The sequence below is a fragment of the Mytilus galloprovincialis genome, chromosome 8, assembly GCF_965363235.1.
Source record: "Mytilus galloprovincialis chromosome 8, xbMytGall1.hap1.1, whole genome shotgun sequence".
Taxonomy (NCBI): domain Eukaryota; kingdom Metazoa; phylum Mollusca; class Bivalvia; order Mytilida; family Mytilidae; genus Mytilus; species Mytilus galloprovincialis.
The window spans coordinates 44,185,969-44,258,057 of record NC_134845.1 but is presented as its reverse complement, the minus strand read 5'-3'; the positions used below and the strand labels follow the sequence as shown (position 1 = coordinate 44,258,057).

Here is a 72,089-nt window from a genome sequence, read left to right as displayed (position 1 = left end):
TGTTATGAACATTTAAGTAAGGAACCTGTAATTCAGTGGTTGTCGTTTGTTTATGTGTTACATATTTGTTTTTCGTTCATTTTTTGTACATAAATATGGCCGCTAGTTTTCTCGTTTGAATTGTTTTACATCATCATTTTGGGGCCTTTAAAAGCTGAGTATTCGGTATGGGCTTTGCTCGTTGTTGAAGGCTGTTCGGTGACCTATAGTTATTAATTTCTGTGTCATTTTGGTCTCTTGTGGAGAGTTGTCTCAACATGTCAATCATACCACATCTTTTTTTGTTGTTATAATAAATGAATTTTGTAAAAGATTAAATGACTGGAGAATTTTAGAAAAGGTATCAAAAGTTTACATGAATAATTTTAGCGCTTATCTGTATATTATGAACATTCATTGCTATATAAATAAAGTGTATTTACTTTCAATTCCAAGTTTACTAATCGATCCATGGTTGTCAATTGATATAGTATACAGACCCTCTCCATTTAATAAAATCTGTGACCGCCGTGGATAGTAAACTTGAAAATGATAGCAGATAGAATTAAAATACAAAGTATATAGAAAAAACAAACCGGAAGTCTAATTTGACTTAAAATTTCGTCCAATGACGGGACAATATCCGGATGCCTTTTTTCTCGTTTTTCTCCCAAAATAACTCAATCTGAATAATCATATAAATGGATGACAAATGCGACTATGCACTGTACCTATAGGAAACAGAGGCGTGTTGATTAATTTATTGTGGAAAGAAGAGAAGCGACACCCAAAATGAGGTCTTCTCGTTTAATAGTATAGATTTGGCTTTCAAATATTCGGCTTTTGGTGAATCATGATTTAAAATGAAAATCCACAAATGCCTGGTGTTTTTATCGTGTTGTCTTTATTTTTTATCGATTGCATGACGATCTTGTGGTATATCATTGATAATTGTTCTAAGTATTGGTTCAGAATAAAAACTTAATCCATGGTGTCGCAATGAACATTGTGTTAACCTAGAAAGTATGAATAAGGTTGAGATATTTTACAATGCTACACGCGTTGAATTTAAGAGTAAGATCAAATATCAGTAGTTTGTAGACGGGCTTGTAGCCAGGATAATATTACAAGGTAGAACTAAATTTACTGCGGCAAATATTACAAACATATGCAGGTTGAAAATAATATTTATGTTATATGTTTATATTGTATGAATGTACTCAGATTTAAAAGATCAACACGCTGAGTTGAAGCATAAAGATCTATCTTTTAAATATTATCCTGGCTACAAGCTATGTATGAATACTGTTTGCTGAAGTCCTTTTGCTGAAATTCAAAAAAAAACATTATCATCAGCATATAGTAAACAATGTAAATTGCTGACCCTTTAATATTCTTTGGAAAGAAGTTGAAAGATTCATACTGTGAAGGAATTTTTTTTAACTCGTGTAGTAATTTTGACTCTAAATATGCCGCCTCTAGTAGTGGAAAGATGATCCCAAATTGTCAGGCCTGTGCCAGTATCTGATCATAGACTTTGCAATGACAAAATACAGAGTGAATCTACCGAGTTGAGAAAGATTGGCAAAATGTGTTTCTCTTTTGGTAACACCATGTAAATGTTTACAAAATTCAATGCGTAGTCTTTCTGAAAGAATCGTAGGATAAGCCTGATCTACATTTGTAGTCATAGTTTTTTTTTTTTTTTTTGAAAGGGTTGAAATATCCCCAAATTTTAGTTCTATATAAGAGAATAGGTTTTATTGTATGCTCAAAAACATGAAGGCTGTTTTTTAAACTTGGATTCAGTGATAAAAAGTCCTTGCGTAGCTTATGGTAGGCCTGTCTTGTTAAATACTATGGCTTGGTTTTATTGGGATTAATTTTCAAACACCGATCTTAATCCATCAAGTTTACTTTGAAGTCCTTTTGCTGAAGTTGAAAAAATGGCAAGATCATCATCATATGTATAGTAAAGAATAGGCTGGTCGTGAATAAACAACAGCTGGATCAGGGGAACTTTTAACACAATCAGGAAGTTCATTTATAAAAATTTTAAACAAATTTGGACTCAAATTGTCTCCCTGTTTTACTCCAACTTCAGTTCTAAAGAGATCTCTTATCAAACTCTCTAACTATATTCAATAGCTTAAGTTTTATCCCTGGGAGTATGACAGTATCAAAAGACGGCAAACATTCTACCTTCTTTTGTATTACAATATTTATTTATAATAGTTTTTAGAATGAACATATGGTCAGATGGTCGTGTTTTTTTTTTTTGTAAACCCAATTTGGCTCTCATCAATGATCAGATATTTATCTAAGGATTTACAAAGACGTGTATCAAGTATCTTATTAAAAAGGCTTCCCCGATGAATCAGTAATTGTAATTCCTCGATAGTTATTAAGATCGGATGCATCATTCCCTTTATGAATTGGAAATAAAAAACATGTGGTCCAGGGTTCATGGTATTTTCCATAAGAAAGACAAAGATGTATAGCGGATAGCATGGTACCAATAGGTGTATTCAGAATTTTCTAAAACCACGGGTAATAATTAGGTCTTTCCACTTTTCGTGGAAAGACCTTTTGTTTTTCTTCTGATTATTTTTTTTTTATTTTTTTTTTTTCTTCTGCCGTCCGAGATGCTTTTTTGTCTTACAACATACCGAATAGATTTTTTGGCCAATGATGTTGTACAGTAATGGAGGTTTCAAAACTCACCCTGTATGACCGAACACTTATTCTTATAGGAGTTATCTCCCCGCGTCCCTTTTTCTTGTTATCGCTATATCTCTAAAACCGTAAAAGATTTTAGCAAACTGTTTTCACCAAATTGTTCGTCTACTCTTGAGAATGATTTGGTTTGATTTGACTTGAGTGATCGGAAGACATCTTATGGGAGTTATTTCCCTTTGAAAATTGAAGATAGACAATTTGTTGGATAAATTCATACGTTTTAAGTCGTAGAGGCCTACAGTCTTTTGATATGACGTCCTTGGTCCGTTTGAAGGAAATTGAGGTCAAGGTCAAAGGTCAAGGTCATGTTCTAAATTTTGAATTTAGCTTGTTATCGTTATTCCACAGAAACTGTGACAGTAATTGATAGGATGTGTTTGCCAAATAACTGTTTACAATTAGGCGCAACTTCAACCTATTTCAGTCAAAGTGTTTTGGTTTACCCTTATAGGAGTTTTCTCCCCTTATGTATTTCAAATCAGTATTTCTCAACAACCATACAAGTGATTGACCTCCGGTCTTCCGTTTTGAGTTCACTGACCTATGACCTTGAAATTGAGATCAAGGTCAAAGGTCAAGGTCATGTTATAAATTTTGAATTTTGCTTGTTATCGTTGTTCAAAAGAAATTGTTACAGTTAATGGTATGATTTGTTTGCCAAATTACTGTTTACAAAAAGGCGCAACTTCAACCTATTTCAGTCGAAGTGTTTTGGTTAACCCTTATAGGAGTTTTCTCCCCTTATGTATTTCAAATCAGTATTTCTCCACAACCATACAAATGATTGACCTGGGATCTTTTGATTTGAGATCACTGACCTATGACCTTGAAATTGAGGTCAGGGTCAAAGGTCATTTTGACGTTCTAGATTTTGACCTTTGCTAAAAATGATTTTCTGTTCATAATAAAGCAATTAAGTCTTCTGCATATATACCTATTAATCTTATTTTTTTTATATATCAATTTGAAGAACCACATTACATCAACAAGGAGTGACATTTTCTAACATCGATTTTTAAATTTCATTCTTGTTATCGAGGTGGAAAGACCTTCAATTGTTCTCTGAAGAATTGATTTTTAATTATACCTGAACTTCGAATTAGCTAGCACCTTATAATCAGCTTGACTATATACCAAATGACAAAACGACTTCTCAAAATCCAGGCTAAAAATAAGATGTATGTTGTTTAATTCGATTACGGACCTGCGAATTCGCGGATATGGTCTTGTCTCGATAACGACCCCCATAACATTATTTTGACTCCTTACTTATGCTCTTTCGACTTAAAGTATCAATTTTAAATTGTAGATTTTTCTTTTAAATTCCACCTAGTAGGTACATACTAGTTTTTAAAAAGTTTATCTTTTCAAAACATGCAATATATAAAGAAAATAGATCAGGATACTGTTATTTCATGTGATGTCAAATTTGTTAAAATCGCCTTTTCTTAATTCGTAACTAAGAATGATCATAACCAGAGCTGTGTGTTAAAATGAATTCTCCACTTTTGAGAATTTATATTGTTATTAAACTTAACAGCTTATAATTAGTTGCCTCTTGGTTGATTTTATACATTATATTTTAAGTAACAGTGACTGGTCATTTCATTTTGTATTGGGGTTTTTTTTCGATTCGTTCCAATTTTCTTTCCTTTCGCACTTTACAGGTATCCCTCTCTTCACCTCTTTTAGTTTTTATCATTTAGTGAAATCAACTTCACAAATATATCATATAATATATTCATATAACAAAAGACACGTTTAAAACTCTTGACTTGTCTCATTAGGTCCTATTTAATAAAGAGTTACGACCATCACAATTTTAAGTTACGACCATCCTGAACATTTTTGTTTTTTTAGTTACGACCATCATGCTCGAATTATTGAATGATCATTTTACGAAAATTAGAATGTTTTTATGTATCAAATTTTGTTTCAATATCAACGCACTGACGATTAGTATGTATGAGACAAGCGGTTTTACTGAAAAAAATTTTTACTGCACGAAAATCGGAAAAGAAAAATGTATCCCTAGAGTTGTCTCCCATCTTCGGATGGTCGTAACTTTAAGTTACGACCATCCGCTTACCACCAGTGAAAATTGCGATTTAGAAATGTACATACCTTTCGAAGCGGTGACAATCCACTCAAGCATAACCGGAAAACCCTCTCACGGTTTTCATTGCAGAACCGATTGTTCTGCGTGTGTAGATTACCAGCCGTACCGACGGATATATAAATATAAGATACCCAATATGATACAACGTAAACATGTTAATCTAGAAATTAAGAAGATTTACGCAGAGATATATATAAAAATTATATAGATTTGTTTGGCTTTGTTTGATAAAGTTTGCCACTTGTTCCGTGATCTCCCGTTTAAAGGCGTGTGTTTTATATGTGCACGTGAAACTATATTGAAATTCAAAAGGTCCATAAAATCATTAAATTGTACAATTGTTCACTGCATTATAACTAAAATGTACATGTTTTTTATAGTATTTTTTTCCATATTTTATAACACAGTGTCTAGACTAGGCAAAGAAGATGATCTGTGCACACGCAAACTTCTTTTAACTAGGTCCAATTTTTGCCTGTGCCAAATTAGGTTCCCTGCTGAAAGTGGATTATTTGTCAATATTTGTTTTTTTTGTTGTTGTTTTTTTAGTTTGTACAACATGTTCTAGTATTGTTTTGAAGTTCGATGCTTGCGGGATAGGAAGAACTGTTTAATAGTTTGGTTAATTTCTGCTATACTTTTAATGAAGTTTACTATAATTGACGAATTTATCCTAATTTGCTGTTTTTATTATTTATTTTCAAAGAAACATTAGAAGGACAAACAGGAGAAACCTTGACACAACCGGCAGAACCTTGTACTGAAAATGATGGCGCTGGCAAAATTACAGAACCGTGCATATTAAGATCTAAACGTGCTCCATCGTGCGAATCTTTAGATAGTGATAGCAGTAATGGTCAGTATGGTACATTGATGAAAATACAAGACATTATAACAAAAGCCGTCTCTCCTGAACATCCTTGAATTCATATATGTTTTAACATATAAATAATGTATTCATGGCAGCTTTTGAATAAAAGATGAATAAATAAATAAAAAAAGATTGATGAAACATGTAATCATTGCCTTAAATAAAAATTATTGTCGTCCCGTCGTATGCTGTAGTTTTTGGGTAGAGAGGCTTTAGCTATCAAATTCACGTTCACTGATTGGAACCGAACCCTCATATTGTATTGATAAAATATATCCAAATTACAAAAAGTCTAAAAGAAAAAGTAAACAATACATGGGCTCTATAATTTATTAGCATTTCCTCCGTATTGCAGACCAGAAGCCACCTAAATATCCATTGAAATGACCTGTCAAGACTACCAGAGACATATATATGTCTCTGAGACTACCGACAAACATATAATCAGACATAAATGAAGAAATAGATGTAGATATAAATATGAATAGATGGCAAGCACGTGCAATCTCAAGATCTCATATTTTCAAGATCTGTCTGATTACATGTTATAGGGATAAATATATGTAAATCTTCGTTTTACCCGTATAAGAACGATATTTTTGACTGGATAGGTCAGCGAAATGGTTATTCCTGTATCTCCGTGGTTCATTTTTCAATGTTGAAATACTTTTCATTTTTGGGTAATAAACATGCAAATACATGTGCAGAAAGGTCAAACTAAAGGCTGCATGGCTACAGATTTAAATGAGGGGAATTATTGACTTGCAAGGCAATAATACTTCAAAAACTGAAAGAGATATATGGCAAACAGAGACTTTAAACAAACAGTCAAATCTATATACAGGCAACTTTACCCGAGAAAATTGGAATCTCAGTTTCTTTATAGTGGTTATATTTGTTGATTTTTGTTGTTCCGGTAAATTTGACCGTAGATAGATTTGATTGTTTTATGTCTCTTTTTGCCATATAACTCCTCAGGTTTTTGAAGTATTAAAAGTCATCTGCTGTCAAAAGTATTATGACTTTAAGTGTTCTTTCTGGTAAGTACAGAAATTTGTTTCAAATGCACAAAACTTATTACATAAGAATGAGAATATTTAAAAAAAAACTTAAAGACCAAACGGCAAACCTACTCACTTTCACCTTTAAAACATCACTAGAAACTGGAATATCACCCACAGATAAGAAACATACAAATGTAGTGACCGTATTTTAAAAAAGCAAAAAGTCCAAGAAAGAATAATAATGACCCGTATCATTTATGGCAAGCTGTTTTAATATTCATTCCATTTTTAAGATATCTTAAGAGAAAAAAGGGGCCTTATAAACTAATTGAGAGATTGTATAAATGAAATAAGACAGTTCATATAGATGTTATAGTTCATTATATATTATATATATCTTATTTAGTTTTCATTTATTTTTTTGTATCTTTATAGGTGTCATACCACCAATTACGCCCTTAAATTTAGAACGTAGGCCTACCCGGACAAAAAATAGTGCATTTGATGTCATTGTTTACTTAAACTAACCAACATATTGGCAGAAATGAAACTTTTGGTGAAAGAGAAATATATTAAGACCATTTTGAGCTAAAATTTACTTGTTTATGAGTTTGCATTCAAAATTGAGGATTAATGCACCCCATAGTATACTAATTTAAGATTTCCAGAAAACCAGGGGTTATTTTTAGTGGTACCTCTATTCGGAAGACCTTTTCTTTTTTATATGATTTTAAACACCTGTTGAAAATTGGCATGTAGAAAGCTGATACATGTACAATTCAGATATATATACCTGGTTTCTATGAAGTTAAACTTAAGGTAAAATATTTAGAAAGCTGTGAAAATTGTAAAATTTGGTTGAACAGATAGGGACTTTTAATTGGTGGTATGACACCTATATGACGTGTATATTCTCTTTAGTTTATCTTAAACGTGTATATCTTTTTAGTGTATTATTTAGTTTAATATACTAGTATAGACTTATCTTATTTAGTTAAAATGATGTCATAGATTTGAGAATGGAACCAGATGCTCCGCAGGGCGTAGCTTTATACGACCGCAGAGGTTGAACCCTGAATGGTTGGGGCAAGTATGGACACAACATTCAAGCTGGATTCAGCTCTAAATTTGGATTGTGATTAAATAGTTGACACAGCATAGGTTTCTGACACAGAATGAATGTGTTCTAATGAACTTAAAATTTTTGTTTTCTCTTAGAGCAATTCACTATAATGTTGAATATTAATCCTCTCAAAAAAATGTTTGAAGAAATTTTCTTTTTTATTTATGAAATTTCAAATGAGAACCAGGTGCTCCGCAGGGCGCAGCTTTATACGACCGCAGAGGTCGAACCCTGAACAGTTGGGGCAAGTATGGACAAAACATTCAAGCGTGATACAGCTCTGAATTTGAATTGTGATCAAATTTTTGACATTACATGGTTTTTTTTACACAAAACAAATGTCAAGATTTTACAAATCAATTAAAGAATTCTTCTTCAAACTTTTTAAATCTAAAATTAAATAGTTGATCATGACACAGCATAGGTTTCTGACACAGAACGAATGTGGTCTAATGAACTTAAAAGTTTTTTTTTGCCTTTGAGCAATTCACTATGCTGTTGAATATTAATCCTCTCAAAACAAGAATGTGTCCAAAGTACACGGATGCCCCACTCAATCATTTTCCATGTTCCATGGACCGTGAAATAGGGTAAAAATCTAATTTGGCATTAAAATTAGAAAGATCATATCATAGGGCACATGTATACTAAGTTTCAAGTTGATTGGACTTCAACTTCATCAAAAACTACCTTGACCAAAAACTTTAACCTGAAGCCAAAAACTTTAACCTGAAATTTGCACTATCATTTTCTATGTTCAGTGAACCGTAAAATTGGGGTCAAAACTCTAATTTGGCATTTAAATTAGAAAGATCATATCATAGGGCACATGTATACTAAGTTTCAAGTTGATTGGACTTCAACTTCATCAAAAACTACCTTGACCAAAAACTTTAACCTGAAGCCAAAAACTTAACCTGAAATTTGCACTATCATTTTCTATGTTCAGTGAACCGTAAAATTGGGGTCAAAACTCTAATTTGGCATTTAAATTAGAAAGATCATATCATAGGGCACATGTATACTAAGTTTCAAGTTGATTGGACTTCAACTTCATCAAAAACTACCTTGACCAAAAACTTTAACCTGAAGCCAAAAACTTTAACCTGAAATTTGCACTATCATTTTCTATGTTCAGTGAACCGTAAAATTGGGGTCAAAACTCTAATTTGGCATTTAAATTAGAAAGATCATATCATAGGGCACATGTATACTAAGTTTCAAGTTGATTGGACTTCAACTTCATCAAAAACTACCTTGACCAAAAACTTTAACCTGAAGCCAAAAACTTTAACCTGAAGCCAAAAACTTTAACCTGAAATTTGCACTATCATTTTCTATGTTCAGTGAACCGTAAAATTGGGGTCAAAACTCTAATTTGGCATTCAAATTAAAAAGATCATATCATAGGGCACATGTATACTAAGTTTCAAGTTGATTGGACTTCAACTTCATCAAAAACTACCTTGACCAAAAACTTTAACCTGAAGCCAAAAACTTTAACCTGAAATTTGCACTATCATTTTCTATGTTCAGTGAACTGTAAAATTGGGGTCAAAACTCTAATTTGGCATTTAAATTAGAAAGATCATATCATAGGGCACATGTATACTAAGTTTCAAGTTGATTGGACTTCAACTTCATCAAAAACTACCTTGACCAAAAACTTTAACTAAAGCGGGACAGACGGACGAACGAACGGACGAACGAACAGACGGACGAACGGAACACAGACCAGAAAACATAATGCCCCTCTACTATCGTAGGTGGGGCATAAAAATGTTTGAAGAAATTTTCTTTTTATTTATGAAATCTGAAATGAGAAAAATTTAACCCCCCCCCTTTTTTTTCACATCCCCGTTTCCCTTTTTCCAAAACTGATATCAATTCAAATTTCTAATGGAGTTTGCAACAATAACTACTCTTTTAAATACATCATAAAATATTAAAATGTAAAATAAAGTGCTTGTTATCACTGAATGGTAAAGATTGGTTGGTAGTAAAAGTGAATATACATTGTTTATTGTATAAAACAATAAAAAAAACTTCATCAGCAACATTTTATATTGGCAAATTTCCAATGAAGTTATTTACATAAAGTTATTGGCAAATAAAAATAGAAAATGACATCATAGTCATGTCTGGCAAATGTCCAACATACATTATCTAAAAACATTTTAGATAAGATAAGGAAAAAAAGCTTCATCAGCAACATTTTATATTGACAAATTTCCAATGAAGTCATTTACATAAAGTTATTGGCAAATAAAAATAGAAAATGACATCATAGTCATGTCTGGCAAATTTCCAACATATATTATCAACTACTATTCTATACAAAGAAAGATAACTCCAATTGAAAATTAATTGCTATTACACAATATTGTGCAATTAGATATTTCTTGCTATTGTGCAATACTGTGCAATTGAAAATTTCTTGCTATTGCACAATATTTCATATGGAATCCTGATTTGGACCAACTTGAAAACTGGGCCCATAATCAAAAATCAAAGTACATATTTAGATAAAGCATATCAAATAAGCCCAAGAATTTAATTTTTGTTAAAATCAAACTTAGTTTAATTTTGGACCCTTTGGACCTTAATGTAGACCAATTTGAAAACTGGACCAAAAATTAAGAATCTACATACAGTTAGATTTTGCATATCAAAGAACCCATTTATTCAATTTTTGATGAAATCAAACAAAGTTTAATTTTAGACCCCCATTTGGACCAACTTGAAAACTAGGCCAATAATTAAAAATCTAAGTACATTTTTAAATTCAGCATATCAAAGAACCCCAAGGATTCAATTTTTGTTAAAATCAAACTAAGTTTAATTTTGGACCCTTTGGACCTTAATGTAGACCAATTTGAAAACGGGACCAAAAGTTAAGAATCTACATACATAGTTAGATTCGGCATATCAAAGAACCCCAATTATTCAATTTTTGATGAAATCACACAAAGTTCAATTTTGGACCCTTTGGGCCCCTTATTCCTAAACTGTTAGGACCAAAACTCCCAAAATCAATACCAACCTTCCTTTTGTGGTCATAAACATTGTGTTTAAATTTCATTGATTTCTATTGTGCGAAAACCTAGAATAATGCTTATTTGGGCCCTTTTTTGGCCCCTAATTCCTAAACTGTTGGAACCAAAACTCCCAAAATCAATCCCAACCTTTCTTTTGTGGTCATAAACCTTGTGTCAAAATTTCATAGATTTCTATTAACTTAAACTAAAGTTATAGTGTGAAAACCAAGAAAATGCTTATTTGGGCCCTTTTTGGCCCCTAATTCCTAAAATGTTGGGACCAAAACTCCCATAATCAATACCAACCTTCCTTTTGTGGTCATAAACCTTGTGTTAAAATTTCATAGATTTCCATTCACTTTTACTAAAGTTAGAGTGCGAAAACTAAAAGTATTCGGACGCCGGACGACGACGACGCAGACGCCAACGTGATAGCAATATACGACGAAAATTTTTTCAAATTTTGCGGTCGTATAAAAAGGGAATGTGTCATAGAGAGAATAACCCGGCGAAAGAGCAGAAAACAGCACAAGGCCACCGCTTGAATTGGTCGTCAATGGATTGTCACCATCTAAAAACGAATTATGAGGGGGAGGACAGGGGTAAGGGAGACAGGGAGAAAAGGGGTAGCAGAAAGGAGAAAGGGGGTGGGAGAAAGGAGAAAGGGGGTAGGAGAAAGGAGAGGAAGGCTGGGAGAAAGGAGAAAAAATTGGAGAAAGGAGAAAAAGTTGGAGAAAGATTTTTTTTTAATTTGTCTCAAAAGGAGATGTTTTATTCTAATGGGAGAAAGGAGAACGGGGGTAGGAGAAAGGAGAAGAGGGGTGGGAGAAGGGAGAAGGGTACCCCCCTGTCCTCCCCCTCAATTATTAGCAATATGAAATGAAAAAATCATCTCTTTTATCAGAGACATATATTTATATGTCTCTGGTAAAACCCATTACTTCGCTCGATATTAAGAGGGGCAGTGTTAATATATTTGATTTTAAAACTTACTCAATGCCAATAATTGTATGACCGCTGTATTTAACACTAATTTAAGTTATGGTAATTTTGCCTCTACGCTACTGTATGTATGTATGTACGAAGATCCCTCCGTGAACGGAGCACCCCTCGATTGCTGCGAGGGTACAGTGGAATCCGTGTACACTCCCTATCAGGATTAATGGAGATGTGTGACTAACTTATATACAACCCACCACCAGGACAATTCCCAACCCAACACAGAGGGAGTGTTAGGAGACACAGGGAAGTCTGTTATTATGGTGGAGGAAGCCGAAGAACTCGGAGATAACCACCGGGCTTCTCGGCGGGAACAGACAAACCGAAGAGATTTCAGAAGATTGATCTCCAGGTCAAGCTGGGAACAACTTTGACATACCGAGGCCCCCGAAGTATCCAAGCTAGTTTAAACTCCGGTCTGGATACCAGAGATGTGTGTGAGAGGGTGAAAATTACCCTTCTGATGTACTGAAATTTTTGGCATCCCGAGTGAGGATCGAACTCGGGACCTTCAGCACTGTAGCCATCGGTCTTAACCACTAGATCACGAACTCACACTACTTAAATTTAAAAAGTGGTTCATAGATAGATTTGTTTCCGAACATCCACCGTGTACGCTTTGTACATTAGAAAAACAACTCAATTTCCGTCTGCTTAAATTTGGATAAAAAGAAAAAAAGGCAAGAGAAGAATCATTATGAAATATTTAATTGCTACATAGTGACAGGTAATAAAATTATGTTAAAAATATTTTACACTTAACTGGTCCAGGATAAAACTTTGCAAGGGGGAAGCGATCAATTTACAAAACACGTGGGTTTCAACTTTGACAGGTTGGTGCTCTCGCCGGTAGCGGCACGCCTCCCCATTGATAGAAACAAATGCCTGTGGTCATGAGGTACAACAACATGAATTGGAATATAAATTTGCGAGTTGATCACTTCATTTCTCTGTTAATCCAGACCTACAGCAGAAACTTACTACACGTAGGTTTGCCACAGTTTGGAATTAATTTATTCACTGATGTTTTAGTATTTAAGGTTCATCATAACCTTTTGGCTAAAATGGCCGTATTTACACCCCAAATTTTACTCTGAGTACAGACTAACCTATACACCTGCATCAGTTTTAAGGGATGGCAGGAACTAGATATATAAATTTTAAATGCATTTTATGTTTCAGAAAATTATAAACTTTTCTAGATTTTGCTATCCATTTTTTTCGTTCCTGCAGAAGGTGCAAAAATTAACTAAGTAGTGAAAACGATTGAGAAGCTCCCCTCATATAATCAATGTTGTGAGTAGTATTGATTTAAATGGACAATAGATGGACAATAGACACCTGTAAACAATAGGTTATTCAACAGGTTTAAACTGTGTAACTGAGTGGACCGTATCAAATGAAACTCCGGTGTTTGTTTATTTTGCTATCTTCTGCAGACTGGAAAAAAATGAACATCAAAATCCAGGTAAGTTTTTAATTTTCTGAAACGTAGACTTCATATAACTTTTATATATCTAGTTCCTGCCATGCCTTAAAACTTTCCTGGATGTACCAGTTTGTCTGTACTCATAGTAATTTTGGAGGTGTAAACACGGCCATATTTTTCAATTCCTTATGATGAACCTTAATAGGCACTGGCTACGGTTACATGGAAATGTAACAATAATAAAATTATTATTGTTACATTGGAGACTAATTGCCGGAATGCAAAGTTGGGTAAGGAACCGATTAATTACGAGTGTAACAATAATTATTGAGGCTACGGTTACATTGCGTTATTGTTACATGAAAAACAGCAATGTACGCTAGATTTATTAAACTTAAATCTTCTATATAGTTTTGTTGCTTAATTCATTCATGTCTACTTAATAATACTTGTTATAATAATAAATAATAAATATTATTATTCAACAAATGGTGTTTAAATAGTTTTAGGTATTAATCATGTTAATGGATTTGATGTTCTTAAAGATACTACTTCAAATTAGTAGTGCCAAAGGCGAAAAATATTGTTCAATGGTTTGTTGTTGAAAACTCTGGCTGAGACACCTACTCGTATTACTGTCATTATACTTTGAACAAAAGATGAAGAGATTCCTATTACCAATTTTTTTTGGGTGAAAAATTTAAATCTTGCATGGGATGCGTTTGAAATGAAACTGAAACAATATCAAGACACAAATTTCATATGTAGCTATACAAACGCACTTACCAAAAATTGATACATCAAAAGCAAAGTTTGCTAACTGTGAACTAACACTGTGAACTTCTGTATACATGTATAAAATTGAGAATGGAAATGGAGAATGTGCCAAAGCGACAACAACCCGAACATAGAGCAGACAACAGCCGAAGGTCACCAATGGGTTTTCAATGTAGCGAGAAACTCCCGCAACCGTCGGAGGCGTCCTTCAGCTGGCCCCCAAACAAATATGCATACTAGTTCAGTGATAATGGACGTCATACTAAACTCTGAATTCTACACAAGAAACTAACATTAAAAAAATCACACAAGACTAACAAAGGCCATGCAAAGACTCCTGACTTGAGAAAGACGCAAAATTGTGGCGGGGTTAAACATGTTTATGAGATCTCAACCCTCTCCTATCAGTGGCGTAGCTGGGTCATTTTTACGTGTACGCCCGAACCTTGGCGAGGGATATGAGGGGTGCCAACCGCTCAATGTCAAAGCACCTGTTGGTAGTGGGTTCGAAAGGGACGAAGACCCCGAAAGCTATCGAGAATGAGATACCATAATGATTCCTGTCAGTAAAAAAATCATTGATAACAACATACTTTTGAATCTAAATGGTTTATTTTTTTTTTTTTTTGGTTAAATTTTGTAATATGTTAACTTATTCATCGTGTTAAACTGGAAGCTAGCCCAATGGTCATTGGTTTTAGAGAAAACTTCCAAACCAATATTACTTTTAGATAAGTTTAAATGGTGCCGTGAGTGAGCATATAATCAACAAAAGCACCTTTTAATGAACATGAAAAAAAAACATTTCTAAGAGATGCAATATAAAAAAATTCTGGAACACCTAGGATTTCTTCCACAAAAAGTGAATCAATGTATCATTCCTTTAAAGGGATTTAAAAAAAACATTTAAATTTTCTTTTGATATTTTTTTCTTGATCTGGAATATTTCACGACAATCTATGAAGGTTTATAAATTGAGCATGTAATTGCGTAAAGAAGAGTCCGGCTCTCTGTCTATCAGAAAAGAACCGAAAAATGAACGAAAACAAATGCTTTTAAAATTTTAGCTTTAGACATTAGTCATAGAAAAAGCTTCTTCGACATTTTCATAAATTTCGATGAAGGTTCGACAAGTAGAAGAAATAACAAAATGTAAGCCCAAACTGCGACCACTAATTAATTGCAGAAAGAAATACATTTTATCCTTAAAATGCGGGAAAATTTAAAGATATAATTGCATTATTATATTGCTCTGAATACTCTTTTGATCATAAACAATTTCTGTACAACTTTCGTAAAATTTCACGGTCGGAGTCATTTAAAAGAATTTATCCACATTCGGAACCTAAATATTGACGCCGCTTTGTCTCGCTTTTGGGACATAAATCACAGGCTGGACAAAAATACAAACAGCATATCGAATCTGAGCAGATAGTGAATTGCTTTAAATATAAGAAAAGAAAGTATAATTCATAGTGGATTCAGACTTTTACAAAAGATTCGAACAAATATATTAAATGATCTATTTGAGTAAAGTTAGTCCCTTTTTATTCAAAATTACAATCCATTAAAAAAAAGCACAAGGTCGATGATCATGTGCTTTTGATCAGATTTTCTTATTCTATGTCGATTATATTTGTTTTATTTTCAAAATTCAAGTGTACGCCCGGGCGTTTTGACGTAAACGTAGCTACGCGCATGCCTATACCTCTAGCCAATGTAGAAAAAACAAACTTACAACACTACGCATAGTAAAACTCAGTTTAAGAGATGTCCGAGTCCGATTTCAGAATCCATGGAGGACATACTATAAAAAAAATCAAAAAATTGTATGTTATACTTGTATGTATTGTTAATATAAGATAATGTCTTCAACTTTTATTATTTAGTACATATTACTAGTCCCATCGAACATTGCTGTTTTTCATGTAACAATAACGCAATGTAACCATAGCCTCAATAATTATTGTTACATTCGTAAATAATCGGTTCCTTATCCAACCATGCATTCCGGCATTTAGTCCTCAATGTAACAATAATATTTTTATTATTGTTACATTTCCATGTAACCGTAGCCAGTGCCTATTTAATATTATCTCTATCAGGTGTGATGATATGAAAAGTAGTATTTGATGAATAAATAAAACTGACTCTGATCAAGGACATCTAACAAACATACGTCCTTGCTGTGTCAATTGGTCTGTATTTCAATTGTCTAGTTGGAGGCAGTTGTGTACTGTAGTCCCCCTGATTCAAAGCTATGAAATGCTCCAGTATATAAGATAGATTTTGCATATATTTGCAAAAAAAAAAATTTTTTTTTAAATATATAGGGTCAGGGACTTTCTATACTATTGGGACTGGTCACTTATAGGGATGTTTATACAAATTATCAAACAAACTCGGCCGTAGCTGATGTCACATGACTTTATAGCAAATCATTTCACATTTACAAAGTGTTCTTCATAACTATACATGCTATATGTTCAGGTTTAACAAAAAATCGTTTCTATGAAATTTTATACATTTTGTCATTGCAAAATGTTGTTTATTAAAAGATTTCTCGAATCATTTTTTAAATATTGATCTTTGAACTTTGGGGTATTTGTTCGTTGAATTTTCAGAGGCCGCCATCTTGTTTGATATGGAAAGCATTTTACACAACTGGTATATATTCTTTAAAACGATACTTCTAAGTTTAATAATTCATCATTCTTTCAAAATCTTATATTATTTCTCATTTTATATTAAAAACCAATAATAATTATATATTTTTAATGAGGCTTAAATTAAAATATTGTTTGTTTGCCCTTTACCTACCGACCCTATAAATTAGTTCCGACTGAAAATCTATTATTTGTGTTTACCAGCAATATTTTATTTTATTTTTTTTCGTTAAGTTTCCTTCTGAAAATCTTTTATTTGTATTTCCCGCTCAAAACTTTTTTTAACAGAATCCTCAGGTTTTATCTTCCCCGTAGAAGGTTAAGTCCGTTTGGTATCACATGAGCGTTTGGCATGAACACTTGCATGTACAGATTCAAAGCATTTGATTGAAGTCGATGTTGAAAGTATGAACGTTGCCCTTTATACTTGAAGAGCAGGGTTCATTCAAAAAAGTTCGTCCAATACAAAATTATCAACGTGTGTACAAAATATTTTGTTAACAGATGTTGTATCCTATGTAGGGATGGTCTTTGGTGATCCGTAAATCAGGATGATTTTCAAATTGTGTTAACGCTGCCTTCGACCAGCTTTGACATTTTATTTAAATCTGACATGACCCAAAGTCCTGTAAATTGGAGAATAATTGGCAGTAAAATCGCTAATTTTTCCTTACCATGCTTACAGACAATTTATAAATGCAATGTAAAATACATGAAAATTGAGTTTCAAGTCTTTTAGATTTTTATTGATAACACCGCAAAACAATAAAATTTAAACACCCAGTCTCTAGGGTTGTAAGTAAAGTAAGATGATGATGGTGGGAAAAGCACTGCCGGGTAGGGACTTAATATTCTAGACAAATATTCTTTTTATTTCACAGATCTATATCATCTCTGATAATTTAAGTTCAAATTTTGAATAAAATTGGTAGAATGTCGGAATAAAACATGCTATAGATTACACATTGTACAGCTGTTTCACAAACCATGCTTGGGAGATATATGATATATTAATAAACCTTTCGGTCGAGTTAAGCATACAAGGTACAAATGTATGTTACTAAGAACAGACTATCAGTGCAAGTTAAAACTTTAAAAAGTTCTAGGCATATAAATGTTGAAAATATGCTGCACAGCCCTATATTTTGATATTTGGAAACAAAATAGTAGTGCATATGAATTAACCTAACATTCTACATGATAATTTTTTTTTTTCATATTTTCCTGGGACTATTATACTCAAACTAATAGTCCCAGAAACTTGAATAATAGTAAAGATCAGTAAAATCATACATAAAACAAAAGCAAATTAAGACAAAAATGATATCATGCAGATTTTGTTTCTATAAAATAAAATATTATACCTACCTGCCTACCAATGACATGCATGACAAAAAATGTACCGAGCCAAGTTATATTTTGGGAAAGAAAAATAAGTATAGATTATAACATGGCCTTTTCCATATTGGCCCTGGTATCATCCCAAGACTCCCATATCGGCCTCGAGGCTTTAGCCGAGGGCCGATATGGGTCGAGGGATGATACCAGGGCCAATATGGAAAAGACATGTTATAATCTATTTATCACATATCTAAGTTCTGCAGAATAGGGACACAAAGTTCAATTATACCAATTTAATGAAACATAACAGGTAAAATTTAAAATTTTGTATCACAACTTCCAGACACAAGAGTGTCGTCAAGGACGCAATGACGTGACATCATTTGGAATCAGGGCACAATATCAATATCATCTTTTTTGCCCCGGGCAATTTTGAGGTTATTGCATATGCAAAACCCAATGTATTCGTAACAAATATGTGATAAAACATTTTACCTACCTACCTACCCTGTTTCAAAAAATAGAGGCAGAAAAGGGCAAACAAACAATATTTTAATTTTGTTAAATATGCAAATAACTACTAGCATCATATATCAGAGATATGAAACTAAGTTTATTGTTGGGTGGTAGCTTTAAACAGGCGGCTTAGCATGCTTAGTAATCAGTTAAAATCAAAAGAGACAAGTCCCTTTAGTATAGAAAGGTGTATATATCAACTGGATTGACTTTGAAAATATATATATGGTAAGATCATATGTTTTTTGTAGGTCATATGTTTATGTACTATGCATGCTTTTTCAATGGAAATCGTGACGTCCTAATGCGTTCTTAATATAAGGAAAACCCATGAGACGATGATACATGTATAGACCAAGAGTCTGGAAACTGTCATATCCTAAATTGAAATATTTTTGTCCTAAACGAATATTTGGAATTAATGACAAATTTCTTTTTTTTAGGTAAACATTGCATAAATTGCAATCAAAACCTTATGGCAGAGGTCCAGATAAGAATTCACAAATTGGGGTTTTAACCCACCATTTTCTTATGTAATCATAGTAATTGGGTGATAAAGTTTTTAAATTGCAGTGTCAATTCCAATTCACCCATCCTGTTAATATCAATTTGGGTTTTTCAATCTAAGCTCCTTAATGTATTGGTTTTTTTCATCAACACAATATTAAAATTGAGAAAGGAAATGGTGAATATGTCAAAGCGACAACCACCCGACCATAGAGCAAACAACAGCCGAAGGCAACCAATGGGTCTTCAATGTAGCGAGAATTCCCGCACCCTTGAATATTTAGGCAATATCAACCCCAGATCATACACAGTTTTCCATCTTAAATATGTTTCTTTCTTTGTATATATATATGTGCTAGTTGTTTTATTTGGTTTATTCAGACGAGCAATTGTAAGTTTAATTTGTGTCCCGTTTCCAACTTTCTGCTAGTTTTGTATTTTCTCACAACTTATATAAACTGTAAAAAAACTGATATGTGTATTCACAGGTAGTACATTTACTCATCTCAGAATTTCTTTCCCTAAATATCTTTATATAACAAATTCTGAGACGAGTGCCTGTGTGTGTATTCAATCATTAACCGTAAAGTTAAAAAAATAGTATATATAATGAACTCTAATTACATGAATTATACTTGAATGATTTTGTTTTATTCATTTTACATAAACAGTCTTCACGCTGAGTGGCAGCCCAGGCAGCCCAGGCTAGTAAAATTGCTCTCGGGCCTGTAAAAATCATATCTACAGGCCAACAGAATCTAACTAAAAATTTTCAAAAATTGAGCTCTGGGCCTGTAGATTTAGAAGTTCGTCGTGAAGACTGCATAAATCTTGTTAAGTTGTCCCTTATTAAAACTTTTTGTTTCAGATGCTTTCCAACTACATATCATGTCAAAATTGATTTGGCCTACTGATTTCGTTTTGACGAAACTCCGTGTTTATTAGCAATGTTCTCGTTCAGGTACACGACGCTTCCTAAAAACACTGGCTAAGTCTTGTAATTATCATCATATCTTTCCCTCAGCTATTCAAAAGAAGCTAAAAACATTCTTCTATTCAAAAATTTTACCGGACATTCACTTTCGTTTTAATTCAATGGTATGTTATGATAAATCCCAAGCAGTTTGAAAAAAATATGACAACATGACACACGCTAATTGGATAAACGCCGAGAAGATCGAAATGTTTTTAGAATCACATTTACCTTTTGAGCAAGGGAAAATTTCAACAGGGACCCATTTCAGCTACTTGATGCAGGGATCTATTTTTAGATCGAAAGAACATTTCCAATTTTGAATATAATAAAAATAGATTTACGCGACGACTCTTAACCGGATGGGGGTAAAATTGTAAATAACACAAACGGTAGCCAATAAAGGGGTTGAGAGCTTATGGTTTTGGCATATAATTGGGTTTTCCTTTGAATCAATTGGGTTATTCAACCCTGAAATGGGCAATTGCATTGGGTTTTTTATTATTTGTATTGCGTGATCACGCAAATACGCAGCTTATCTGGAGCTCTGTTATGGGACTGACTTAATATCTAAATCATCCAAGGCTTATCACTACCTTTTTGATGCACACAATATAGTGCATTGATCATAACATTTTGACAGGTGTAACATCATTTTGAGCCTTGAATATCTGAGCACGTATTACATGGTTAAATTTCGGGAAATGTTCATGGATAGGATGTATAGAATGTTATGATCAATGCACTATATTGTGTGTATCAAAAAACAACTTTATTTGGTCTACATGATATAAAATCTTTAAACAATAAAGAGCTGCATGTGAAATATTTATATACACAATGTCTGAAGTCTGATCAGAACACTTGTTTACAAGAAAAAACCAGTTTAAGTTAGAAATAATTACAAAAGGGTTCAATGTACTTTGAAAAAAGGGCTTAAATAGGTCCTTATGATATCATGACCTTTATCATGGTTCTGTGGTATGGGGTTTTGCTCATTATTGAAGGCCATACAGTGACCTATAGTTGTTAATTTCTGTGTCTTTTGGTCTCTTGTGGAGAGTTGTCTCATAGGCAATCATACCACATCTTCTTTTTTATAATAAAAGTCCAGCTTAACTGCACTCAATGATACATTGTACTAAAACTAAAGATGATAAATCAAAGTGAATAATGAGACATAGGCAAGTATAAACATGTTCAGTAAATTAGAGTTGCTATCTATTATCATGTTTTAATATATGACTCCATGCATGGTTTATATAATTACCTGATCAAAGATCTATATTTTACAGTTATTATAAAAACTATTATTTAATAGGAGAAAAGGAGTTTATCCAGGAATAAATTCATTAAAGGGAAACAATGGCTTATGACTTCATATAGTACTTGTCATTCATGCAAATAAGATTTGAATTATTACTACTTTGAACAGCTGCTACCCTGACTTTTAGAATTATGTTTATGGTGTCAAATCTCACCTTCAATGGGATTACCATTTACATAAATTTAATGATCTGTAAAAAAATATAATAGAAAAGGAAGATTTGATATAGGAAAACATTTTATCTTTTTGAAAATTGATTATAATTTTTTTGCACTTAAAGCTGTTAGCTATGACCTAACTGCTGCAGCTTTAACAACAAGATACAACAATAATGTTATTGATTATCTGTAAGAACAAGGTTTCATATAGATAAGTTTTTCTTAATTTCGTGTGTAAGAAAGATATTTTAAAAAATTGATGACAAATTTATTGCACTAAGCTTTAAATAATGACCTAACTGCTACAGCATTAACAGCAAGGTATGATGATAATGTCATCATTTGTAAGAACATTAGGTTTCACATGGAAGAATTTCATGTATAAGTATAATACAGTTATACAATATAACATGTATACAGTGGCGGATCCAGAACTTTTCCTAAGGGGGGCCCGCTCCAGTCATGCGCCAATGATTTTCTATATATTCAATCAAATTTTTCCCAGGAAATGGGGGCCCGGGCCCCCCCTGGTCCGCCTATGGTATAATGCAACCATAACAATAAATAATACAGCTTAGGAATACAGACATGTGTCTCTTATTTCCTATCATCTCATACATCAATTAAGCACGATTTAAGTGTGTTCATCATTGATTTTCTTGATCAGAGGTTTCACCTTGTTTAAAGGTGAGAATAACATGCTTTTTGATAGATTGATAACTAACTTCATTGTTAAATTATTAAGGCTTTGGATTTTGTTTGTACAGTGTAACTGGTGAGTAAGTATAAAAGTTACTAAGTATGTAAATCTTACCAGAATTTGTGTGTCAGATGGAAAAAAACATTGGTCAATATTGATTTTTTTCATGATTGTACTTTGAAAACACTTATTCTGTTTAGATAAAAAAAATTATGCTAATGACTTTTGATTATCCTTTTTTCATGTTTTTTATTTATTTCATTCATTTATTTGTTTTATAATTATACCCCATGCAACGAAGTTGCGGAGGGTATAATGTTTTTGACCCGTCCGTCCGTCCGTCCGTCCGTCCGTCCGTCAGTCCGTCCGTCCGTCAGTCCGTCAGTCCTGTTTCTTGTCATCGCAACTCCTCTCTAACCACACAACAGAATTTCACGAAACCTTTTCAGATAATAAGGACATACTATGTAGTTGTGCATATCGACGGGAAATTGCGATTCAATTTTTTTTCTAGGAGTTACGCCCCTTTGAACTTATTTACTTTAATGTACTACTGCAACAGTTTGTCATCGCAACTCCTCTCAAACCACACAACAGAATTTCACGAAACCTTTTCAGATAATAAGGACATACTATGTAGTTGTGCATATCGACGGGAAATTGTGATTCAATTTTTTTTCTAGGAGTTACGCCCCTTTGAACTTATTTACTTTAATGTACCACTGCAACAGTTTGTCATCGCAACTCCTCTCCAACCACACAACAGAATTTCACGAAACCTTTTCAGATAATAAGGACATACTATGTAGTTGTGCATATCGACTGGAAATTGCGATTCAATTTTTTTTCTAGGAGTTACGCCCCTTTGAACTTATTTACTTTAATGTACTACTTCAACAGTTTGTCATCGCAACTCCTCTCAAACCACACAACAGAATTTCACGAAACCTTTTCAGATAATAAGGACATACTATGTAGTTGTGCATATCGACGGGAAATTGCGATTCAATTTTTTTTCTAGGAGTTACGCCCCTTTGAACTTATTTACTTTAATGTACTACTGCAACAGTTTGTCATCGCAACTCCTCTCAAACCACACAACAGAATTTCACGAAACCTTTTCAGATAATAAGGACATACTATGTAGTTGTGCATATCGACGGGAAATTGTGATTCAATTTTTTTTCTAGGAGTTACGCCCCTTTGAACTTATTTACTTTAATGTACTACTGCAACAGTTTGTCATCGCAACTCCTCTCAAACCACACAACAGAATTTCATGAAACCTTTTCAGATAATAAGGACATACTATGTAGATGTGCATATCGACAGGAAATTATGGTTCAAATTTTTTTTCTAGGAGTTATGCCCCTTTGAACTTATTTGCTTCAATGTACTTCTGCAACAGTTTGTCATCTCAACTCCTCTGAAAACACACAACAGAATTTCATGAAATTTTGTAGATAATAAGGACATACTATGTATATTGACAGGAAATTATTATTCAATATTTTTTCTTATACAATTTTTTTCTTATACTTATTTAATTTCTCCAATGACAATGTGGGGACATGGGGTATGTGAGCGTGCTCACTAAGGTTCTTTAATTTTTAATTATATTGTGATAGTTTTCTTATTTTTTTTTTTTATCTAATTCCAAAGCCTTATCACTCTTTATTTTAATATTTTTCGTAAACAAAAATTGACCTTGAAAAAATGCACATCCGTCCAAAAATATGTGTACTGTGCAGAGAAACCTATCTGTTCCCAAGAAAGATAACTCTGCAAACCATAAGAATTAAAATGGATTTGAAGTACATGAAGAAAGTGAAAAACAAAACAAAAAACTGATAGCTCGATTTACTTGATATTTAAAACTTGCAAAAAGAAAGTACTATTGATATTTTTTAGAATATATTCAACATTGTTCAATAACATCTATCATCAAAATGTTTGTCATGAAAGGTTTCCCTCTAGGGATTCTGTGGTAGTACATCTCTGTAATAAGGTATCAACTTCTCCTGTACATACTGATCAACATCCGACATGAAAAGGTTACATCCACATAAATTCAACATCTGTAAATTAAAAAATAACAATGATAATTATGATAAATTCAAAATCTTTATTTTAAGAGGGTAAATTTAGCAAATAATAATTACTCTTGTTGCACTTTTTGCAAGTTTTCATATTCTTGTTTATAATATATATCCTTTCAGCAGAAGTCCACATGAGATGGAACGCACTCATTAAAATATGTTTTCCTAGTACAAATATCTATTCTAATTACACTAAATATTTTTAGGAAAAAGGTTAACATGCATAATCTTAATGATATAAACCGATATAAAATTTGTTTTTTTACAGCAAAATGTGCTGTTAATTTTAACATCCAATAATTTTTACTTGACGAATTTTGTAATACTTCTGAATTAACTTCATTTGTAAGTTTGATCATGTCCGATTTGTTCCAGTAACAAAACTTTGTTTTATGTAAACGTTGTTATTTGGTTATTTGTGTTTACTTTTAATTAAACTGAGTATAAAAAAACAAATTAATTAATTAAAGTAATTTAAATACTTTAGTTGAGGTAATGATGATGCTAATGTGAAATTATATTGTTTTGCTATGTCAAACTATGACATATTTGGGCAAGATACATTTTTCAACTGTAGTTCAGCAGGTATGACTCCTACATTGTCCTAGGAGCCTCTAGTCATTGCTTTTAAAAAAAAAAAGAAGCAAGACCTGTTAATCTGTCTACTTTCAGTTTTTTTCCCTCTTTGCACCCTTAATTTTTTTCAAATAACTTACAATTCTGGCAACCAGTATAGGAACAGCTATGCCTACTTGTACCCTGTTGTCTCCATTAATATCAGGAAGTCTTGCCACTTCTTGTTCAATGTCTTCAAGTTTGATACTGTTCAGTGCAGACATGACAACAGGTAAAGCAGAGGATGCATTACGGGCCATATCTTGTACATGTATCCCTTCACCAGGTTGTTTTTCTCTGTTCAGTGTGTCCAATGGAAATACTACTAGTTGCTTAAAAGATCTGAATATAATCATTGATCATGTTGATAAGTATTTAGTAATATTAGTATGAGGCAAATATCAATGATAAGGTCATATTAGGTTCAATGGCATATTGGTATAATTTACTAATATTCAATTGTGTTTTCACTTAATACATCCAGAAATTTACTTTTTAATGTTTGAATTTTAGAACATTTACTTGATTTAAAACAGTTCTCACATAATTTTGAGAGTATCTTAACGTACAATGTATCTGATATCCTGGAAATACTAATATTAATACTTTTGTCAAAGTAATAAATGTGTCCATACAATTTTTACAGTTATTGTGATGTAATGAAAATGTGTCTGATTTTTTGTTATTTAGCAAATAGTGAAAACAAATTTTAAAGGTCAATTTAGTAGCATTTGATCGATGGTGTGGGGGTGGGGCAATGATATAATTGTTCTTACTTGCTAAGTTTTGATACATCAAAGTTTGCTGTAACCAGGCAACCAGTCAAAAGTTTTTTGACAGATCCTGTACCAAACTGAAACAAAGGGTAAACATATTATGAATGTAGCACCTTTAATTTCTCTTTAAAAAAAAAACTAAATGGATAACAATTTGTTTTGCTTCTTGCCAGAAATGTGAAAGTTAAAATGAATTTCTGTGGATTCATTATTATTTGTTGGATACCAATTTTGGTGGATTAAGTGTTACCTTGGAAATGACGAAACACAAGTTTTCCTCAATTCACAAAAATGTGTATCCACAAACATAAATAAATCCATGTTTATGATGAGGGTTTATGGTACCAGTCTAAATAATCATTTTTCTTTCTTTTGTATTATAATTTTGTGTCATAGTAGTTTTTTTTATTATTATTATTACTAGTGAACTATTAGTTTGACTCCATTATTAGCTAAAGGTCAGGGTATGAAATTAGCAGGGGCCCACAGGATAATGGCCCCTAAAATTTGGTGTGGGCTACTGAAATTTCTGCTTCTGGTATAGGACTTTATATGTGACATATGTGGGGCTACAAAATTTAAGATGTGGGCTATTATTGCCAAAGTCTTAAGTTCTATCCCTGACGGTATTGAAACCTTTGGATTATGATGATCATGGTGATGTCAGGAAATGGATTGTTGTTTAATTTCCAATGACAATTAATAAATACATGAATTTCAGAACAAGGACATAATGATATTATCACGAATAATGTATAATTTGAATGTAAACCCTGACTTTGTACTAGATAATCTCATGAGCCCGATGTTTAATGATATACCTTATTGGTACAGACCTTCTAAAATTCAAACTGACCATTATTCCGTGCGTTCATCGTGTATCGTGCATGTTGCGTGCGTGCATCGTGCGTGTATCGTGCGTGTACCAATCGTGCGTTCATCATTCATCGTTCCGTGTATTTTCCGTGTAACGTGCGTGCATCGTGTTTTCTTAATCGTGTATCGTGCGTGTATCGTGCGCTCATCAATCATTCATTCTTAACCGTGTATCGTGCGTGTATCGTGCGTTCATCAATCATTCATTCTTAACCGTGTATCGTGCCTTCGTCAATCGTGTATAATTGTGTATATCAGATAACGTGCATTTGTCAAACGTTTAATTCTAATTGTGTAACGTTCATACATTGCGGTTTTTATATGATAGTCGGTTATAGAAAAACCTTATATTAAAGCCTATATTTTTTCTCACGGTTAAAGTATACTAGTATATATTTGTTCCGACTTTAAATAAAACTTACAGTCATTCTTACTTTCTTGTGAACACTTTATTAACATCATCGTACATAACGTTCATACAGATTCATGACGGTTATTTGTTAAAAAATATTCTGTCAATTAAAAACAAAAGTGCGTTTGCAAATTTTAGATATGGGGTAGCTCCACTAAAAAAATGAAACTGGAAAGTATGAAAGAAAAGAAGTCTACTAGATGACATGTGTTGTAGCTCTACTATTGAAGATGAACTTCATGTCATTCTAAAATGCCCATTATATGTAGTTTTAAAACAAATATAATTACATTTTAATGAACATTTTACCCTATCAATATCAGATGGCGAAAGTTTTATATTTTTATTTAATAACGGCAATGTTGCTGGTTTAGTCGCCAAAACACCAACAATATTTTATTTAACAGAAACTATACAAATCCTTGGCTGAACTATGCTAGATTATAATTCTTCGCTTATTTGGCCAATTCATATGCTACTAAGACATGTAAGATATTTTTTCAAATATTCAAGTTTTGATAAATACCATTATAAATATTTTGTCTTAATTTCTGCTGGTCACATGCACGTAAAAAACATGTGTTATTCCATTGAGAAAATACAATATACAAGATTGTCGGTAAATGTGGATTGCGGATTAAAATGTTAAATGTCAAACTTGAATTAACAAATTAAACTGAGGCGAATTAACACGAATATGTATATGTCGTGTACAAGTTGCGATTTTGTACAGGTTATAACATGTACAAAAATATTGTACATGTTATAACTTGTATAATGCAAAAATACAAGTTATAACATGTACAAAAGTACCTCGTACATGTTATAACCTGTACAAAATATTGCTTAAAAATGGTTTTAACTTGTACAAAATCGAAGAATAAGGATATGTTTCTATTATCGCAACAGATGTTATTGACCTCAATAATATTTTCATAACGTTTTTATTATTCCTTCATATTAGTGTGTTTTGTCCTTTTTTGAAACAGTTAATGTCCAGGGGTCGGTATTACGAAGCATTCCTAAGACTTGTCATAAGATATATCTTAAGACATGTCTTATGGTCCTCTTATGACTATCTATGGACATATCTTTATTTGATGAATTATAATTGTGAGTGTCCACTTTGAGGGCAATAGTAAAATACTTTCATTCTAGTTCACACTAAAAGACATAAGAGGATAGCCAGGACAGATGTGTATACAAATAAAATTGGGAATGGAAACGGGGTATGTGTCTAAAAGACAACAACCAGACCATGGAGCAGACGACATCCAAAGAACACAAATACATGCTTTCAAAGGAGAGGATATATATTTAAAACATCAAAATGACATCCGCCTCATGCAATGATCTTATAGTTTATATAAAAAAATAATTATAAATTTACATAAGTCATGCTGAAGGCCAAAAATGTCGAAGAGTAGATCCAAAGATATTGATAATGAAGCGTGGTCCAATGAAAACTATTTCAGCTCTCTCTCTTGCTTTTACAGAGTAAGCATATAAGACATTGTTTTAGTCTTTGCATGCTTTAAAACGAGAGGGAGGAGTATTACCCAAAATTTTTAGGCATCGTTCTTAAAATTTTTGGAAGAATTTAGTTACTAGTATTTAATGTAATTGTCATTGAGGAAATGCAAGCTTTTAGTAAATAGTGTCACTTATTTAAGCCATGATGGACTACATCAAAATACAATTACATGAAAGAACATTTTGCCAACATAAGTCATGAAACATATATTTCTGAAACTTTGTGATCATTGTCCTCTAAAGAAAAAGACACGTTCTGGTCTATTTATTGTTGTTCTTTATGCATTGGTGAATTTAAAATGTATATTTTACTTTATTAAGTTACCTTAAATTTTGTACAAGTTAAAACCATTTTTAAGCAATATTTTGTACAGGTTATAACATGTATGAGGTACCTTTGTACATGTTATAACTTGTATTTTTGCATTATACAAGTTATAACCTGTACACTATTTTTGTACATGTTATAACCTGTACAAAATCGCAACTTGTACACGACATATATCCTCTTCAACAGTGTTTGAAATCTCTGAAATTTCATTTAAACTAAGCTAAATATGTTTTGTGGAAAATTGAATAAAAATAAACATTATATGAAGGCAAATATATAAGATCAGGCAAATATATCATGTATCATCATATTCCTTAAGAATGATTTTAAATTGAGGAACTTTTAAAACTTGATATTCACAAGTTAAGATATATTCTTGGTTTTTTTTTTGGTTTTTTTTATAAAATAGTGTAAAATATGGTATTATCATAACAAGTCTTTATTTGAATGGAATAAACATGGAGCACTTTCACGGATTCATTTTTCATAGTGTTCACGGTTGCCTATCAATGACACCGTTTTTAATGTATGCCTAAAATTTATTATCCGAAAAAATAATTCGCAAAAGTATGTTGTTAACCAGGTAAAACATTCAGTATGCCTTCGGAGTATTGTCCAGAATTTCAGTAACGGCCGGGAAACAGACTAGCTGTGAACCTTCTATGATTATTAAAGAAGAAGACAAAGACAAAATACTTTTATATATAAATATTAATAATTTATTGATAAGAATGACGGATGTTTTTTTCTTTCTTCAGTACGTCTAAACAGTGCACTAAGGCTTTGACTATGCTCCTAAGGACTAGAAGGAGTGCTGTTATATGAATTATTTTGATATATCTTGTTAGAGAATGATATTTAATGCATAAATTAAAAATTTTACAGAAAAATAATCCTAAATAAACGAAATATTCAACATTATTTAGACACGTGCCGGTTTTTCTTTGATGTGCCGAAAATCAATGAACCGATTGACACGTGCCAAATAACATAGCAACTGATTAAACAATCACGATCTTTTTATTTTAAGTAATTTAAAACAATTGCATCAAAAATATTTATGCTTTAAATATTTATAATTAAATGGGTTGTTCCTATTTTAAATGATAAAAAGGACAAATAATTTTGCTGTTGTTTTATTTATTTCCCAACAAAATTGTCTGCCATATGAGCACGACTTTGATGTGCGCTAACTTATATGTAAGAGTGTGGTCAGCTTTTTAAAATGTTTATGTAAGATATACGAAGACAAAAGGAATATATATATATATATTTATAAGTGTTTTGTTTTTATTTTAATTCCGACAAAGATGCGTGCATAAACAAATGGTTTCAATAAAAAACGTAAATTCAGAAAACCATCATAAGAAACAACTATGTTAAGTTTCATGAAATGGATAAGCGGTTCTCAAGTTACAGTGCGACACGTGGACAGTCGGATGGCGGACGTACGCCGTACATTTGTATACTATAATACGTCCCGTCAAAATGTTGACGGGCGTATAAAAATAGCGTAGTGCGCCCGTATGTCAGAAGGAAACCTGATTTGTATGTTTTTTGTCGAGTCTTCGACTTAAGTCGAAAAAGCGAGACTAACCGATCCTACATTCCGTCGGCATCGGCGGCGGCGGCGGCGACGTCTACAAATATTCACTCTGTGGTTAAAGTTTTTGAAATTTTGATAACTGTTTCTTCAACTATCTTGGATTTCTACCAAACTTGGACAGAAGCTTGTTTGTGATCATAAGATAGTATCAAGAAGTTTATAAACATTTATTAGATTCATAAACTGTTCTGGGTTTTTACCAAACTTGGTAATAAGTTTCTTCCAATCAAAAGATAGTATCAACAGGAATATTTTATTGATTTATTTCAGAATTTTTGTTGAGCCTGCGATTAACAAAAAGAATAGGCGAAACACTGGGTTCCTCGGAACCCTTACGATTTTTTTTTTAACAAATTGTCTGTTTAACATATTGTATGAGATAATTTATGAAATAATGACTTTGGTATGTTCATTACTCACTGATGAAGGCCGTGGGATGACTTATGGTCAAAACCTCTGTGTCAATTTATTTCTTGCGATGAGTTGTCACATCCCCAATCATACCACATCGTTTTCTTGTTATCAAAACTTCAACACGTACTTTCAAAAATTTAAAGAACGATTGTACGATTGTGTTTTACCTTGAAACCAGCTTCAACATGTTTGTTTGTGGACAAGTATCATTTGCGAATCTATAAAACACGTATTCAAAATGGCGATTAACTGGAAACCACAAAGTATACCAGAATTTGTGAAAACGCTCCACGAACAAGTCAAACTGACGACGGACGACGACGAAAAAGTACCAGTATACGAACGCAAAATGTGTATGCGGTCTTTTAAATACCGACATTAGATATATTGCTCTGTTGACAAATTTATTATTTACATGAAATATTTACAAAATACACTTGAGAAAATACTTCTTCGTTCTGGATTTTTTTAACAAATATTCATCTATTATATATATAGTATCCAACCTTAATCGAACAACGTTAACACAACAGATAGGAGGATTCCAGTGTAATCAGACCAGGCAAAAGCTAGCGAACAATAGCTAGCAAACAATTAGCCAGCGAACAATAAACGACAGAATCACCATACAAGCATATATAGGCAACAGAATCAGAAAGAGTTCCCATCGTCGGACGGGGAATATGAAGGCTTCCAAGAATGAACAAGTGACATGTCTGACTTTGAACAGTTAGTAAACGGACTATCGACATCGACCGCTTGTTCTTGATATTTTAAAACTGCATGCATACACGTATACGTTTATGATAGTCCATCGATATCCCATGATAACATACTGCTGTCATGCGAGGACTAGTCTATTTACCAAACTTTTAACCCAAATTGAACAAAATGTATGTTTCTTTCTTATGTTCAATGTAAAAATGCCAGTATATAATTTTAAATTGCAACTATCTATAATTCCGTAACTTTCTATCCAGGCGTATTAACGAATGGTCGACAAGTGCGTATATTTTTGTTAAATCAATATTTCTTGTATGTTTCAAACTGTCCTTCACTTTTGACAACGAGACGAGTACTTACATTTTCCAAAATTTACACTTGGAAAAAAATGTGTAAACAGATTTTTATTTTATAAATTATTTTTTTTAATTATTTAGATTTTTATGAATAATATTCTTTACACCAGAAATGTTATTTATAAACAGGCGTATGATTTTAAGTAATATTGATTAGCATATCACTATCGGACACGCAAGACAGAGATGTATATTATACATTATACACCCGACAGGAAATCGCTTGAATACCTGGACGTGTCACCTCACAATACCTTAGGGAGTAATACCTTTAGCCATGCAGGTGATCAGACAAGGGAAGATCCGAATTTATTAAAATAAGTTTATTACATAAAAGAATTATGAACAAATTTGATTTTCGAAAACAATTTTCACGGAACACTTATGTATGATCATTTATGACTTTGAACTATGACTTTTTAATCAAGTCCCATATAAACAGTTAAAAACGACATGCAGACCTTGGTTACTTACAAAAAAAAAACATGTTCCGTATCAAATTAGTTAGTCGGATAATACAACCGTACGATTGACAAGATATTTACGCGCAATTACGACTACATTAGGCGAGACATTAGGTTACTGTTTTGGTCTTTTGTGGTTCATAGACATATCGTGGCTATAAACGGAAAAGATGGTGAAATATGGTCAAATTGGCGGCACGCAGAGAATTGATACTGTAATTTTAAAATCGATGGTGATCTCTTGTCTAGCAGAATAAAATTTAATATCAATGAATTTGAGCATTTTTATACAGGATGAACATAATATCAATTTTTCATTTTTTTTTCGGAGTTTCCCTTTAAGAAAATGGTACGTCTTAACACGACTAAGAACTCCTAAGTGCACCAATGAGTTATAATATGGTACTAAGAACTAAAAGGGGTGCTGTACAATGTAAACACATTTCTTATCTAGATACATATTGATATAAATGCATATAAATATATTCAAATTTAATCAATAAAAGATCACAAATGATGATTGAACAAATTGAATGCCTGTGCCGGTTTTCGTTAATTTTTCCGAAAATCACTGAACTATAAGACACGTGTCAAATTACATAACTGATAACACTATTACCTTAAAAAATGAAGAAGAAAAATTTGGATAAGAAAATTACCCTGACATTTAGATATATTTACCATAAAAATATGTTTTAAATTTTTAAAATATCATTTAATATGCATCGGTTTATGATTAAATAAAAAAATATAGAAAATTGTTAAGCTTTTTTTTATTTCAGGAAGGAAAATAATGTTTGCATCGAGAACAATAGCCCCTCCCCTATAAATGATCATTAATTTACCTAAGTGGGGGCTTGAATTTGGACACCGATCATGAGGCCTGACTGTCATAAACAGAACTACGAACAGCCAACAGCTGTCACTGTGGTTACACCAACTTTGATGTGTATGAAAGACAACGACGGACACAAAATGATTGCACTGAAAAATTTCAACTACCGGCATTAAGATCGATTTTTAAAATCTCATTATCAAAGTAGACCTGCATTTTAAAAAGAACATGGGATATCTATAATCGTTTGGTTTCAAATTGGAATTAGAAATTACATTTTCCAAAGAGTTTTAGGTAAAACCCCGAGATTCTCACCTTCTAGAAAGATGAAGTGTCAGGATGTTTAGAAATATGCATGAATTTTCTTACATACTTAAAATTGTATAAGGAATAAAAACCAAATTCTGTATGTTTACTGTACAAACAAACAACAGACACTCACTGTGTCAGTTATATTGTTTAATTGATTTTTACTGAGAGAAATTTGATTAATTGATTATTCAGTGGTTGTTTAAACGTCCAGTGGCAAAAACTTCATGCATATTCAGGTCGAAAAAGTGTTTCAGAAGTATATTATGAAGTATTTGGTATAACAAATGTTTAAATTTTCTAATAATTTGGTAAATGTCATTTTCTTAGCTAGTTCTAATTAATTTGTACGAATCAAATTTTCTGACAAAATAATATCTTTTGCTCTAAACTAACATATACGATTCTGATAACAATGGATAATATAAGGAACATTGTAACTCACATAAAAAAAAAGAGATTATGATTGTTTAATCAGTTGTTTTGTCAGTTCGCTCGTGTCAGTCGGATCACTGATTTTCGGCAATATCAAGAAAAAACCGACACGTTCTAAATAATGTTCAACTACTCATTTATTGGTGAAATTAACCTAGTAATATGTCCTGTTGATAAGTATATATGTACAGAATTACAAAAAATTGCAGTGCATGTTAACATAAAAGATTCAAATAATTTCTGCTATGCTTGTAGTGAATACGAATACAGCTTACTATTTTTTTTAGATATATACATATAAACCGTCAAAGTGAAAATTATATAACATGAAAATAAAAATACATAGGTCATTCATTTATTGCAATCAATTATATCAAACTTGTAGTTGAAATAATTTCTAGAACCAGTCACTGTCTATAGATATAATGCGTCGGACATTGTATGCATAAAAATAAAATTTAGATTTTTAACTGTATGAAATGAAATTAGTTTAGGGTTTCGTGGAACATAATGTCTCGCCTTCGTTTGCCGTAAACTTGAACTCTCAAGCTGAACTTTTATCAAGACACTATATTTTGATTGTTAGGAGCTTCTGTCTAAGTTCAGAAATATTGCCTTTAATTACAATGCATATCAATTTTAAATACTATTCTAAATATAATAGCTTTGAGAATCGTGTAAAAAGCGTTCGTTGTTCATTCGTCAATGAATCATTCAACTTGCGTGTATCGTGCGTGCGTGTATCGTGCGTGTATCGTGTATTTATCATTCATCGTGTATCGTGCGCTCATCATTCATCATTCTTTTTGCGTTAATCCTCCGTGTAACGCTCATCGCTCATCGTGCGTGTATCGTGTTTCGTGCGTGTACCGTGCGTGTATCGTGCATTCACCGTGCGTGTATCGTGCGTGCGTGTATCGTGCGTGTGGTCAGTTTGAATTTTAGAAGGTCTGTAAGTACAAGTTATCATTAAGAAATTTCCTCCTACTTGGACACATTATTTTGAATCCAGAAGACTTATTAAGGAATGTTGTGTGCTAAGTGAAGCAGCAAATAAGCAAATTATCAAGTCTGTTTTCCATTGAGATAAATGACTTTGGAAAACAATTTCAAATGTTTAGCCATGGCCTTGTCAGTTTGTTTTTAGATTTATGAGTTTGACTGTCCCTTTGGTATCTTTCATGCCTCTTTCACATTCAACAATATAGGGTTGTATAATAATCCCCATAAATATTAGAAATAGTACATATATTTACACTGCTATCAGCCAACTATTATACAAATAACATGTAAAATATGTTTTTTGCTTCATTTAATTGTATTTGTACAAATAAATTGTCCTTTCACCCTGCTTCGGTTGAGCAAGCAGTAATGTGGTTATTTCTTTATTTAATATTGCCTCACAGTTCATGTAGGATTCCTCTTTGTTAAGTCTGCATATAAACTCAAGCTTCAAGTGCAGTTTGCAAATTGAAGGATAAAACAATATTTGTACAATTTCTTAAATTTAAAATATAACAATCTTTCTTATATGTTTCAAAATTGCTGTACATATATATTTTACTTTATATAGATTATTATTGATCATCTCAACGAGATTGGTTTTCTCGCTTGAACCGTTAATGGCGAAAGTGAGAAAAGCAATCATGTTAAGATACACAATGATAATCTGTTTATGGCTTTTTTACATGAGCCCTTAGTTTCTAGCAATAATTTTTCATATCACTCTACTGTGCTGTGAAAGGAAATTATCAGTCAGTAAGATCAAAAGAAAATCTCTTAAAATAGCAATTAATGTTAATATATAACAAAGCTGAAAATATATTCTTGTAAGTCCTGTAATATGGTACAAATGAAAATAAAAATTTCTGAGTATATGCTTGCTTTTATCCACTTAATTTGAACTTTGGTGGATAGTTGTCTCATTGTCAATAATACCAATTACCACATCTTCTTATTTTATACATCTATGATAATTTGACTTACTGAATGCCCATTTGCCACATCATCAACCTCTTTACTCTTTGTTGTATGATCCCAAACAAAGGGGAGACTACTGCCTGCCATGTAGTCTAGATCTGTCAAGAAGGCATAGGTGCACCTGTGAAATACAAAATGTACCATGTTTCATTTATACTTTAATATAATTATACACAAGATTAATAAATAAGGGATTAATTGTTGCTTGCTTTAATACCCCCACCCCCACCACCCCAAATCCCCTCTCCTAATTATACAGAGAAGCTGACAATCTTCATTTGTTATACCAAAGTTCTGAAGGAAGTAGGGTATACTATTTTATCTCTGTTTGTCTGTTATGTTGATCAGTCTGTCTCATGAAATTATGTTGAACTTCTAGAGAACTATAGAAATTAGAGCTAAAAGGCTTTTTAAGTTTTACAGAACTTTTAAATATTAAAGTCTTTTCAAGTTAAAAGTAAAAATTATTATTTTTTAACCTCGTACCCTATTTTCTGTGGCTGATATCCATAAACAAAGTAAAAAAAACAAAACTTGAAAGATCAAATTTAAATTAATTTCTTTATCCTCCTACCCTAACATTTTTGGGCTGATGTCTGTAAACCAACTTATTAAATAAAAACGACCTTACTGAAATTTGTTATCAGTTTTCATGTGAACATGCTAAACTGTATAATTTGTGCAGGTTGAGATTCATGGATTCTCAATTTCCTTATCGAAATAATTGAATACTTGTTTATTCTAGCACTTAACATTTTTTTAGGGAAGTACAAATAAGAGCTAAATGAAATTTGTTAATATCAGGATTCATTTTAGCAAGCCATACCCTGTTAAATGCTGCTGAAATGTATTGGTTGGTTGCAATTTTTATCATAATTTTCAATGACAATGTTGATATAACGATATAGTATTACTCTATTTAGTCTATTTCCCTTACCTTCCCATGAAGTGCAGGTTGGTACATCCAACTAACCAGGCCCCACACTGTGCAATAAGAGTTTTGCCCACCCCTGGTAAACCATGGAGAACTGGCAGGTTGAAATGGCCAATTTCCTTCAAGAACTTCTTGTACAGTGTCATTGCATACATGCTGCTCCAGGCTAAAATGGCAGGTCCGAAGTTGTTGTCAAAGATGGTTGATGATTTTGTCAGAAATTCTTTGAGCATTTGTATATCTGGGGGAGTAATAATTCTATGTTGTAATTCTATGTCTGCTCCATTCTGGTCAGGCCAAACATAAACACATCTATCTGGATTAACCTAAATGAAATTGCAATATATATCAAATTCAAAATAATGCAACTGTTATTTGCTTAAAATGTTAAATGTACAGCGACAACACAAACAGTTAACAGTTGAGTTCACAAGCTATTTCTGATACAGAGGAAAAGATTGTAACGATAATAGTTCAGGTTTCACAGGTTTTTTTCAGGAGAAGGGAATTATTTAATATTTTTTACAGAATGAAAATGATTATTTTAAAGAATTAGAAAAAAAATCATTGGGTAGGAAAAGAAATCAAGACATTAATACAATTAATTGTGTACTTATTTAATTATGATTCATATAAAACAGCAAATCTCAGAGAGTTTAATTTTTTTTTAAACCATAATTAATTAATTTAGTAAATATACATGTGCATCTAACATGTCTCTAAGATTAATTGTTTCTTGATTTCAAATTTAAAGAAGTATGGGTATTTTCATTGTTAACATCAAAATGAATATGACCTTACATCATTGGTTAAATATCCATTGTAACCAATCACAATGTTTGGTGCACTTTTTAAAAATATTACCCAGAAAAAAAATAGATTCTGAAATAGCAAATTGCATACCATGGTTGCTGTGATGATGTCTATGATCTGATATGGATTAAAAACCACATGGACTCCATCGTCCTGCAGACCAGGAGTTAATACTAACTGCTTTCTATCATGCTCTTCCTGTGGTCTAGCCTGTCTAGCCAATTTTCCAATAAGAGGAACCAGGTGTCTTCTTGATAAGAAGCACATCAGGCCTCCATGTTTAAATGAGCTGTTAATTGCCACATGAAACTTTTTTGAATTGTTCAAGTCACTTGTTTTGAAGGAAGCCTCTCTGAAAAGAAATTTAAGAATGAAGTTCATTACATTTACTCAGGATTATATATATATATATATCATTATTAGTGCGAATCCAAGATTTTGAAAAGAAGGAGGGAAGGGGGGATGACCTTGGAAAAATCAACATTTGGAATGATACTTGTAAAAATTCCATGCATCCTTCTTAAATGCAGCTTCATAGGGTGGAAGGTTCCCTGTCCTCCCCTAAATCTGATCCTCAAGCCTTGTTTATAATGCTTTCTATTGTAAATTCATATGAGTACTGTAAGATCACAGGCGCATGGCTATAATATAGATATTTTTTTGGACAATTTGTTGTTTAGTGTGGATAGTAAAAATTATTGGATTTTTACTCTGAGTCGTTAAAATAATTTACTCTGAGTCGTTAAAATCATTTACTCTGAGTTGTAAAAATCATTTACTCTGAGTCGTTAAAATCATTTACTCTGAGTTGTAAAAATCATTTACTCTGAGTTGTTAAAATCATTTACTCTGAGTCGTTAAAATCATTTACTCTGAATCGTTAAAATCATTCACAACTAGGCAAGACATGCACATATATCATGGATATGTATTATAAATAAAGAAAATTGAACATTTGAATCAACAAAAAATAAAAACATCTGTTTCATATACCCAATTGCACCTGTGGCTGTGGGTAAAATGCTTTGATGGAAACACCTTTTGTCTGAAGAGGAAAAAAATCTTTTTCTTAAAATGAGTGCACATTCTATGCTTTTACTATCTTATGAAATAACATCATGTCATGAAAATTACAAAAATAATTTTTTACTTAGTATTTTGTTTAAATTAAAAGAAAAAAAGCATATCAAAATTGAATTGTGATTTTCTTTTTGTCTGATTTTCTTTCTTAACATTCATCTTAGCTGGGTACAAGTCAAATCGGCACCTGGTCAAATTGGTACCCATAGAAAAAGTCAAATCGTCTCCTGGTTAAATCGGCATCTATTCAAATCGGCACCTATTTAAAGTCAATTCGGCATCCAATAATATTTGATATATATAAATAATTCTAAAAATGTTTTATTTTGGGGGTTGGATTTTATTTTATCATGCATTACAAGTTAAAAAGCATCAAGCAGTTAGAATCTTTAAGTTAATTAATTAATAGTTATACAATACAATATTTTATTAACGTCTCACCTTTTACAAAGCAATACATAACACATTGATTAAAACAAATTACACATATGTAAAAGCTAGTTAATATGTGTTGTATTTTTAACTCAACAGTCTTACAGCTAGAGTTATTGATGTTTTATTCTTCAAAAACTTCATACTAAACAACAAAGCCCTTACCCAAGCTGTTTTTTAAACAATGAGACAATTAGAAGCAATAAAACGGAAAACTATGAGTCCCTTTCACCATGTTCACTAATTCTAACTTTCATGCAAAATAAATAGCATTTAAGGTGCATGTTTATTTTAGGAAAGTTTAAACAGCATTAAATCAAAAATCCTGCAAAATGCTCAACTGGTTAAATAATGCTTAAAAAATATCCAATACCTCATATATTTTAAAAATACACATTTAGTTGAGAGAAAAAATGTATACATCAACCCCAAAAAATGTGAATAAAATTAAGTGAATATTTCTGGATAACCTCCTCCTTATTTAACTCTTTTTGCGTAAATACTGCAAAAATTTCTGGACACCCCATTCTTTATTTTTACTGTTTTTGCTTAAAATACTATTAAAATATATATTAAACAAATCTAACATGGGTGCCAAATAATTTGACTACATCAAGTGCCGATTTAACCAGGTGCCGATTTGACTATACCAGGTGACGATTTGACTAGAATTCATCTTAGCTCCCCCTAAAAAGGGTTGTGTTTACTGCTTCCTTGCCTATCCTAAATTTCCATGCCTTCCCCATAGGGTAGGCATAGACATGATAGATGTAATATCAATTACGTCTGTCATGTCTATGCCTGCCCTAACACAATAAATGAAAATATCCAGAAGAATAAAATTATTGTTCATTAAATCAGACAGAGATCTTGACCTTAAGTTTTCTGCCAGGAGGTACATGTAGAAAACAAGTATTAATATGTTTTTTTTCTTTTCCTACAGTCATGACAGTATGTTATATATAATCTTTGCCATCATACATTTTTAACTGAGTTAATGGAAAGACCTCTTTTGAATCTCTCAAATTGACAGAAAAAGCTGACATACATGAACATGATGAAAGGAGTTCAAAAAGAAGACATAAAAAAGTCCTTACCCACTAACTCCATCGCTCCTTGTCAATTTCACTATATACACAGCCTCCCGTTTATTTGAAACTTGATGCAGAACCTCAAACACAAAGTTAGACTTGAATTGCCAGGTCTTTCCCATTTTGACATGCAACCCTCCATTGATTTCTCTGATGTTATCCATTGGGGAGAATTTCAGAACTACTTGGGCTGTTTTTTGACCACTGATATAAACTAGATCATTGCCTTCAGGGAACTATATGGTGATCCGAACATTTAGTAAATACAATGGACCTGTAGGCATTTTTAACATCCCAGATTTGAAAGAAAAACTACAGGGAACCTAACACAAATTATGCAGATGTCTGTTTTAATAGATATGTGTTGTATTTAACACCTTATGACTTCAAACAATCAGAACAGGAAAGAAGTCATAAAACATTTGAGATAGTAAACCAGGAAAGTCAAAAATCTAAACATGACAGTGTGAATTGGCAGGGGGTCTGGTATAATGAGTAAAGGTTCTTATATTGTAAATTACAATTAACATGCTTATTTTTAATCATCCTTGCAGTGGTATACTTTGTATAATTTGAATTTAAAATAAAAGTTTGCTAGAACTAATTGAAATCTTAAATGTGTCCCGTTATATCAATTTTTATATAATAAGAAATACATATATATTTTTACCTTATTTATACTGTTTTATTTCTACTCAGATACATACATACAAATAAATATTGATTTAATTCAGCTAACAAACTTATCATGTAGCATTAAAAAAAAAAATTTAAAATTGATAAATCATAATATAAATTAAAAAAGATGGCTTCAAATATTGTCATTGAATATAAGATGAAAAGACCCTCATATGTTACCTGTTGTAGAAAAGAAAAAAAAATGATTAATGGGAGATAACTCAACTTTAATTTGTAAATTTCCAATGAATTTCAACCACCATCTCCAAATTATTCTAGGGTTATAAAAGTTGTCACATTTTGTTACAGGAAAAATAACATAGATTTGTTAAAAATTTGCCTAAATATAGGACATGTGAAAAGTTATAATTGATATCCTGTGTGAAATTTGAATGATAAATTAGGTTACAGTGGAATAAAAAATTTATATGGGAGACAAAAAAAATTAAACAGCTCCACCAGTAATTTTCCAATAGAAAAATACCTCTGTATTTTTATTGTGATTAATTGGTAATTACTTTGAGAATATGGTGGAATGTAATTCTGTTATAGGAAAATCAATTTATATGTGGTATTAACTAACACATGATTTTTATTTAATGCCTATTCTTGACGATCATTATCAAATTAACAAACAAAATCCTCGTAAGAGAATCTGTCAAAATATCAGGTAGAATTTTTAAACTGGAAAAATGGATTCTGGGAAGCACTTAAGTGGTAGGTCAATTACGATATCTGGTATATATATAAATATATGCAGTTGTAGTAACATTGGCACAGGGGAGGATCCAGCCATTTTAAAAAGGGTGGATTCCAACTACAGGTCCCCATTCAAATGCATTAATCTTCAAAAAAAAAGGGGGGGTTCCAACCCCCAGACCCCCACCCCCACCCCTCCCCTGGATCTGCTACTGTTGGTTCATCTTACTTCCATAAAGTTTATTTAGCCATACTTCCTCTGTTATTGTCTTTTGTCTTTAAAACTTTTGGTTAGATTACATGTTAAAATTAATAGTTTATAATTCAGTTTAAGGGAACCACTAGTGATAGGTCAATGATATCTGGTAGGCAGTTGTATTAACATTGACACTTAATTCTCATTTCCATAGAAATTATTTGGCCGGACTCCCTCTGTCATTGTCTTTTGTCTATGAAACTTTTGATTAGTTTACATGTTAAAGTTTGTGTTTAGGACAGTTTTAAGGGAACACCTTATTATAAGTCAATTGTATGGTATGCAATTGTATGTCATTGACATTTGTCGTTTCCATGGGGGTTGTTTTGGCCTTGCATCTTCAAATCATGGTTCATGGACTTTGAATGGTTAGCATGTTTAACATGCCAAAGTATTCTGCCTTTCTTATTTCAACATTTACATTATACTATAAAAATTACATAAACATGTAATTAGTTAGACATATCTCTTTGTCGACATGTTATTTAATACATATGTTGTAAAAAGTTTTACATATTTTCTCAATTCAAAGACAATGACTTTAGATTAAAATTAAATTTGCATACAAAATATACTTTACATGTACATAAATAAAATATGCAGAATATTAGCATTTGTTATTTGGGCATTTAAAGTTCTATTGAGGTTTTTAGAATCAATAATCGTAAATAAATTCCATAAAGATTCTAATACATGAATTGATTTCCTCCATAAAAGGTGATATCAATATTTGCCCTTGATAATCTTGGTTATACACCTCAGATTTTATGAGTACAAACATAAAATTGCAATGTTATCAGTACTAACGTCTTTTAATCACTTTATCAATTGCAGATAAGAAATAACCAAAGCAAATATTAGGGAGGATTGTAGGTGGTGTTAGTCGTCTAACAAAGGTGAGTTACGTTAAATTATTGTACATGTATGGTCACAGGTAAATGAAATTTTGTTTCTATTTTCTAATTAAGGTATTCAAAACGAACATGAACAAAATGAGAAGACATTTCTTCCATTTTTGAATTGTTACTGTATATATTTTACTTTTTAAGAATTGATATGAGACCCCCCATGACATTTCCAGGCTTTAAAGGGGTATTTATTGAAAAAAAAAACGATACAGATAGAAATTGACAATTTATCTGGATCATGCATGCATAGTTAATTTTATTTGTCCATAACCATTTTTTCATAAATAATAAACTAAGCAAAGAAAGATAAACAAAATCAATGACTCATTTTCAAAAATGTTTATATTCCTAACTTACTGTACTATCTATATCAAAGAAACCAGAGAATTATTATACATGTATGTCTCCGAGGAAACAAAACATAATTCAGATGTTTTCTATATTATTAAACAATTTAGAAAAAAATAGAAACAAATTTTTAAACAGTTTAAGAGCTTATTATAAAAATAATATTTCACTATTGGCAATCAGATTTTTGTTTAAAGTTTTCATAATCAGCACAAAAACATAGCTGATGTATTATCTCTTGAAAGTCAACCATTTTACCTAATTTGAATCTTACTGCAGTGTTTTCACGCCATCTTTAATTTGACCCATATTGTGCATGTTACCATCATTATTCAGATGTTAAGGTAAACTGTGAAAAATTTAAGAAGGGTGTTGCCATGCAGTAAGAACAATTTTTGACAGATTCTCCTCCCCCCCCCCCCCTTTTCCCCCTTTTAAAAAAAATAGTTCTTATACCTGTTAAACAATGATTTACAAATCTTTTTAATCTATGAATATTATAAATCATGCATACCTAGAAAAATCATCAGATTTTACATTCTTGTCTGTCTATTGTATTTATAACTAAATCAAATTATATAAACAGCTGCATTCTGCAGAGGTATTCAAGGTTATTCAGATAGCGTCTAGTCTAAAATATGCATGAAATGGTATTACATAATAATGAGACAATGCATTTTCAATTGTTTCTTAGGATATTTTGTAATTTGGATATGTGCTTTTGTATGTTATAAAACAAATATGAGAATTGAAGTGATATGGTGAAAATGAATTGGACAGCTAATGCCCCTGTTAAGTAAGTAGTGTTTTGTTAACTTGGTATTCCAAAAGGAAAATCATGTTATTAGATTAGTTAAGGGTGGTGGACGGACAAGCAAGCTACTGCCAACAGTTTCCATGCAATAACTTATGAACCGTTCAAAGTTCAATCAATGCTTTTCAATATCTGATATGTTAAAACTATTGATGATTTTTACTTATACCCTTTAGGAATTATGGTACTTACCATATTTAAAAATGGCACTTTATGTTGTTTAGGTTCCATTTCTTAGTAAACTCTTTTACCCATGGTTTAAATAACAGTACAATATGCAGTGGCGTATCCAGGGGGAGGGTTCCGGGGGTTGGAACCCCCCTTTTTTTTTGGACGATCAATGCATTTGAATGGGGACATATAGTTGGAACCCCCCCTTGTCCTGGGTTGGGAACCCCTCATTTTTAAAATGGCTGAATCCGTCCCTGAATATGTGTTGGTTCTGATGAGCTCATTTTGACAATTTTTACTTTGAGGAGTTTTTACCTAGTTCTGTTAAATGTTTTTGTACACCACTCGACCAGTGCTTAAAAAAATTGTATGTTATAAGGGAGATCAAGATATTTTAAAAGAAACTTCCCCCTGAGCAATTACTTATAAATTGTTCTGACAATGCGGTTAAAATATTAATATGCTTGTGGTTATCAAGTTTGATGTTGAGGATTTTCATTTTTGCCCAGCAGAATTTATGGTCCCTTTTAGATTTAACAAAATAGGCTTAGAAATTATGGCAGGTCAAAAGCCTTACAGCACTTTTCAAAATACAGATTACCTGGTTTGCTGTGAATTTGACGGCATGTGCTAAAAGGTGGAGTGGAGTGGAGTGGAGTGCTTGAGTTTTGGAGTGGAGTCATGGAGTGAAATACTTAACATATCCAAAATTTAGTATCTATCTTAAATCATTAAAATTGGTTTTTGTGGAAAAAAAAAAAAATTAAATTGCAGCATACAATGATTTTATATTTTTTAATTTGTCATATTTGATTTTTGGAAAATGATGCGTCAGCGGCATTGTTCCAATACCATTGACCAGAACAACAGGAAGTTGATTATTGCCTCCGCCTACCGCACTCGGTTTCATATTTACTATTTTACAAACAGGTATCTGCTAGATTGAAACGATCCAAACATAGTAAAAAAGACAACCGTAAACCAGCTTAAAATTTGTAAACTACAAAACGTAATCGGTTATTGTTCATTCCGTTTTGGTGTTTCATACCGACTTATATGCTTTGTATAAGCTTAAGACCCTTCAAACATTAATGTGATAGGTATATTAAAAACTGTTTTACAAAAGGATGGAATTGTTTTATTTTCAAAGTCGTATTATAGTGATATCTGTCATGTACAGATTTCTTCTTTTACATGTGCTTTTTAAACTTCCTGTTGAAACATCGCAAGTTTCAAAATTGTGTTTTAAGTGAATTAAACTTATTTTAACAATCATGAAGCGTTCTAGAATCATTTTCAAGCAGTTTTCTACTTCTGTTTGATGATCGAAAACAGGTTTTCTCAAGAAAATACCGCAAACGATCGCAGAGGATTTGAAATGTACAAGTCAAATCGGCACTTATTTGAAGTCAATTCGGCATCAATAATATTTGTTATAATATTTTTTATTCAATTAATTAATAACTTTTACCAAGTGCATAGTTAATATGTTGTTGTGTAGAAAGGTAAACAACGAAGCCCTTACCCAAGCCGTTTTAACAATGAGACAATTAGAAAAATAAAATGGAAAACTATGAGTGAGTCCCTTTCAATAAATCAAACTTTCATGCCAAATAATTAGCAAATTTAAGGTGTTTTTTTTTAGGAAAGTTTAAACAGCATTAAACCATCAATCCTGTAAAATGCTCAACTGGTTAAAAAAATGCATAAAAAAATATCCAATACCTTTAATTCCTAGATATACCTCATATATATATTTAAAATACACATTTAGTTGAGAAAAAAAATATATAAAAAATGTACATGAACCCGCAAAAATGTGAAAGTTAATATTTTTGGACAATCCATTCCTTAGGTATTTAACTCTTTTTGCTTAAATACTGAAAAAAATTCTGGCAACCCCTTTCTTATTTTTACTCTTTTTGCTTAAAATACTGTTATAAATATATATTTAACATGGGTGACGAATTGACTATATCAGGTGTCGATTTAACCAGGTGCCGGCTTGACTAGAATTCTTTGAAATTACCTGAGTTTCATTAGACCTTTGATAACAGTAACAAAAAGATTATTTACCTAAAATTTTGTTGGAGAAGGGGGTTCGGACTATGTACCAGTGAGAAATATACAAGCCTTTCTACGGTATTTATTTGTACAATTCAGGTAGTTTTAGTCTTAGATGCATGATTTTTTTATTAGTTGTTAGTGGCTTTGAACAAGCTGTCAGATAACTGCGAGTACTCTCAGATCTGTTCATTGCGTCTTTTTGTGCCAGGATGTATAAGTACCCGGCCACGTCCACTTGTATTTTTGTCCATCTGATGAGTTAAGCCTTTTTCAACTGATTTTTATAGTTCGTTCTTATGTTGTACTGTTATAACACTGTCCCAGGTGAGGGGGAAAGTTGGGATCCCGCTAACATGTTTAACCCCGCCACATTATTTATGTTTGTGCCTGTTCCAAATCAGGATACGTTTAGTTTTTGCACTCTAACTTTAGTAAAAGTGAATAGAAATCTATGAAATTTTAACACAAGGTTTATGACCACAAAAGGAAGGTTGGGGTTGATTTTGGGAGTTTTGGTCCCAACATTTTAGGAATAAGGGGCCAAAAAGGGCCCAAATAAGCATTTTCTTGGTTTTCGCACTATAACTTTAGTTTAAGTAAATAGAAATCTATGAAATTTTGACACGAGGTTTATGACCACAAAAGGAAGGTTGGGATTGATTTTGGGAGTTTTGGTTCCAACAGTTTTGGAATTAGGGGCCAAAAAAGGGCCCAAATAAGCATTATTCTTGATTTTTGCACAATAACTTTAGAATAAGTAAGTAGAAATCAATGAAATTTAAACACAAGGTTTATGACCACAAAAGGAAGGTTGGGATTGATTTTGGGAGTTGAGGTCCCAACAGTTTAGGAATTAGGGGCCCAAATAAGCATTATTCTTGGTTTTCCCACCATAACTTTAGTATAAGTAAATAGAAGTCTATGAAATTTAAACACAAGGTTTATGACCATAAAAGGAAGGTTGGGTTTGATTTTGGGAGTTTTGGTCCTAACAGTTTAGGAATAAGGGGCCCAAAGGGTCCAAAATTGAACTTTGTTTGATTTCATCAAAAAAATGAATAATTGGGGTTCTTTGATATGCCGAATCTAACTGTGTATGTAGATTCTTAATTTTTGGTCCCGTTTTCAAATTGGTCTACATTAAGGTCCAAAGGGTCCAAAATTAAACTAAGTTTGATTTTAACAAAAATTGAATCCTTGGGGTTCTTTGATATGCTGAATCTAAAAATGTACTTAGATTTTTTATTATTGGCCCAGTTTTCAAGTTGGTCCAAATCGGGGTCCAAAATTAAACTTTGTTTGATTTCATCAAAAATTGAACAATTGGGGTTCTTTGATATGCCAAATCTAACTGTGTATGTAGATTCTTATTTTTTGGTCCCGTTTTCAAATCGGTCTACATTAAAGTCCAAAGGGTCCAAAATTAAACTAAGTTTGATTTTAACAAAAATTGAATTTTTGGGCTTTTTTGATATGCTGAATCTAAACATGTACTTGGATTTTTGATTATGGGCCCAGTTTTCAAGTATGTTCAAATCAGGATCCAAAATTATTATATTAAGTATTGTGCAATAGCAAGAAATTTCCAATTGCACAGTATTCAGCAATAGCAAGAAATCTTCAATTGCACAGCATTGTGCAATAGCAAGAAATTTTCAATTGCACAGTATTGTGCAATAGCAAGAAATCTTCAATTGCACAATATTGTGCAATAGCAAATATTTTCAATTGCACAGTATTGCACAATAGCAAGAAATAACTAATTGCACAATATTGTGCAATAGCAAGAAATTTTCAATTGGTGTTATCTTTCTTTGTCCAGAATAGTAGTTTAATCAACTTAAATCATTGTTTTATACAATATACAATGTATATTCACTTTTACTACCAACTGATAAATTAAAACAATCTTTACCATTCAGTGATAACAAGCACTTTATTTTACATTTTAATATTTAATGATGTATTTAAATGAGTAGTTATTGTTGCAAACTCCATTAGAAATTTGAATTGAGATCAGTTTTGGAAAAAGAGAAAGGGGGATGTGAAAAAAAATTGGGGGGGGGGTTCAATTTTTCTCATTTCAGATTTTGTAAATAAAAAGAAAATTTCTTCAAACATTTTTTTGAGAGGATTAATATTCAACAGCATAGTGACTTGCTCAAAGGCAAAAAAAATATTATAAGTTCATTAGACCACATTCATTCTGTGTCAGAAACCTATGCTGTGTCGACTATTTAATCACAATCCAAATTTAGAGCTGAATCCAGCTTGAATGTTGTGTCCATACTTGCCCCAACCGTTCAGGGTTCAACCTTTGCGGTCGTATAAAGCTGCGCCCTGCGAAGCATCTGGTTTGTGGATAGTTGTCTCATTGGCAATCAATAATTACCACATCTTTTTTTTTATATTGACCTATTCATTTGTCTGTAAAAAAAAACCAGCCAGTTGTCATCTTCACTTCACACACACACATATGCGAATATCAATATATGCTTACGAGACATGTTGCATTGTTAAACTAATTACGGTATGTGAAAATCAAGACTTGCATAAAAAATATCCCAATATTAGAGACAATGGCGTCATTTTTCCTCACAGCTTTCAGCTCTTTGATTTGAAGTTGGGTAGCATTTTGTGACAGCTTAGTTGGAGGTGGTATTATGTTGTCTATCGTGTAATTTTCTTTACTGTCCTAAATTGTAGTGTATTTCTAATAAGAATATCTGGCAAGAATTGCACCCGTGAGAGCACTACCAAGACTGGACTGACATACAGACAGACAGACACTGGACGCTCGGTATTTCCATGCATCACACAATGTGTTACACAGGGGAGAGGTTAAGGGGTGGGCAAAAATTACTTAAATGAACAATACATGTATATTGGCATGCCAGAGATACATAGATCTTTACCAAATTAGCAAATTCATATCTTTTTCAGTTGCAACATACAGAATCTAAGTGTCTTTTTTCTCGCTAAAGACTTTGATGCTGTTGTTTTTGAATATGCTAGTAATTTATAATTTTAACTTTGCTTTGCATGTACAATTATTTACACCAGAATGTTGATAACTAAGGTAAAATTGCTGAAAGACCCCTCCTAAATTATAGAAATCTATCATTTAACATTATTCATATTTTTTTTTAATATTGTTTGGAGATATAACCTTGAAAAATGCCCATGACACATCCAAGGTGAATTAATATTGGCATAATTTACTTGAATGCAGTTGGACGCTGTTGAAACATTTATTCTGTGATTTTATAGGTACATATGAATACAAAAATATCTTAAAAATTGGTTTAATTTCAAAACTTTTTAACCCAAAACTCCACTACACTTTTTTTCCTAACTCCACTCAAAAACTCAAGCACTCCACAACTCCACTCCACTCCACCTTTTAGTACATGCCGAATTTGACAGCTCATTCATTTTTTGTGGTTTGTCATTTCCACAGAGATTGTTTTGCCCTAAACCCTCAGTCAAGCCTGAAGATTTATTGACTTTGAATGTTTTTCATAATTATCATGTTACAGTATCAGGGTTTCCCCTGGGTCAATTATTTTTTTCGTCACCTCTTTCGCCAAAACAATATATTTTTCGCCACTTTATTTTTTTTTTCGCCATGTGACACAGATATATCTTTCTTTTGAATTCCCCTCCCTCAAACCTAAATAAGATTACTTTGCCCAATTGCTGTCTAAGATTACTTTCTAAAACTATTCTTACGGTCTGTATTGTAATAAATAAAAATACTAAACATTTACCTTATAAATAAAAGAACTGTATTAGGAAAATTAATTATATTTTGAACAACTTTAAAAGAAGGGGGCCACTTACTTTTGAAATTAAAGAAGATATAAATCCTGGAATATATGTGGGGAAAGTTTTTAAAAAAATAATAACATGTGTCCTTTTGTACTAAGAATTGTTTTTTTTTACAACAAAAGTTTTGTTATCACTTAACATTGATCCCTCATGTAAGGTGTAGTCATAACATTGAAGGGTTATTTTCATTCGAGGGGTTGTTCCCAATCTTTTGAATAAATTTCTTCATAACGACAGTTTTCTTTTCTAGACCATCGTAAATACATGTGTAAGTACAACTATCATGGTAGGTATAGTGTCCGGCTGGGATCGTGGTTTTTCGAGTGATTTGGTCCATTTTTTTCGAGTGTGGTTCGGGCTTTTTCGAGTGATAAAACATGCGATAAGTTCAATTAACGGCTATTTCGTAATTATAACAGTTTTAAACATTACTACGCATCGTATTACTACGCATCGTATATTGAATACTATATATGTTTTGATCAACAAAGAAGCTCAATTTCCTTGTATTTGATAAATAAATCAGTATTTATTATTGTCCCGGTTTTTTCGAGAGCAACTGTGAATTCGTCCTGGTTTTTAGACAAATGGTCCGGGTTTTTTTACAGAAAATTGAAGGTATTCTAGGTATTCTACTTTTTTCTAGTTTATAACTGTAATTAAGTGAAGGACAATATCATATGTGACCAGCCACGACATATCCAGGCTTATGGTAGTAGAACGTCATTGTGAGAAAAAACGCCGTTAACTATATGTGACTAACTACATTTGTGTACTTCCAGGCTTAGGAGGATACCTTGTCTAAAATTTTCTTTTTGTATATTTATCTATATAATATTCCGAAACAAAACTCTCTGTCATGTTAGTATGAAATATATTTGTTCTAATAGCAATGAAACGAGTCATTTCTAATACCGGTATGAAAATGAGACTGTTCTAAGACGACTTTTATTTATTGATGGAGCTAATATATAAAATACAAAATTATTGTATTTATTGGCTCTTAGTAATGTTCAATAGCGTATTTGAATAAAATTTCAAAGAATTAAATTTACTACAATACAAACAATTCTTAGCTCTGTTTTAGAACATGTAATTTAAACTTGTTGAAACGAAATTAGTTTAAAATTTGTCAAAGTAAGCTTTAAGAATTCCTTTTTTTTTTATATTTGTCTTTTAATTTGAATTTATCATGCATGTCTCTAAACCTAGTATGCGACGCGTAACAGTTTATAAGTCTTGGTGTTCTCATATATGCATTTGATACGGTGCATTTATCATGGATATATTTAAGACTCTATTTATGAAAGAAAATCTATAGAGCAGATCATTTTTTTTTTTTTTTTTTTTTTTGTAGCTCTATTTTAGAACATGTAATTTAAAATTGTTGAAATGAAGCTAGTTAAAAATTTGTCAAAGTAAGGGTTAAGAATTCCTTCTTTTAATTTAGATTTATTATGCATGTCTCTATACATAGTATACGACGCGTAACAGTTTATAAGTAGGTGTTTGTTATGGATATATTTCTGACTCCATTTATGAAAGAAAATCTATAGAGCAGAGAATTTTGATTTTTTTTTTGTATCAATTTAAAATGTAGATTCAAATATTTTTCGCTTCAAACGAAAAAGTAAAACTTCTTCAATGATGTATAGTTCGGCGTCCGCAAAAAAGAAGTCAAGGAAAGTGTTTCTCTTCTTCATAAATACGTATTTTATTGAATCTAGATATTTATTATGTTGATAATGTTTCTTACAATGATGTCCTACCTCCATAAGCCTGGAAATGTCATGGAGGGTCACATATATTCCCTATAAGTCATCAAAAACATATCAAAATGAATCTTTCTTCAATTTAATGCAAATATTCTGTTTGGAAAATGTTATACAACTATTTTCCGGAGATTAATAATAGAAACCTATGAATAAAAAAACATAAAAAACACACACACTTAATCCATCCCATTTTTATTGTCATTAAGGTAGATAGGGTGTCTTCCTCCATCTTGGATTTTGAAATACTAGAAAACAAGGTCTAGATCTTTGATGAAATGTGCAAATTTTTATAGTAGTAGGTAATTCATGTGTAAGAGTTTTCATTATAGTATAGAAAATGCCATGTTTGATCATATTTATGATTGTATTTTACAAAAATAAGAATCCTTTTGTTTGATTCATTTTTTTCCAACTTTGTCAAATAAGGGGAGGCAACTCAAATGCAAGGGCAGATAATCCAGATAGTGTTACTTTTACAATAGAATGTGTTAGGAATTTACCCATTTTTAGATGTAGCAAGAAAACGAGTCCGGTGACCCCATTTTTTCTTTTTCTTATCTGAAAGCATAAAATTGAAGCTCTCTTCTCATATTTTATCTCAAAATTCTATGGTGTAGTTTGCGTTTTATGGCGGAAAAATGGGTTTTCCATGCATAATCTATACAAAATCTTGACAATTTTGAACAACCTGTAGCGTGAAAATAAGTCCGGTGACCCATTCTTTTTATTAATGTTTTTAAACAAGCAGGATATGAACTACATTTTGGCAAATTATTAAAAGATTCTATGGATTATAATTTAGACACCCCATCTACCTTAAACACAAAATTTGAATAAAATTTCAGATAAAATCAACAATGATATGAATACATGTAGTTCATTAGCCTAAATATGATCCTTTAGCAATGATAGACAAATACAAAATGTGTATTGCATATGCTATCACCAGCTAGATTGTGCAGTGCTTCGAACAACACCAGGATCACCATTTTAATGTCTTGATTAATATTCAAATTTTCTACGTTTTAGACCCTTTTCTTTAACTGAAAGGAAGTTATCATGGTTTTTAGTTGCTGTATGGCCAATTATTATATTTGTGTAATCAGACTCCTGCTCACAGTTGTAGCATTTAGTCATTTTCGGTTTCCATTTCTTAAACAATAAAATAAATAATACAAGATACAAGACAAATAGATCATGAAATATCTAAGATGTATACTTTTTTAAGAACATACATCTCATCTAATACAATATATGCATGTACGTCTCAATTGGAATAGTCTATGCTTATGTTCCGGACCATATGAGTATCAGGACCATACGCGTATGGTCACGACCATATGCGTATTTTCATATGGTCAAACTGTACGCGTATGGTCGGACCATATGATAGATATAGGAAGATGTGATATGAGTGCCGATGAGACAACTCTACATCCAAATAACAATTTATAATGATAAACCGTTATAGTCCAAGGTACGGCCTTCAACATGGGGCCTTGGCTCACACCGAACAACAAGCTATGAAGGGCCCTAAAAAAAGTGGTTAATAGATCCTTTAAGTGACATGTAACGAACGCCATTCAACCATATCATTTTGTCATTACAATCAAAATCTTTATTAATTAGTCCTTTGATGTCGATAGGCATAAAATGCAATCAGCTGATTATTGATTTTCTGTCAAAATCTTAACGAGTTCAAGGTGAATTCCGAGTAATGTCTGACCAGGTAAAGACCGCGAGAAATAAAAAAAAAAAAAAAAAAAGTAAACAAACAAGATGGTTGAAAATAAATCGTTATATATATATTTCTTTCGCCAAATTCTTTCGCCAATGACGAATTTTAATCCCCACAATTATTATTTTTTCGCAAATTGCGAAAATGGCGACCGCCAGCGGAAACCCTGTACAGTATTGTCATTTACTTTATACCACAAACATTTTATATTGGCAAGTCTTATCCTTTTGTCAACATTATTTTTTTTATCAAAATGGGAAAATGACAAAACACAGTAAATTGTATTTAAAATCTCTTCATCATCAATAAAAGTTCTAAAAATTGGATTATCTTGCCTTCAGACAGACTATAACTGAAAACATGTAATTACGCTTTGCAATTGGCAATCTATTACAACAGTTGCATTGCAGCACACATTTCAAGACACAAAGAATAGTCATAATTGTGCGTTCCTATAATGGTATGATGTTGTCGTTGTTGTTGAAGACATCGTTGGAAGACACATGTGGTTACTAGACAATACTGTAAATTCAGAAATGATTGCGTGCATTTATTAATGGGATTTTGTCATTTAAGACTTAAATGCGATTCTAATTTTTACAATTTTGAGAAAAGTCCTGTTTAATTCATATAAATATTTCAAATTGTGAGTTTAAATTATTGCGTTTACAACTCTGTCGCATTTTTCACAATAATAAAAACCTGACAATAATTTCTGAATTTACAATCACTTCAGTAAGTGAATGGATCTCTTGGAAATTTTACCAGAAGGTTCAATACCACAGAAAGAAGGTAGTCAGGGTAAACTAATTTATTATTTATAAACAGTTTTAAAATTAATATTCAATGTATCATTTATGTAACAGCTGGAGATATTTGAGGAATTGTCATGTTGTATTCTGATCACATTGTCACTCATAAGAACGTAATCATTACATTTCTCTTGATAGCCTATCTATTTATACATCAAATTGATTTTATATGAATTTTGTATATTCCCCATTAGAATATAATTCAATTAGCTGACAGAAGGTGTGATGATAATTGCTATAATTGTTCATTTTTACCTGTAAATGTTACACCTTTCTGACGTCATAGTTTTATCTCTATAGATATGGGTAGGAGACAACACTAGCATAGGAAGTGCATGGGCACAGAAGATACTGAACTGTAACCAAGATAAATACATGTAGGTAGTATATTTTACTTGTATTAGAGCGTGACTTCATTTTTAATATGTATACATATAAATAAGTTGTCAGGAAATAGTATTTTCTTTTAATTTTTATTTAAAATGAACAAATATTTCAACGCTTAGAGTACAAATGCACCTATATATTGAATTAGTTTAGTGATGAACCTACTTCTTAACTATTGTACAATTATTGTACCATAATTTTACCATCTTGTCCCCTTCCCCACCTAATGTGACCTTAAGGTTTGTACTTACAGGAGCATCAGGATCTGTTTAACTTTCCTAATCTTCTCAGATAACCCCAGTTTTTGGTAGGGGTCATATTGCTCAGTTTTTATACGCCCGTCAAAATTTTGACGGGACGTATTATGGTATACAAATGTCCGGTGTCCGTCCGTCCGTCTGTCCGTCCGTCCGTCCGTCTGTCCGTCTGTCCGGCGTAAACATGTCGCACCGTAACTTGAGAACGACTTATCCAAATTTCATGAAACTTAATATAGTTGTTTCTTATGATGGTCAAATGATCTGTATACTTTTTGGTGAAAATATGATTTAAACTTTTTGAGTTACGGCACTTTGTAACTAAAACAGGGGTGTGTTTTTTTTCACATGTCGCACCGTATCTCAAAAACGTTTCTTGATTATTGCTTAAAACTTTACACACTTCTTAGATATATTAATCTTAATATCTGTATACTTTTTGGTGATGATTCAAAATTTCATTTTTGAGTTTTTGAGTATTTTATAAAAAAGGGGGAGGTTTTTTTTACATGTCGCGCCGTATCTCAAAAACGATTTATGATTATTGCTTAAAACTTTACACACTTCTTTGTTATATTAATCTAAAGATCTGTATACTTTTTGGTGATGATTCAAAATTTCATTTTTGAGTTATTGAGAATTTTGTAAAAAAGGGGGAGGGTTTTTTTACATGTCGTGCTGTATCTCAAAAACGATTTATGATTATTGCTTAAAACTTTACACACTTCTTTGTTATATTAATCTAAAGATCTGTATACTTTTTGGTGATGACTCAAAATTTTATTTTTGAGTTATTGAGTATTTTGTAAAACAGGGAAGGGTTTTTTTTTACATGTCGCGCCGTATCTCAAAAACAATTTATGATTATTGCTTGAAACTGTACACACTTCTTTGTTATACTAATTTAAAGATCTGTATACTTTTTGGTTTGATTCAAAATTTTATTTTAGTGATATTTGTAAAAAAAAAAAACAGGGTGGGGGGGGGGGGGGTGGGGTTTCACATGTCCGGCCGTGTCTCAAAAACAATAAATGGTTATTGCTTAAAACTTCCTCAGAAACTATTTATGATTATTGCATAAAACTTCCACACAAGACGTCGGGCGTATCATGCGCTCATGGCGCAGCTGTTTATTTAGTTTTGTTTTGTTGTGTGTACTGCTTTTTGTCTGTTTGTCCTTTTCTTTTGTAGCAATGGTGTTGTCAGTCTATTTTTCAATTTACAAGTTTCACTCCTATACAGATCTCCTATTGTACTATAAATTTGATGTACCAGTTTTGTACCTCCAAAGTGGTTACTATTACTAACAACCATAATTTGATAGGAACTTTGACTGAAAGTGAAATTACACCTAATTGACAGTTTTTTCACCTATGTTTATTATATGATCCAAACAAAATTTTCAGTTCTGTGTTTAATTTGTAAATATATTCTTTTTTTTTATATTGTTCCATAGCATGCTGATTGTTGAGTTTAAAAAAAAAAACCTTGTAAGATTTCTGCTGCAATTTTACTAAATGCAAAATGTGTGAATTTGGGTATTTGTGACAGTGATAATTTAAAGAACAGTCAACTGGACTGATACAAAAAAGTTTTTAACCTATACTGTATGCATTAAATATGTTAAAAGTACAAAATAGGGAAATATTCCTAAAATGCCATATTTTTTTAAAAAATAAGGGCAGTTTATTTAAAGATGTGAAACACAGTACTACATGTATATGTTACCTTTTATGCATAAATAAAAGATGTCAGATTCAAAATTTATTGAAGTTGACAAAATCATAGTTCAAGTGGTCACATCATAACACTTTTATACATGTGTATATTCATTTAAAAATTTGTTCATCCATATACGTAATTGCTTAGTTTAGTATGACACTTGATACAGAAATAATCTTCATTTCAACCTATATTTAAGGTGGTATGGGTGTCTTCCACCATCTTGGATTGTAAAAAACAGAGAACCTAAGGTCTAGATTTTCTATCAAGTTAGCAAAATTTGATGCAGGAATGCAGATATTTAATGTGAATTTTCATTTAAAAGAACCAATTTATAAGAATATAACTTTAACTTAAAAATATTAATATTTTTACCAGTGTACATTATTTTTGGTTGTTCTTATATATATTTTTAATTGGCATTTTAATGGGAGGCAACTCTTAAACAGTGCATTTTCTGAAGGAATCTACATGGAATTTTCCTATTTTGTATTTGAGCCCGAAAAAACGTACAGTGACCCCTTTTTTTTCTTTTGATATTCTCAAAGCATTGTCTGAAAGCTATCTTTTCCTAATTTATTTTACAATTGTATCATTTTGTTTAGATTTTGATCACAAAATGGTGTTTTTTCCTGAATAATCTATACAAAATGTGCCATTTTGTCACAACCTGTAGCTTCAGAAAATGCGAGGTGACCTATCCTTTTTATTATTTTTTTGAACATGTATCCATAGATAATACGTTTTGGCAAAGTATGAACAAATTCTATCATTTTTATTTTAGACTCCCATATATATCACCTTAAATAATTAAATTTGTAATCAATTATAGAAACATGTGCTACCAGCTAGTCATTGGAGATCAAAAAAAGATTTGAAATTAATATTATTAGACCAGTCTTTATGCTAGGGGAATATTCATTGGTCTAGAATTTTAGGATTTAAAGAAGCCCGTTTTATGCCGTCACACAATCAACTGAAATAAAGGTAATATCCATTATTTTCTGATCCTTAAGCATGTTAAGCCAGCAGCAATCTATCTGTAATTCTGAAAATAACATTTACTGCAATCTTCACTAAGTACTTGAATTTGACAGAGAGGCATGAAAGAATGAAAAAAAGGATTTCTGTAAAAGCTATCATTAACTTTTAAAAATATTTTTAAACCAAGAATACAAAATATGATCGTGAATAAAAGTAATTAATAAGAGTGGACTTTGAACTTTAACAGAAAAGATATATTCATGCAATTTGTTGCAAATGTTGCATGATTCATGCTTTTCTACAGACTCCTATAGCCATTGTCAGACAAGACTTTTATATATTTGATATACATTGTATATGTGTTGGTGAGTTATACTTTTAACTTCTGATTATCTTTGATTACTATAATTATGTTATGCTATTACAATTAATATAACATCTGAAAACATCTACAGTTTTATTGCTACATAGGTATAGATGAATTTACAATAAATTCTTTTTAAAAAAAATGTAGGGTTTGAGTTATCTCCCCTTATCTATTATATTTTTATTTTTTTCATTTTTGAATCAATAGTAATTGGATAAAAAAAAAATATAATGAAAAATGTGTATTTTTTTTTTTTAAATAATGAATTGATGCTACATCAAATTTACTAATTTCAGAAAAAAAGGTTGATGTGGACTTTATAATTGAATAGAAAATATATAACTGAGTTTTTTTCCTGAAAAATGAAAAATGTAAAAATGTTTAGAAAATTGAATGAAAAGAAACATACAGCTGTGTAAGAAAGATTTAATTGTACATTTCTTTGCATTATAATTCTCATTGTTGAATCTAATTGATTTTGTTTGTATCAGTACAAAGTTAGACCATGAAAATATATGGTCATTGTAAATATCATGCTGTTTACCCATTGAATATAACTGATTGCTAAAAATATTACATATAAACTGATATCTACCCCCTGGCTATTTAGTGTGCATGTCAATGAAATCCATAAACTTTGCAAAATACATTATGTGCAACATCTTGATTTATTATCTCTATTGTAATTTTACTGACTATGATAAACATTTTAATCCCAGTTTCTAATCAGTTGTTAAGGTCATGTGATAGCTTTCAAACTTTTTCCTACTGCTAAAAGTGTGTTTCTGACAGGATTTTAAATTTATTTGTGACCCATATCATTTATTATATTTTTGAAAAAAAGGATAGTGAAATCTTCATTTTGGCAAAGTATTAGAAAATCCTATCTTAGGAAATATATACAGATGATCCATCTTAAAAGTGTGTTTCTAACAGGATTTTAATTTATTTGTACTTTTATGCTATTCATTTTGGTAAGAAAAGTATTTCATTTTATTTAAATGATCATGGTACGTGTGATTAATGTCAGAAATAATTTGTATTGATTAATCATTGCACTCTTCTGTCACTGGGGTAATTTATTTATTTTTTTTATGTTCATTTTCGGAATTGTCCTTGAGCAAACACCTTGTTCGTTTACATTGTGCTACACCTATGGGTAGTATATTCATGTTTGACTGAGAGTTAGGACAACAATGGACCATTGATTTCAATTTATTGCATGTTTGGTATTGCAAAATTTGTTGTAATCTTCATTTATGCTTTTAAAATGTAAGTAACTAAATGTGATAACCGCTTGTGTTTCATGGGTATGTTTTGCACTGACTTTTAACTGATGTATCAATTTGAATATCAATAACATGTGGGAAATACAATTTGTTTTACCTAAACTAGAGGGAAATGAAAAGTTGGCTCTATCCCACAACTTCTTTATTCTTATTCCATTACATATAATTACTAGGTTAATATAGATTAGCCATTGTACTTTTCTTTCAAGTTAACAAATTCAATCTCTGATTGAAAACTATTTTATGCTAGTGATTTATGTGTTAATAATGAGGGTTTACCTGTATTTGACCGCAAGATTTTTTTTTGAAAGGTTGTTGTAAAAGTTCAAACTTATAAAATTGTGAAAAAATTTAAACAAATCCAAACGTCTACTTTATTTTAGTCTCTTGTGAAAAGGGATCATACAGTTCTATAATTATACCTTCTCCTTTTATAACATGTAAAAATTAACCTAGTGTGATCGAATGTATAAAAAAAAAGCTTCAATGGGATTGTGAATTTTAAGGATGTGAATAAAGACACACTAAGAAGAACAGGAAATGTGTCACTTCCCTGTTTATTGTGATAACAAGTCTAAAATTGATACAGGGTGAGTGTGGTTTTGATCATTCTATAGTACTGCATGTGAAGTTGTTTATTTTCATGGTTTGTAGAAAATATCATATTTTCTTTGATACTAGATTTCAGCTTTGCTCAAAATTTCCGTTCAAGCATATATGAAATATTAATATTTGATTGACAATTGCATTTCATGGTTCAGGCATCTATCAATGAAATTATTGAAAAATGATGAATCAACAATACTGGGTAGGCGTAGTTTAATCAGTCATAGTAAAGTATCAGTCCGAAAAGCGAAAAGCGTTTTTAATCCCTCGGGTTTAATCAGTAATGTTGGATTTTCTTATCTTTATTTTATCATGTTTATAAAATGATGAAAATATTTTTAGTCTTGAATATGATAAGGCCAAACAATAAAGTATGTATGATTACTGTCATATGCTGAAAAAAAACAGGATAGGTTGGTTATTTTTTTTTTTTATTTTTTTTACATTGAGTCTAGGGGAGCAACTTTGTGACTAACAGCCCAAAGTTCAAATTCCTAAATCATAATAGTCATATGTTATTATGTACTATATGCTTATCTTGTGTATCTTTGTTGACATGAATAATCATTGATATGGTTATAACTATTAATAATCTCTTTTACAAAACATTGACTTTTTTCTAAATATAAAGCGTTTTCTACCCAGGAATAGATTACATTAGCTATATTTGGCAAACCATTCAGAACTTGGGTCATCAATGCTCTTTAACTTCCTTCTTTATTTGGCTTTATTAAATATTTTTATTTTGATTGTCATTGACAAGTGTTTTGTAGATGAAATGTGTGACTGGCATTCACATTTTCATCCCCAGGTATCTATGATGAGTTTATTTATGAGAAAGGAGCTGTAGGCTAAAACTCTATGCTACAGTAAATTATGACAAAACTGTATACACATCAATGATGGAATTTAATTCAATAGATTGTTACGCAAAAGTATTGTAAAATTCTGTTATGTGGTGTAAAAAAGTTATTAGTTCCAAGGACAATGATATCAGTATTGATAAATTATTTAAAGAAAAGAATCGAAATCAATGAATTGACAAGTTTATCTCAGAGTTGTATTACATATATAAAAAAGTATAATTTCAATATGTATGGCATGTCAGTGCAGTGCTAAGTTGTAAAGTCCACACAATTTTATCGGGAACAATTTCCATTTCTAATTTCAGATCAACCAACTTATCAAAAACCATGGCTATGATTACCAGAAAAAAATTGAATGAGTACAATTATTTTCATTTCTAATTTCAGATAAACCAACTGTTTCATTTTTAATAATAATTTCAAATAAACCAACTAGTCTCAAACCATGGCTATGATTAATAACTAGAAGATATTTGATTGTGTACAATTTCCATTTCTAATTTCAGATTAACCAACTAATCCAAAACCATGGCTACGATTAAGAGAAGGAACTTGATTGTGTACCCTTATTTTCATTTCTAATTTCAGATAAACCAACTATTTCATTGCTAATAATATTTTCAGATTAACCATTGAACTAGTCTCAAACCATGGCTATGATTACTGGAAGATATTTTATTGTGTACAATTTTCATTTCTTATTTCAGATCAACCAACTAATCCAAAACCATGGCTACGATTACCAGAAGGATGCTCAACGTTAGACATTGTCTTACAGTGTTATTACTGCTAGCCATTTTGTTGATCTTCTGTGTCCTAAGTGGGGGATTGAGTTCTCCAGATAGTTCTTTCGATCCTTATGAGGCCTATGGAAAATGGCCAACAATTATCATGTATATTATGAGGTACATGACACTAATTCCACTTCCATTGTCCATCTGCAACTTTCTAGGAATTGTCATGTTTAACACTCATCCAAGAAAACCAAAGTTAAAAATGTCCACATTATTTGGTCCGTTCATTTGTTTCCGTGTTGTGACTAGAGGAACATATCCAGATTTAGTGAAGCGAAATGTTAGTAGGAATATTGAAATGTGTTCATTGGTTGGTTTGGATAATTATATATTCGAAGTTGTAACAGACAAATCAATTGACATGCAGAAAAGTACACGTGCTCGTGAACTTGTTGTGCCATCAACATACACTACTGCCAATGGTACGCTTTACAAAGCTAGGGCGTTACAATATTGTTTAGAAGATGGAGTCAACATGTTATCAAATAACGATTGGATAGTTCATCTGGATGAAGAGACTTTATTAACCGAATCTTCTGTCATAGGAATTATTAATTTTATTCATGAAGATAAATACCAGCTAGGTCAGGGAGTCATTACTTATGCTAATGAAGAAATTATCAGTTGGATTACTACCATAGCAGATTTAGTGCGAGTTGGAATAGACTTTGGAATTTTAAGATTTAGCTTAAACTATCTACATAAGCCTCTATTTAGCTGGAAAGGAAGTTTCGTAGTTGTAAATGCAGGAGTTGAAAGAAAAGTCACTTTTGATTTTGGAATAGATGGAAGTATTGCAGAAGATTGTTTTTTTGCATTGACAGCTTGGAAAAGTGGTTATCAGTTTGGATTCATTGAAGGAGAAATGTGGGAAAAGAGTACGTTTTCACCGATGGATTATATTCGACAAAGAAAACGTTGGGTTCAGGGAATTATAATGACTTTATTATGCCCATCTATACCTCCGAGGTACAAATTTGGCATATCTTTCATGGTACTTGGTTGGCTATCAATGCCATTTACCGTACCAAACATTATATTGGTGCCACTGTGTCCACTACCCATGCCACAAATTGTCAATTGTTTATGTGGTTTCATGGGTGGGGTCATGCTATTTCTATTTGTATTTGGTTCAACAAAATCTTTTAACTATAAACGTTTAGGTGTAGTAAGATTTTTATTTCTCTGTATATCACCGATTTTATTACTTCCTGTTTGTATAACTATGGAAACATGTGGTATTGTATTAGCGCTACTGTCTCGGAGATCTGGTGGATTTCACATTGTTGCTAAAGAAGTGTCAGGACATGTATTGGACGTTTAAATTTAAATCATTGCTATATATTTATTTTGTTTTTTATGTCTTGTACAATGTACTTATAGTAAATACATGTTGTATCAAAGTACTGATACAAATTACCTTATTTTGTACTCCACTTAGAGGAAAACTAATGTATACTGTAATTTATTTGAGAGATTAGTTCAATTTTTCTGCCAATCTAAATCTTTGAAAATATATCAATACTATTATCAGGGAGGCCTCAACGTCTTGATCTCAAAGTTATTGAAAGCTATAAAAATTTATCAAAAAGGGTACTGTAAATTCAGAAATTATTGCTTGCATTTATTATTACTATTTTTGAAAAATGGACAAAAGATATGAATATTTATTGCAATTTCAGAAGATTGTGCATACAGATATTTGTTTCAGATTTCAGTCAAATTATTTCCATTTATAAAAACCTTGCAATAATTTCTGAATTTACAGTACTATGTTACTAGTAGTACATGTAATCAATTTTTTCGCAATCTTTCCAGCTTGGAAACATAGTGATTTTAAGCAAAATATATGAAAGAGGGTACAAATTTTGTGTACCGGAATCAACTCCTACAGTTTTCATTACAGTTTCTTCACATTTCACAGAAAGATTGTACATCGTACATATGTTTTAGTTGTTTATCTGCTATTATGGAATTTTTTGAGGATGTTTTTTTCATTTTTCCAGACTTTGGAGCCTTTTTTTTCTTCCCATCAAATTCATTTTGTTTTATAGCTTTAAGTAAAATAAATCAAAATTAAATCATGGAGTAGGGTACATTTGAAAGTGTCAATTTTTATTTTGAATCCATGTATGAATAGATTATTTTCTTTATAAACTCATCTTATTGTAACCAGATTTATTCTTAAAACTTCTCTGCCGTAGAATGGAAATTGGTATATTTGCCTACTGAGTTGATACTAGTATAGGCCACAGTGGAAATAAGGGTGTTAAGTGGTTTGGTTTCATCTTTCTATGTTTACATGAACTGATAATCTGAGGTTTATCTATTCTGGAACATAATTCTCATTGTAGACATTGCAGAAGGCAGTTTGTTTGACTTGCTTAGTGCTAACCAAACATTATTTGTAGTATATATATTAACCCCTCCGAAGTATTGAGAAAAAAACATGTGTTTTATTATTTTGCCTTGTTGTTCAACTTGCTTAGTGCTTAGCAATCCTTATTTATAGCATATTAATTTCCGCCTTTTCACACCCAAATATTTAAAGAAAAGAATGTATATTTTTTTATTTTATTTTGCCTTGTTAGATCTCTAATTGAAATATTTTTACATTCCAGTTTAGTTTTTGAATTTGCTTGCTATTATATTGTTTTATTTTCAGATTTTTATAAACAAGATTGAGTTTAGTTTTATTATGACTGATGTCTATAAACAGCAGTATTTGTTATTGAATCTTCAAATAATGTACATGTATGACATGTATGATATATTTTAAGAATTTAGTTTTATACAACATTAATCACTGAAGAAAAATATATATTTACATAAAACCAAGGATATGTTCTGTTGCTGTCTTTTTTTATTACAGCTATTGCATGTTAAATGTTGGCCAAACTAGATACATTTAGAAGTTTATTGTTAACCTTAAAATGAACAGCCTATGCAGCCCTGTATAGCGCCTTTGAGTGCTTTCAATCAACCTTTTTTCCAACCTTAAATTTTACTGAACCTATCACCTTTCTTAATCATGTTAATCATATTAATACATGTTATATTGTAATCAGAGTAAAAAATTAACTTTTTTTTTTTATTTTGTTGAAGAAATTATTAATGAGTACAATTGTTATATATATGGGTTTTATTTTTATTTTCACAGATACTCTTTATGTTGAAAGACTATTTCGGGTATTTGTTTGCCATAATTTTCTAGTCAGAAGGTGCTACATCTATATGTTTATTTTTAACTGAAGAAAAATCGTTTCCATTTTTCATTCTTTTCAAAACTAGAGCTAGCATCTCATGCCAAATTTAATGCTGCCAGCTGTTGATTTTGTTACAAGATGTTTTTTTAAAGAATGGGTGATATGAAAATTGACACATGTACTTAATACACAAAAAAATCAGGACATAATTTATTTCTTAGTTTTCAGTAATGATTTGTCTATTGTATTTTCAAGCATAATTTTTGTATAGAGTTGCTTTCATTGACATGATCAATTAATTGAAAGTACATAATTTATTTAAACTATCGATTGGGTGTTTATCCTTACATAACTGACTATGACAAGTATGTGGTATGGGTTTTACTCAAAGATAAAGACCATATAGTGACCAATAGCTGTTAATTTGTATCTGTAGAAATGGTAGAGTTGTCTCATTAGCAATCATACCACATCTTCTTATTTTTATACACATTGCTCTGCAATAATTTTAAACTAAAAGTTTATTGTTTAAAGACTTGCTCACACCAAATATTTCTTGCCAACCACCTTTTTACAGTGTCCATGGGAAATTTATTTTTTCCTGCATACAGAAGATAAACTGATTGTTTTAATTTTACTTTAATTTTGGAAATATATCATGTAAGATGTATAAAAAAAAATTGAAACAAAAACAGTACACCCATATGTTTAAAAGCAACATTAATTCATAAATAATTGAAGGATAAATACAACATGTGTTTAATGTTGTATTTGTACTTGGCTGGAAACAGGTGAATTGCTCTCTAATTCTTGCATTTCACCAGTTTCTTAAACTTACAAATTCAGCTGATATTTGAAAACACCAAAAATGTACTGTCTAGTATAAACATTTTAAGAAGTGTAGATATATTCAGTGTTAATGGTAATAGGGTTTAAATTAATTCACACTTCAGATGAATTTTAATTATGAGAACAATTTTCTATAACATTTTTATAAAGGTCCTAAAATTTTGAGATTGAAGCATTATTTTAATTCAAATTTATTGTCACAGCTATTTTGTTTAGAAGGAGATACATATGTATATTTTTGAGAGGTTAAAGTTCATGATTTTCTTGTTCAAATGCTCTGCACAATGACCATGATGACAGATTAAGTTTCTATTAGCATTTGCATTATAAAGGGAATAATGCTTATGTATTTGAATACTTGCCTATGACAAATTATGATTTTATAGTCACAAATATAGGATTTAAGGTGGTATAAACACTTTCACAAAAATTAATTTGGCTCTTCTAATTTTAATTAAATTTTGACAAAGTATTTACTTTGACCCTTTAACAAAAATATAAAAAATTCAAAAATTTTGAACCAACTGTTTTGTCAGAAAATACACTGGTTATATGGCAGTTTGACAAACACCAATTTTCATCATTAAGAAGCTTAATATTCCCTATACAACACAACGTAATTAAAACGTTTAGCTGACTTTACAGAGTTATCTCTCTGTAGTGTTAGGTACCACCTTAATTGGCAAAAGTAAAATAAATAATTGACATAATCAGTTATAAAAATGCAATACTTGGCCTATGTCAAAGGACTGAAAGGTTCAAGAAGGGTTAAAATTGGCCCTTAGAATTGTATGTTTTTTAATTAGACCATAGTACTACAAAGTTGGCATAGAACTAGTTGTGACCTACAACATGTACAATGTAACTATCAGTACAAAATATAAAATGTACTGTGCATTCATTATTATTCATTGATGACCAATTTTCATGGTTTTCTAAGGTACAGGGTGAACCATGAATTAAAACATTCAATGAATTTCACATTTTCTATAGGCTTTGTAAGCCATAAATATTAGTATCCAATGAATATTCATGAATCTGCAGTAAAAGATTGACATAATTAGTAATGAAAATACAATACAAACTCATTCCTTAAGTTTATTCCCTATAAAGTGTTTATTAAGTGTTTGAATTATATGAAATGTACTGGTATCCATCTAATTTATTTTTATGCCCCACCTACGATAGTAGAGGGGCATTATGTTTTCTGGTCTGTGCGTCCGTTCGTCCGTTCGTTCGTCCGTTCGTTCGTCCGTCTGTCCCGCTTCAGGTTAAAGTTTTTGGTCGAGGTAGTTTTTGATGAAGTTGAAGTCCAATCGACTTCAAACTTGGTACACATGTTCCCTATGATATGATCTTTCTAATTTTAATGCCAAATTAGAGATTTTACCCCAATTTTACGGTTCACTGATAGAAAATGATAGTGCAAATTTCAGGTTAAAGTTTTTGGCTTCAGGTTAAAGTTTTTGGTCAAGGTAGTTTTTGATGAAGTTGAAGTCCAATCAACTTGAAACTTAGTATACATGTGCCCTATGATATGATCTTTCTAATTTAAATGCCAAATTAGAGTTTTGACCCCAATTTTACGGTTCACTGAACATAGAAAATGATAGTGCAAATTTCAGGTTAAAGTTTTTGGCTTCAGGTTAAAGTTTTTGGTCAAGGTAGTTTTTGATGAAGTTGAAGTCCAATCAACTTGAAACTTAGTATACATGTGCCCTATGATATGATCTTTCTAATTTAAATGCCAAATTAGAGTTTTGACCCCAATTTTACGGTTCACTGAACATAGAAAATGATAGTGCAAATTTCAGGTTAAAGTTTTTGGCTTCAGGTTAAAGTTTTTGGTCAAGGTAGTTTTTGATGAAGTTTAAGTCCAATCAACTTGAAACTTAGTATACATGTGCCCTAAGATATGATCTTTCTAATTTAAATGCCAAATTAGAGTTTTGACCCCAATTTTACGGTTCACTGAACATAGAAAATGATAGTGCAAATTTCAGGTTAAAGTTTTTGGTCAAGGTAGTTTTTGATAAAGTAGAAGTCCAATCAACTTGAAACTTAGTATACATGTTCCCTTTGATAAGATCATTCTAATTTTAATGCCAAATTAGAGAATTTATTCCAATTTCACAGTCCTTTAAACATAGAAAATGATAGTGTGAGTGGGGCATCCGTGTACTGTGGACACATTCTTGTTATAATTAAAGACATTCCCTTTTATGGGTAGATATAGATAGTTTCTTTTACCATTTAAATATTTTTAGGTAAAAAATCATGTTACATTCCAAATGAAAAAAATATATTTACTGTTCTAGTGTAAAATTGTACCATATTGATCATGTAATTAGGAAACAAAACCCCAATTATTGTATTGGTAAATAATTTACATATGGTTTGTTTTATTATTTGTAAATTATTCCAGTCTATTTCCAACTGTAAAAAGTTAATTAAATGAAAGTGAAAATCAATCTATTTGTAGTTTGACTCAACCCTATTTACAGAAAAAAACAATTTCTATGCAAATAAATCAAAATGAAATGTATAACAACCAAAAATATCAGTATTTATTTAACATTTTTCTTTATAGACATTTATATATAATGTATAGCTCAGATTAATTCTTTTTGAGAATAGTTTTAATATTAAAGCAAAAAAATAACATATTTTTTTCCTGAGTAAAAAAATAATTTAGAAAAATTTAGCAAATAGAATGTGTATTTATAAATTAATCTTTGAACATTTATATAGCAATTGTCTTGTCATTATAAATTTTAGCACATTAACCTAAGATCGTGAAGATATTGTTAAATTTGATGTTCACAGCTTAAATAGAGTTGTTTCCCCTTGAAAAATTTAGCAGAATTGTCTCCCTTTACCTATTTTCTTTAAAGAATGTTATCTTTTTGATCATTTGATAAGCAGTGACTAATATTGCTATGATATCTTGATTTTAATTTATTTATATTTATAATTTTAAAAGTAATTCAGGCCTTGGTGGCTGATTGCTTAAGTATTTCAAAAATTATTTGGCTTTTTTATTTTTTCTATTTCGAGCGTCTTTTGTAGATAAAACTGATGTCCTGCATAGAAAATTATAATAGGTATCTTTGGTAGATTTTTAAAGACTTTTAAGTTTGTTATTAATAGTCAATGAAACGATAAAGTAAATTAGTGTAAAATTACAGCATGTTTTAGGAGAATTATCACTTCATCGCTTAGTTTTTCTAAGGCCTTCAGGGAGACAAATATTAAAACTGTTTTTGAATAAACTAACATATGCCGGTGAGTGTTTGATGAAAAATGATTTGTTAGTTATTGATTCTTTCATATAGAGTTACAGTTAGGGGTTTATACTGGTAATGTCATGAAGAAAAATGTCCTTGTATGCTAGTATTGATTCTATAATATGGAGGTCATTTTACAAACTTTTATTTTCATATACATGAGAAATTTGAATATACAATTACTTTACTAATATGTGAATGTATTTTGAATACATGTCAAATAATTATCATTCAAGAGTTCTGACAAATTGTAAATATATATATTTGATGCATAGAGGGCATAATGTAATGTTATGGACTTGCATTTTGTTTTTAAAGACCAGACCTGTTTAAATTGATAGTTGTTTTTAATTGAGAATCTATTACATGTATTATAGAGTACCAAGTATATACACAATTTTTAAATAACTTCACTATTGCAATTTTATTTACTGAAAAATGTTTAATGTTTTAAAACCAGTTATTACTTTTAAGTATTGGGTCTCACAGTCTGTCAGAATTTAACCCTAATTGTTTGCTTTGTGCTTGCCATAGTTTGTACTTAAATCAATTTAATTAAATTACAGATCATGTTTCCAAGCTTTGCCTACAAAAATCTGACTTAGCTCAGTTTTACCTTCTGTTCTGGGAATTAAACCAATGAAATTGCAGCCTTCAAATTTATGAAGTGGTGTATTAATCCTACAAAACCAGAGGATCCCAGAAGTTCTTTAAAAAAGAAAGTAGAACAGAGTCTTTTCAGGATCCTTGTAAGCAAAGCTTGGACAGAGGATCTGCATTTTAATCCGATTGTACATATTTTACATAGTTAGTCAGTCAAGTTGTTATAGAAATGGTGCTTTTCATATTTCATTTTATATTTTTTTTATGTGAAGAGCTTCTCTAAGAATGACTGTATGGATATCAAAATACCTAGAATGAACATTTATACTGTTTTAAAACCAATTAAGAATTTATTTCCAATAGCAATTTACAAGATTACCAATAAAATTAAAAAATCATATTTAAAATCAAATCACAAATACTTTAAGACAATGTTAGTTGCTTTAATGCATGCACACTTTCTTTCTGAATTTAAGTTACATGGGCTACTTCTATATCTAAATACGTTTAAGGACATAATAAACAGAATTAGATACGTTTTAATGCAGCAGGCATATTTGTTACAAACAAGAATATCTGCCTTTGAAAGCACAGTCTGACCTTACACAGTCAGTCATGAAAAACCATATACAATTTATTTTTATGTCATTGATTAGTTTGGCAACAGCATTCTAAAGATTGTTGTTCTATATGTATATTAATTTGTCAGCATGTGTTTGTTTTGTATAAACTAGTGTTATTGTTAGCGGTTTTATGCCAGAAAAATTTCATCTTGTCACTGTTTTGCTAGCAAACTTTGCTTATTGCCTTGCCACATTGTTAATTCTTTTGCTGTTTTCTTATTCTTGCTACTAAGTTAAAACGACAAATATTTTGTCTGTTTAAATAATTCTGCTGTTTAAGATGTCCAATACCTTTTCCATACTACTACAGGGTTGGTTAATGACCTTAATTACCAATGAGGGTTTAGGAATAATGAGTGGACGCCCTCATTTAAAATCTGGGAAACATGACCTCATGATCTCAGTGATTAGAAATCACAGCCACAAATTTTTGTTAGAAACCATATATTCAGTCTGAAACAAACAGAAGAAATAAAAATGAAGCTACTGAATCTTGAATAACTTAACATTTGAAATATCTAAGTCTTTTACCATTAGTTCTGTAAACCTTATCAATGGAACTAGATCATACATGATTTAAAAATTACTTAATATAGACATCTGGAAGTGTCATAAGTTTCACTGTACTTGGCTATTGAATCCATCAGACATTCATATAATGCATTTATAAGGATAAAAATCAAGAGTTATTTTTTTCTGATTAAAGGGAGATAACCCAATTTGAAATATTACCCATCTCCCAATGTAAAATGTATTTTTTATTGATGTTTCTATTTTCTTATTCACAGAAGTAACAATCAGGACATTAATTGACCTTTAACTAATGTATTCAATAATGTTAATTTGTTTATAGTTGAGATAGTATTAAGATGAACTCCTGTTGTTTTAAACATGGATATAGTTTCTTGTTGTTGGACAATGATAATTTTGATATTTTGTTAATTTGTAAACCATTAGCAATACCAAACGTATTACATTGTATTACTACTCAATAATTTTACAGATTAGTTTTTATCAAGATTCTCTCAGATATGTATTGTTCTATCAAAACCATTATCATGTTTATGTTTGCTTTTGAATTGTTCAAGTATATTGTTAAAACTTTCTGTTTTATAAAAAAAGTTAAAAATTAAACTTGCTATAATATACAATTTTCCACCATCCAGTCAAGACTTTTTGTAAATTGTGTACCTTGAAAAGGGCACGAGCATTTGATGCAAGTTGAAAATAATATATATTTATGATTTTATTGTGATTTTTAAGACAAAAATTATAGTGTTATGGATCATCATTCAGCATTCGTTTTACAACAATTGTTGTGCTTGTACACTCTAAATGTTTTTTTTATTAGTAAATAAATGAAAGAACATTCTACTTTGTTTTCCCTTTGGTATGTTTTGTCTCTCTTTAGTTGTCAAAACTTAGTCAAGAGAATTGAATTGTGCATAGGTATTTTGCGTCTGGATTTTGGTGTCTCTCTCTCTCTATTACAACTGATTTATTTGCATATGACAAATAACCTAGTGTGATAAGGATACTACTTTATAGCACTATAGGTGATTATTCCCCAGATTTAGAAGGAGGAGAGTAAACAGTTTCAACCCAGTCAGTCCACCCATTCATGTTTCACAATTTTCTAGGTTTCTACAAACTCGGATCTTCCTGATATTAATTAGCAGGTTCATGTAAATATGCTCTAGAGCGAGATGTGTTTTCAGATTTCTTGCTCATCAACTTCTGTTTACATATTATTTATGAATAAATGGAGAAGT

At 31.3% G+C, this 72,089-nt stretch overlaps 3 protein-coding genes across 7 annotated transcripts in view; 2 read left to right on the top strand and 1 right to left on the bottom strand.

Moving 5' to 3' along the window:
* The window catches only part of LOC143043310 (uncharacterized), a 14,716-nt gene extending 8,875 nt beyond the window's left edge, over positions 1–5,841 (top strand). Inside the window, exon 6 of the mRNA XM_076215684.1 lies at positions 5,544–5,841. Coding sequence (XP_076071799.1) covers positions 5,544–5,761 — 218 coding nt within the window. The 3' untranslated portion in view covers positions 5,762–5,841. The remainder of the gene's footprint in view (positions 1–5,543) is intronic.
* A 6,669-nt stretch (positions 5,842–12,510) lies between these two features.
* LOC143042021 (beta-1,4-mannosyltransferase egh-like) lies at positions 12,511–71,689 on the top strand. 5 transcript variants are annotated; one of them, XR_012967863.1, is made up of 4 exons: positions 12,511–12,599; positions 42,848–42,909; positions 54,778–54,854; positions 61,261–61,297. XR_012967863.1 is itself a non-coding variant. In XM_076214235.1 (4 exons), the coding sequence occupies exon 4, from the start codon at positions 61,685–61,687 to the stop codon at positions 63,071–63,073; it is 1,389 nt and encodes a 462-aa protein (XP_076070350.1). In that variant the 5' UTR covers positions 12,533–12,599; positions 42,848–42,909; positions 54,778–54,858; positions 61,663–61,684; the 3' UTR covers positions 63,074–71,689. The 5 variants fall into 5 exon arrangements, 4 of the variants coding, with proteins under 4 accessions (XP_076070350.1, XP_076070348.1, XP_076070352.1 ...); XM_076214235.1 differs by lacking the exon at positions 61,261–61,297 and adding an exon at positions 61,663–71,689 and having other exon boundaries at positions 12,533–12,599; positions 54,778–54,858; XM_076214233.1 differs by lacking the exon at positions 61,261–61,297 and adding an exon at positions 61,663–71,689 and having other exon boundaries at positions 12,534–12,599.
* On the bottom strand, positions 24,114–40,621 carry LOC143043309 (uncharacterized). The gene is made up of 7 exons (XM_076215683.1): positions 40,387–40,621; positions 37,868–38,129; positions 36,968–37,290; positions 36,037–36,151; positions 25,757–25,833; positions 25,082–25,322; positions 24,114–24,344 (listed from the first exon to the last, which is right to left on the bottom strand). Exons 1-7 carry the CDS (start codon positions 40,542–40,544, stop codon positions 24,240–24,242), a joined length of 1,281 nt encoding a protein of 426 aa, XP_076071798.1. The 5' UTR covers positions 40,545–40,621; the 3' UTR covers positions 24,114–24,239.
* Positions 71,690–72,089: the final 400 nt, after the last annotated feature.

Bases quoted from the DNA above. Each gene is read 5' to 3' on its own strand.
- LOC143042021 (XM_076214235.1), top strand. From the start codon at position 61,685: ATGGCTACGATTACCAGAAGGATGCTCAACGTTAGACATTGTCTTACA.
- LOC143043309 (XM_076215683.1), bottom strand. From the start codon at position 40,544: ATGGATAACATCAGAGAAATCAATGGAGGGTTGCATGTCAAAATGGGA. The intron at 38,130-40,386 runs GTAAGGACTTTT...ATTTCTTTTCAG, and splicing joins AGGAGCGATGGAGTTAGTGG to AGAGGCTTCCTTCAAAACAA. The intron at 37,291-37,867 runs GTATGCAATTTG...AATTTCATTTAG, and splicing joins ACATCATCACAGCAACCATG to GTTAATCCAGATAGATGTGT.